Source organism: Mytilus trossulus, chromosome 1 (assembly GCF_036588685.1).
Source record: "Mytilus trossulus isolate FHL-02 chromosome 1, PNRI_Mtr1.1.1.hap1, whole genome shotgun sequence".
Classification (NCBI taxonomy): Eukaryota; Metazoa; Mollusca; class Bivalvia; order Mytilida; family Mytilidae; genus Mytilus; species Mytilus trossulus.
The window spans coordinates 56,159,725-56,231,813 of NC_086373.1; the positions used below are offsets into that span (position 1 = coordinate 56,159,725).

At 32.1% G+C, this 72,089-nt stretch overlaps 3 protein-coding genes and 1 long non-coding RNA gene across 6 annotated transcripts; all 4 read left to right on the forward strand.

The window, feature by feature from the left end:
- The first annotated feature begins 9,964 nt into the window (after positions 1 to 9,964).
- LOC134708897 (uncharacterized) lies at positions 9,965 to 14,838 on the forward strand. The gene is made up of 3 exons (XR_010105896.1): positions 9,965 to 10,028; positions 14,405 to 14,470; positions 14,778 to 14,838. It is a non-coding gene; the product is annotated as an uncharacterized LOC134708897 (long non-coding RNA).
- Positions 14,839 to 15,000: 162 nt separating this feature from the next.
- Positions 15,001 to 49,550, forward strand: LOC134708908 (sialin-like). Of its 3 annotated transcripts, none has more exons than XM_063569324.1 (11): positions 29,981 to 30,098; positions 37,027 to 37,104; positions 37,395 to 37,624; positions 39,704 to 39,937; positions 40,227 to 40,314; positions 41,511 to 41,606; positions 43,350 to 43,489; positions 44,443 to 44,592; positions 47,305 to 47,437; positions 47,711 to 47,952; positions 49,299 to 49,550. In XM_063569324.1, the coding sequence occupies exons 2-11, from the start codon at positions 37,029 to 37,031 to the stop codon at positions 49,479 to 49,481; spliced, it is 1,572 nt and encodes a 523-aa protein (XP_063425394.1). In that variant the 5' UTR covers positions 29,981 to 30,098; positions 37,027 to 37,028; the 3' UTR covers positions 49,482 to 49,550. The 3 variants fall into 3 exon arrangements, with proteins under 3 accessions (XP_063425397.1, XP_063425394.1, XP_063425395.1); XM_063569325.1 differs by having other exon boundaries at positions 37,027 to 37,092; XM_063569327.1 differs by lacking the exons at positions 29,981 to 30,098; positions 37,027 to 37,104; positions 37,395 to 37,624; positions 39,704 to 39,937; positions 40,227 to 40,314 and adding exons at positions 15,001 to 15,150; positions 16,737 to 16,970; positions 17,728 to 17,815.
- Positions 21,833 to 24,398, forward strand: LOC134708881 (vesicular glutamate transporter 1-like). The gene is made up of 3 exons (XM_063569323.1): positions 21,833 to 21,961; positions 22,234 to 22,475; positions 23,260 to 24,398. The coding sequence occupies exons 1-3, from the start codon at positions 21,922 to 21,924 to the stop codon at positions 23,446 to 23,448; spliced, it is 471 nt and encodes a 156-aa protein (XP_063425393.1). The 5' UTR covers positions 21,833 to 21,921; the 3' UTR covers positions 23,449 to 24,398.
- Positions 49,551 to 69,303: 19,753 nt separating the features above from the next.
- Positions 69,304 to 70,850, forward strand: LOC134680594 (carnosine synthase 1-like). Its single transcript, XM_063539736.1, has 2 exons — positions 69,304 to 69,550; positions 70,068 to 70,850. The coding sequence occupies exons 1-2, from the start codon at positions 69,395 to 69,397 to the stop codon at positions 70,848 to 70,850; spliced, it is 939 nt and encodes a 312-aa protein (XP_063395806.1). The 5' UTR covers positions 69,304 to 69,394.
- Positions 70,851 to 72,089: the final 1,239 nt, after the last annotated feature.

Here is a 72,089-nt window from a genome sequence, read left to right on the forward strand (position 1 = left end):
GGATTTTCTTATCCCAGGCATAGATTACCTTAGCCGTATTTGGCACAACCTTTTGGAATTTTTGGATCCTCAATGCTCTTCAATTTTGTACTTGTTTGCCTTTATAAATATTTTAATGTGAGCGTCACTGATGAGTCTTATGTAGACGAAACGTGCGTCTGGCGTACTAAATTATAATCCTAGTACCTTTGATAAATATCAAAAGAAGACAGTCTGCTTCATATCTTTACATTACCTCAATAATGTCACAGAATGACGGCTTCAAACTAAAATCTGCCACAAACTTTCCAATTGTCAACATTGTGAGCGAAAGATACCAGAGGACAGTCAAACTCATAGATTAATTGTCGAAGTGTGAATCTCGTGCAGTTAATTGGAACCTTTATACGCTATTATAATTGATGCATGCCTTGCAGGGGATGCTTAGTGTTTATGTTGTTCCGTTGTTTTCCTCTCACAGTTGATGACAGTTTTGAATGTGACCCTGAGTTATGACTATTAAACAGCGATATACTACTTTGCTTGTATTTACTGTCTTGACGCACCTGTTGTTGCGATTCCTTTAGTTTATATTTGTTACCTTTTTGTCTATTACTAATCGATCGGAATTCGACCATCGGGAAATTACTGATGCCTTAATTGTACTGATTTTAAAGATAATTTATCTCCCAATTGATACGATACTCCCGTGCTTGCATTTCCTATCATGATTTTCTTGATAGAGGATTGCTGCTCACAAGGAAGCTATTAAACCAAGAGTTTCAAATGGTGAAGTTGAAATCATCCCTTCGTAAATTTTACGAACGCCATCACGAGTTGGTTGACCGTTATGGAATAACCGTTTCACAAATGATATCGGATATGTTCCTTACGTCGTAACTACAATCCCCTTCCCTTTCATGAATGTGACCTACCGAATAAGACTATTTACCGGATTTGATGTCACATAAGGTAGCACTCCACAGTTAGGTGTGTAGTTTCGCATTTTGGCCCCTGTGGATTTTTCAAATATGAGAGCTAGTGTGCAATAAAAATCATTTTTGGATAGCTGAGTATTAAAATAGCCTTTGTATTGGGTTTATATGATCATCAAGGTTATGTAATGTATGTAATATAGGCTGTTTTCTGTATGACAGTCCGTATTTGCATGTCCCTACCATACATTGGTCCGGCAGTTATTGCAATGTTTTTTTCCAACTTTTTATCGCACGAACTTTGTGATTGGATTTTACGAAAAAATGAGGCGAAAGACACCCATTTTTTATTTGATCATTAGGAAGATTTAGGAAAACAGTTTCTAAAAAGGTATCACTCAAAGGCATTGAAATTCTAGTTTGATCCAAATTGTGGGGGGAATTGAGACATGTTCACCCCCCTTTTTGCCATATTTTATTGGAAATAAATGCAGAATGTTGCCATGGATACAGATAAAAGGAATTTATTTTCACCCTATTAACTTTTGAAAATCAAATCTATGGAAGATACTGATTACATACATATGCACATGAACAACACAAACAGTTAGGTTAATGTATTAGAAATCCAGGAATAGGAGATGATAAAACATTTTGGGGCTCATTTTTAATTTTATTTTCTAACTGTGGAGTGCTACCTAAGCAACACGACGGATGCCACATGTGGGGCAGGATCTGCTTACCCTTCCGGATCACCTGAGCTCACCCCTAGTTTTTGGTGGTGTTCGTGTTGTTTATTCTTTGGTTTTCTATGTTGTGTCATGTGTACTATTGTTTGTCTGTTTGTCTTTTTCAATATTAGCCATGGCGTTGTCAGTTTGTTTTAGATTTATGAGTTTGACTGTCCCTTTGGTATCTTTCGTCCCTCTTTTATTCTGCAGTCAACTTGAAGATAAAGTATCCCGTAATAGTTTTCAGACATGAATGACTTTTATGAAATTTAGACAGACGTTTTTTTTTTTAATTAAAGTGCAGTATCAAGAGCATAATTTTAAAAAAACATTTCCCCCTACATATTTTAATATTTTTCAAGATAAATTTGAAAATAAGTTTTTCAAGTCAAAAGAAGAAGGTATGTGTAGAAATCATCAATATGATTATATAAAAAAAAAAAAGACTTGAATTAGCTGACACAAAGATTGTAAGGATTGTTTGGTATTGAATGTTTATTCTACATAAAAATAAATACCATTTTGGTCTATTACTTACAGATTTATACATGACATTGGAATTTTGAATCTTGCCGGAGACAAAACAAAACAAAACAAAATGAATGTTTTCTCTTATCCCAAATCATTTATTACCTTATCCATATTAGGCATAGCATTTTGGAACTTTGGGTCCTCTATGCTCTTCAACTTATACTTGTTTGGCCATATAATTTTTTGATTTGATATGATCGTCACTTATGAGTCTTATGAAGTGTAACACGCGGCTGGCGTATCAAATTATAAGCCTGATACCTGTGATAACTTTTATCTACACTACCTAGTTTTGTAATTATATGTTCTCCCACTTTTGTAGAGTACATAGAATTGAGAAGTCAAATAGATTTAGACTTTCAGCCATTTTCAATATCTGCTTTATAATGTAATTAAAGATGTTATGAATGTAATGGAATACACTTGATTGATATCGTATTGTCTAAATTTTGAACTGTATAGGCAAATTTAAGTAGTCAGAAAATAATTCTAATCAGATATAGGAAGTTGTGGTGTGAGTGCCAATGAGACAACTCTCCATCCAAATAACAATTTAAAAAGTAAACCATTATAGGTTAAAGTACGGCCTTCAACACGGAGCCTTTGCTCACACCGAACAACAAGCTATAAAGGGCCCAAAAATTACTAGTGTAAAATCCTTCAAACGGGAAAACCAACGGTCTAATCTATATAAACAAAATAATCAGTCTGATAAATAATAATTTACCGTTTCATAGCATTAAAATTGAAAAGTTACAACATAAAAATCTGAAAAACTGTAGAAGGACAAATTAAAAATATTCGGATACGTTGGGCTTTAAAATAGTTTTAACGTTGTTCACTTAAACCACTATTTTTATTATACGAAAGAGTTGATCTTTGTACTAATATTTTTGTCGTGCAAAAGTAGAAAAAATATAAACTTTTGAGAATAATGTATATTTAGTAACAGGAAAATTTTCGTTGATGACCAAAATTGAACACATGATTGATATTTTTATTTATCATATGACAGGAGATTTACTTTCGATAAAAAAAAGTTGGTTCGTAAAACTATTAGTTTTAAAGAAATAACATATTAACCAAACACATCCTCACAAGATCATATAAATAAAGATTTAAAAAAACACCATGCATAATAGACCAATTCATATATTTAACATAAAGTATTTAGTTAACCTGACGCAACATTGATTTACATCAGCAATAACATAAAGTGAGTTTTTCAAATCTGGCAATCTTTTACTAGAGGTAGAAACACATAAGTGTTTCAAACGAAATAATCATGAATTTGAAGTATAAAGTTTACAGAAAATGATCGTATGTTAATCAGATGTAAATCATTAAAAAATTATTCAAATACACCTTAAAAACTGAGATCTTTTTATTTTTGCAAGCATGATTCAACTGTATATTTTTCACAGTGTGCACTTATATTCTTTATGCTTAATGCTTAATGTATATATAGATCTCCTAACATATACTAGTTGGGATTGCAGTGTTTACTCAATCTGGTCTCATCCTCTCTGTAGTCATGCCGATTTATAATTCAAAATTATCAAAAAGTCTCATGGTTACCAATGAAACAATTGTCCACCAGAGCCCAATTAACGTAGATATATATTTTCAAATATCTAAAAATTTCCATCTTTCCTGGTACTTAAATTTCACTTAATTTCATATCGATAGTATCCTGTTTTTCGATTACGCAGTGATAACTTATATAATATACGACCTCAGACCACTTGTCAATTTTGTTTTAAACGAGCTCAAATGCCTGCTTTATATTATATATTCCAAAGTTTGATTTTGACAAACTTGAATATATCAGTTTTTCTGATTGTATTAGCCTTACATGTTATAAATGATTCACTTCGTTTGCAGTTCAAAAGAACTCTTCATCTTTTTTATTATCTTGAAGTTGGATTTACTCGTTGGTTAAATATTCTAGGCACTTATAAACGAACAAAATTATATGAGTCGGTAAGTTTAGCTGTTTATCAAAAACAGTTTGAATATCAGATATCTCGCCACGAAAATAATTGAATACGTGTATTTAACAGGATGCTTATACAACAGAATGTACAGCTGACTGCTTACTTACTTAAAGTACAGTACTTATAGTACCTCAGTACTGAATCATAAGTAAGTTATCTTCCATAAGTTTATCAGCAAGTGTAAATACATTTTTCGGAAATACAAATAAAAATTACACAAAGTGTTGGTTTTAAAGTGATATGAGAAAAAAATATAAATAATCATTGAACTTTGTCTGGTTTAATGTCTTTGTAAGAATGTTTCTCAACATACAGAAAGGGCAAATGATTAACGAAAAAGGCATGAAAATTTCCTGTACTGAAGATATAATTTATTTACTTTAAGGTTATAAAGTTTAAATTTGAACATTTTAATAAAGATTGTATGACTGTCATCTTTTTATATTACACACGTACATCAAGGTAAATCAAGAGAAAACATGTTGTTTAAGAGGTATTTTACCCACCCTAGGATATAATTATCAAAATTCAAACATTTATTTTAGCAAATGCAAAAGTATAAAACAACTTTTATTAAAAAAGTTTCCCCCCCCAAATAAAACCCCAAAAATTGTTTTTCTCCGAATCCCAAACCCTGGGAACATCGTTCATATTGGACCTGACCTTTCAAAGCTTTGCAAAATTTCAACTGTTTTATTGTTTGAAATCTTCTTTGACTTCCTCTTTAGTTAGGCCTTCTGAATAGTTTGTTTTGAAAGCCATTGATAAAAACGTTCTGTTGACGATTGTGCGTTTGGAGTTACAAGTGGTAAGCTTGGTATCTTTAATGAAGTTTATTAAACACTCATGTTCTAACTCTTTCGAGCTTTTTTTGACCTGTAATGAATTATCTTTTGGTCATTTATGGACATAAACGCCTGAAATATTAATGTATTCGTCACCCCTGGTTTTAAAATGTTAAAAATGTTAAAGTGTTCCTGATGAAGGTCTATCAAAAAAGCTTCTTATGTCTTAGGTGTTGTTTTCACTTCCTAATTACCTGTTTTCGAGCAGGTAGAAAGCTACGAAACTGATTATTACAAGAGTAGTTGTGTATCTGAATAAAAGAAAAAAAGTCTGCGTAAATGAGTAAATTGGTTAAAACTTTATGTAATTTGGTCATTTCATTATGATAATAAAGAGACTTATGTTTCTGAAAGAGCAGAAAATAAAAAAAAAATCTCATTTTGTCATAAACACATAAAGATGCTGTACAATTGTTTATTTATAATGGTGTCTTTTATTACGTCTGTCTGTTATGTTCACATGCACATCGTTGTCAGTATAATGAAATTTTATGCGACTTTCACACAACTGAGATGGTTTTGCTAGCTATAAAACTAGGTTTAATCCACCAAATACCTGTAACAAGTCAGGAATATGACAGTTGTTATCCATTCATTTGATATGTTTAAGCGTCAAAAATCTTACTCGAAGTTCGGCTTTTTATTATTTTTTTTTTTCATTATGAATTAAGTAGGTAATTGTTCAAATAAGACTTCAAATGTAAATTTAAATCAAAAACAACACGAAAGAGATTATAGACAAATTGCCTGAATTCTTACGTACGTATAAGTATGTTTGTCACACAGACATGTATGTGAGTCAGAAATGTTGTATTGCTCAATAAACATGCCTAAAAATACTACGCGACCGTAACTCAAATTGTCCCACAATAGTTTGTGGTGTAAATATCTTCTTGTTTTGAATTATGGATTATCTCTTTGTCATTTTCTTTGGATATGTATTATGACTTTGTCCTTTCCTTTTTAAAATTTGAATACCCCAACTCCTTGAAATGTTCTTATAATATGTCTTTCAAGTATAACTGACTTGATATAGATGTAAATGTTTCTGAACAACTGAATGATGGTTGTTATCTTCACAAAAGAATGAAGTAATTGCCTAATACGCAGTAGGGTACAGTGACTTTATTTATTATAAAGGGCATTTCATTTAAAGAAAAGTTAATCAACAAAAATGTTTCAGATACAGAAAATTACATTTTTTGAAAATATATTACATTGTGGAAGTACGGTTTGACATTATTGCAAAATAAGTGTCATTTAGTTTGAATCAAATATACGAAGTGATACTTTTAAAGAGGTATATGTTATGCTCCTACAGTAATTATCAAATTATAAAAGTTTTATGTTGACTTTTAATGTCGCTGGTATGTTATTCTTAAATGAAGAAATGTGAAATTAGTTTTCCACATGAATTAATTCCTTGGCACTGTTACATTGACTTCATACTTATGCTCAAAAGTATGCTCAATAATAAGTAGAAACTGCCAGCATTGATATAGTTTTTATAATCCAACATTTGACACCTTGTGTGTGTTTATATATTTATATATATATAGTATTGAAATATGATTTTCATCAATTTAAATTGACAATCAGAGGTTATCTGCTGATAATCTTTCTTGTTTTTACATTGCCTTTAGACTTTGATATCCAAGTATTCAGAAATTACATACATTATTTTTCTAAGTAACGTTTTGCACAAATTTGGTGAATGTTTTTCCTGTTTTCATTACTTTTATCAAATTAATTACAAATATGTTTATACATTTGTGATAAATTTATTAAGTAGTTTTTGTTTAATCCAAGATAAATGATACGATAAATGTTCGGTAACATCAAAAGGATGAAAAATTTGATGACCTTATGAGTTAGGTAACACAGATATATATATTTTAACAGAGGTTCCAGACTTTAGTTCTATTTACTTGTTATTGTTAGTATGTTTTTTTCTCTGTTTTTACGTTAAGGTTAATTTTTAACACTTCGATTTGCCCATAAGAAGTAACATGCGAGTTGAGATGCAACAGAAGAAATCACGATTAATAGATAGGCTAACATTTTGGTAAAAGGCGTCTGGATTTTCTAAAAGCATTTGCGCTTTCAAATTCAGGTACGCATTTCGTGTTTTTTTGATAAAATAAACATTATGCATGAACATGATTTAAAAATGAACAAAGGCAACAGAAGTATACCGCTGTTCTTAAGTCATAAATCGATTGGGAGCAAACAAATCTGGGTGACAAACTAAAACCAAGGGAACCACATCAACTATAGGAGGGAAACAACAAAACAACAGAAATATAAAGGGCAACAAAAAAACGAAACACAACAAAATAGATGCTGGAGATGATAATATGGTTTTTAACAGTATTCAAGTAGCTAAACAATACTAAAATGTCAAGCTTTAAATTGCATTCGGTCAAGAAAAGTTAATCGTCAATGTACAGTTAAATAGAAAGATCTGCAATTAAACTGATTACATAAAAAACGACAGGAACCACTTAATGCTTAATCTCATTAAAGATACAAGCTTATAATTTATAATCGCGTTTGTCTACATATCAACCATCTATTGACATAAAACAGAAGCATGTTTCATGCCTAAACTAACGTTCTCACTTGCTTGGTATCGATCAGTAGAATTAATAAGGGTGCATTGAAACAGACCAAAATCTGCAATTAAACTATTACATACATTTTACTTAGTATATATACAACTCGTCTAAACATCAACCCAACAATGTTAGATCTGTAAATTTTATTTCGCAAATATTTTGTTTTTCCCTAACCGGGATTCGAACCCTTGCTACTGTGATTTAGTGACACCAAGTCGTCTGCACTGCAGCCGTCCCGCTAGACCACACGACCACCTGGGCTCTACTAATAAAGCTTTCAGTGGCCGTGTGTTACCTTTCCTCGTCAGTTTTAATCTAGCGGCGTACTACAGTACATGATATATAAGGCATGGAGATGTTATTGTTACAGATCAGATCAATTATCTATAGTAAAGGATCCTACAAATTAATGTTAGATACAGTCACAGAAAATAATTATATTTATAAGTACGTCTGAGTCAGTGACAACTCTACAACAGATTTATCCATTGGATCGCCATCAATGATGGTGATAAATGACTGTGTACATTATGTATGTACAACTCGTCTAAACATCCACCCAACAATGTTAGATCTGTAAATTTGCTTTCGCAAATATTTTGTTCTTCCCTCGCCGGGATTCGAACCCATGCTACTGTGATATCGTGACACCAAAACGCCTGCACTGCAGCCGTCCCGCTAGACCACACGACCACCTGGGCTTTACATATAGATTGTTGTAACGTGTTGTAGACCCACAGCTATAAATCTTTTTTTCATGTCTTGGGTAACAACAGCGTTTTCAAATACATCGGATATCTTTTTATGCTAATGTATGATTGACTTCAAAACCAATGGTTTAAGTAAAACAATACTCAATATCAAGGAATGATTGTAGTTTCTGGAGCAGGCTAAACGTTCTTATACATAAAAGATAAGTAACATGATAAGAATTGAGTTTTAAAGATTTGGTTTTTTTTTCGTTAAAAAATGGTTAGTTCCAGGTACAAAAACATGCAATTTAAATGTATAGCTCTATTGTCAAGTTTCTTTGGTTAAAATGAAAACATTTCTTAAGTTAAATAAATTATATCATGACACACAAAGTGTTCAGAAATATAAAACTATAAAAAAAATTAATACAAATGATGCCTTATTCCTTGCGAACATATTTCTTGAATGTTCCTGTGACAGGCAGTCATGAATCTCGTTACATAATTTGCTATTTTAACTTTAGTCTATTTCCAAAATTAAACACATTTTTTCTTTCGATTTCAAGCCTATGAAAATACCAAAATTGATTTCCTTATTTCATTTTAAACTTCCCTTACTTATTTCATATCTATAAAACCATTTATCGCTATTTTGTGCATTTTTCCTTTGATCTTTTTTTGTGATAATTTCATATCATGCTTCTCGCTTGAGATGGAACAATTATCGCTAGAAACTAAGGAGACAACGTGGCGTTGCAAACGAAATTGACATTGAAATTGACAACGTCGTCATAGGTAAAACAGCGATAAACAGATTATCATTGGTCATCTCAACTCGATTGCTTTTCTCACTTTCGCTGTGCCAGCTCAAGCGAGAAAATCAATCTCGTTGAGATAATCAACGATAATTTATAAGTATTGTAAATTGTTTTGAATAGGATAGATAAAGGCAACAGTAGTAAACAGCTGTTCAAAATTCATAAATCAATTGAGAAAAAAAATCGTGATACAAACTAAAACTGAGGGAACACATCAAATATATGAAGAGAACTACAACACAACAGAAACGCAACACTAAAATTTAACACACACAGAAACGAACTGCAATATAACAATGGCCATTTCGCCTTTATTCTAATTTGAGTATTTTAAGCATAGGTAGTTAGCCTTTCCTTAAAACAAAACCACTTATATTTGGGGTGTAGTTTAACAGAAGTATTTACACATTCCTAATCTAGCAACCCACATATTTGTACATATAATATATGTGCTAAAAGTATTAATTTCTGGGGACATTTGCAGAAAAATAGAAAAAGACATTGTTTCCTTCTGGTTATTATCAAATTCTGTCGGCACTTCTCGATAATATTTAGATAGGGGATGCATTGTGACTTAAATAAAATGATAAATGTATATAAAATGAATTTCTGATTCAAACTATATATACATTTCCGTCACCGAAAGTATTGCAATTGTATAAAATATAGATCTTACAATGAAATATATTTAGAAATGTAAAATTTTCATTTTTATAAAATAGACAATGACATCATATGCCATCAATAGGAAACGAATAGTTGCTATCATTTGAAGTCATGTGACAGCTAATTCGAGGAAATTGATTTTCGATGCAATACTTTTGTTAGTTCTAATTCTGAAAGAGAAGACATTCTATGTAACTGCAAACTTACAGTGTGAAGGTAAAGTTCATATTTTCAAATAAGTAATGTACAAACCATTTTATTCAAAACTAAAAAATGTTCGCTTTTTACAGATAATATTTTTAAGAATTACTAATGAAATGAAAAAAAACCCGGTAAGCTTCTTAATGTTACGATAGTGTGATAATAGATTTATTAGAACAAAACATTCCAAACCTGTATCATATATTTAGATAATTCCAGATGACATGAATAGCAAAATTCTGTCTGAACAATACAAGCTGTGAAAATAGAATTCAATAATAAATGAATGCAAGGAATATCCAGGGTAACCACTGAATGTTGCTGTAATTTAAATTTACGCTGTGTTTGTTAATTCATTTATGTATGTCAATTTTTTTTTATGGTCAGATCTTTGAAAATTGAATTTGTTTCAAGATAATGCACGATAGGTAAAATATATAAATATTGCCTAACATTTGAATACGTATTATGTTGAAATCTAATATTATTAAATAAGTCCGCTCTATATTTTAACTGAACTAGATAAGTTAATGTAATTTTTTTCCCAACTGATACATTTATGATAATATCAGCTGTCGGGTTCTTTATTCGTAATCATCAAGCGTATATACCTGTCTCGTATTGTCTGAATACTCAGATTTTTAAACCACTTTTTTTCGTGTCATCAAACCAATTTTAGGACGTTATAAAACAAAAAGTCAGTGTAAATAGATATGTATAAGCGATTTAGACCCACCACACTTAGATATGTATGTCATAAATAATAATAAGTTATCAAGGGTCGAATGATACATTTTAATATTATTGATAGGATGAAAGTTTGTTATGTTTAATAATAAACATTCTTTCAAGGTATTTTTTTAAAGGAAATTCTTTTATTTTATTTTGTTTAAAACACGCAAAGAGTCCATAGGATCAAAATGAGTTACATTCTTGATTATTGTCTGTACAAAAGGATTTGTGCAAAATTAGAATAATATCATCATGCAAACAAAAATATATAGATGATGATCTATTAGGCACGTCATAAATAGTCATAAACCTGTGTAGATTAGTATATATTTCAATTAATTCTTTTTACATAGGTTTAAAATGTCTTTAAATAAAAATCAAACCTCATCAGCAGTCTTGCAAAGAAATTAAATTATTTTAGTTTTTAGGTTGATTTTTTGGGGTTTTGATTTTCAATAAAAGCTATGATATTATTACTTATACATAATGGTCTGTATTATTTCTTATCTATAGCCAATCGATCATCAAAAAAATTACAGATATATATTTAATAATGTCGATTGGTAAGAAAATAAAAGAGAGAAGGTTTGGATCCCTCTGTAAATGTTTGCACCTGTTCTAAGTCAGGAATCTGATGTACTGTAGTTGTCATTTGTTTATGTAATTTATACGTGTTTCTCGTTTCTCGTTTCTTTATATAGATTAGACCGTTGGTTTTCCCGGAATGGTTTTACACTAGTAATTTTGGTGCCCTTTATAGCTTGTTATTTGGATGGAGAGTTGTCTCATTGGCACTGACACCACATTTTCCTATATATATTTAAAAATCCGCTATAGAAGAATTGTATATCGTCATTTATGATTCAACTGATTTTGACAGGGGAAAAAAACCCCGATGCATTGGACTATAGTGGAATATACACTGCATGCTGACCATCTCTTTAGAATGGAATTCATTTCAGTATGTCAAAGGGATGGTTTATCTCAATATTTAGTTCCAACTTAATGTTTTGTTGACTCGTTAATTTGTTTATTCATCTTTTATTTCTGTCTTAGTCTTTGTTATATTGGACTTATGATTTTAATTGTCCACTATAAGGCACTATGTCGAAATCGTTCTTCTCTTTTATTGCTACATTTAAACTTTCGTGATAAAAGACTTGATTAATGCTAATGATTACTGATTTAATTTAGAAGATACATGTATCAATATTGTCGTATTTCTAAAATTTATTTTAGGGTAAATGCAGTGTTTTGGGGTAAAACGACAGAAGGAAAATAATGCGAATCTGTTTTTTTTGTGACCGTTAAAAGATTGCAGCTTTATTAATCAATGGATTAGTACTTGCATTATTATCAAAACAACAGATACCACTTTGTGAAGCGGAATCTTTCTATCCGAATGAGTTCACCACAAATTCTTATGTGGTTCTTGTTTATCTATTTTTAGCTTTTTGTGGAATGTGTTAAACTAATTCTTTTTTCGTTATTTACCATGTACAACCATGGTGTTCTCTATTATTTTTTTTTTACCTTCTCTCTTTCTAAATTCTATCATTTTTGCATATCAAAAAGTAAAATAAAAAAATTCTGAACTCAAAACGGCAAGTCCCTAATCAAATGGTTAAATCAAATGATAAAACACCTCAAACGAATGGCTTACAACTGTAATATTTCTGACTTGGTACAGGAATGTTCAACTGTAGAAATTTAACAGATTTTTTTTATATATTTTTTTTTTATACGGTTATTTCTTTTACCTTTACAAAAAGGCAATGACTTTTTTTTTAACAGAAATAACTGCGTTATAAAGAAGATGATATGGTATTAGTGTTAATGAGTTACTTTCATTGGATAAAAAATTATCAATGATAGGCCAAAGTACGACCTTCAACACGGAACAGCAAGTTACAAATGGCCCAATCATGACTAGTGCAACACAATTCAAACAGGAACAAACAAAGTCCTAATCTATATAAAAACGAGATATTCTTATCAAATTCCATACATTATATCATAAAACTAAAGTTCAAATATCCAAAGCAAAGTTGACTTGATACAGGATTCGGCTTTTTTTAAGGTCCTTGCTGGTCATATATGTCCTCAAATGTTCTGTTCTTATGTATCCTTGGGTTTGATAATTTGGATTTAACGTGTCAGGTATATCTTTTAGACTTTCAACCTACAATAAATTGTTAGTAAAGCAAGTGAGACCTTCAGCGTGTGCATTGTTGTGTTATCAACCATTCTAATTCTGGTTTCTGTGAAGATTTCATTTCATGCGTCCAAAATAATTTCTAAAACTCAATGACTAATATTTTAAAGCCAAGCAATTATAAGATTAAAAATTTGAAGGATGAAATGAACAAAAATGACAACAATACGATAGCCAAATCCCCCATAGATTAACTTTGCTTTACGGATTTTCAAAATAATTTCAAAATTTGTAAACGGACGATTTAAGACAGGTTTATTTTAAATCATGTCACTTTATGCATACCGATACTACGCTTAGAAACTGATAGTCCACCATACGCGATATAAACCGAGTGGTTTAAAAAATAAAAACAACACTTTATGAACTTCAAGCATCCGAAAGAAACTATTCAATTTACCTTCACCAAGAACGCACAATGTCGTATATACCCAAATACCGCTAAGGTCAACTTTACATGAGGACATAACGAATTTCAAACTTGGAAACTTTTTCAGTTATGCTTATATGTCTTTTGGTTGAGTAAGCCATTTCAATTAATATTTCATAGTGTGTCTTTCTATGTTGTGAAGTTACACTATTCTATCATATAAGGGCGAATGGTTTGTACCTATTAAAACTTTTAAACCCGCTGCATTTGTTTGCACCTGTCCTAAGTCAGGAATATGATTTCCAGTAATTGTCGTTTGTTGATGTGGATCATAAGTGTTACGCGTTTCTTTTTTTTATTATAAAGATTAGACCGTTGATTTTTCCGTTTATTGGTTTTACACTAGTCATTTTGGGGGCCCTTTATAGCTTGTTGTTGTTAGATGTAATCCAAGGCTTCGTGTTCAAGACCTTACTTTTTACTTTTGATTAATTGTTTTCCTTTTACAAACTGGTACTTGGATTGAGAGTTGTTTCATTTGCGTTTATACCACATCTTCTTATATCTATAAAGTATCATTCATTCTCTACAATTAACCTAAAAAAATATTTTATCTTTATCAGCAGCTCTCTTCTGGCTTGTAACAGTTGTCTGGGCAGAAGTGATAATATTGGTTAAAAAAGATTCGACACTTCAAAAAATTTCTTTAAAGTAGCCTTATATGTTATTGTTCTCCTAAAACAATAAAAAAAGTGGAATTGGGTGGCTGATTATTTTTTTAAGGGAAGGAGTATAATAGCTAGAACTCATCTACACGTTAATTTTGAATTGCAAATTTCAAAGTCCTGTGTTAAATTGGTAGGAAAATGAAACCCACAAAGTTAACTGTAGAGGTTCTACGCTACAGAACATGAATGCAACATCGGCAACTCAAGGGATGATTTTAATCTAGGTATTTGTGTCATTCATTATTTGTTCTCACTAAAGTGATTCACAAGAACAGACCAGGTTGTTAGAAGTAATTTTCAACAGATGATATATTTGCATCTTCAGTTTTTCAATATATTGTTACAGAAATGGAAGAAGGAGCATTGCATGCACTGGTTCCTAATGGACAAGGGAATTTAGAGATTAAGAGAGGTAATGCAATATTCCTTTTAAATATTAGACAATGCATATTCTTTCAAACAATATTTACTTGTTACGTAACCTTAAATGTGTCTCTAAAAGTGATATGAGTAGCTCTTTGAAATGAATATCAAATTATAACAGTATTTACACCTTTTTTCTATTTATTCATAATCATTATAATATTACGATGCCCTGTAAAACACTCATTTGGTAAATATGTATTAAAAACGGCAATAACTGAATTGCAAAAATGTATGTAACAGGAACAACTTTTATGAAAAAATATAAAAATTATTTCATTGTTGTTTTTTTGTAGAATCCGTACCTCTGTTGGGTTCTAGTCGTTTTGCACTAGCGGTCTTAGGATTTTTTGGACTTCTTAACATGTATGTAATTTTGGGGCCCTTTATAGCTTGTTGTTCGGTGTGAGCCAAGGCTCCGTGTTGAAGGCCGTACTTTAACCTATAATGGTTTAATTTTTAAATTGTTATTTGGATGGAGAGTTGTCTCATTGGCACTCACACCACATCTTCCTATATCTATATGCGATGCTTGTCAACATTAATGTTGCGATTGTCTGCATGGTGAATCGGACTGCGACATATACTTTTGAAAACTCTGTTAATCCGAATGAAGATAGTAATTGTTATCGTCAGAAATATAACTCATCGGATATGTCTGCTATTCATGTAAGTTGATACGACAGAGATGGAGATGGAGAGACATGTGTGAGAGAGAGTTTTGTCATATAGGCTCAAGCGCATCCGTCTAAAACATATCATAATGGATATCAAAAAGAAAATTACAATTGCACTAGATATACTTTTTATATTTGCATGTTTAGCTTTTATTGTTCATTTTTGTGTTAGTTCCAACAAACGTGCAGTTCCATATCTGAAACTATATATCGTGGCAATTTGTATAAATAGTCACCACTCCTTTACGTCATTTATAATAAAACTGAGAATGGAAATGGGGAATGTGTCAAGGAGACAACAACCCAACCATTGAACAAACAACAGCAGAAGATCACGAACAGGTCTTCAATACAGCGAGATATTCCCGCTACCGGAGGCGTCCTTCAGCTGGTCCCTAAGCAAATATATATGCTAGTTCATTGATAATGAACGCCATACAAAACTAACTCCAAATTGTACACAATAAACTGAAATTAAAAATAATACGAGATTTACAAATGCCTTTGAATCAACTATGTTATTAAATGAAATCAGTACTAATATTGTATTTTTAAGCCATATCGTCTATTTATCCTAACTTAAATGAAGATATTTTAAACTGTATAGCATATCAACATCATTCATATACATAATACATATATATTTCATTCGGAAATAAGAGTAAAGTCAGTATTTCAGTTCAGTTAACATTATCTTACTAACAACATACCATACTTATCTAAATCAAGCACGATTGAACTGGAAAACAATGAAAAGTTTTCATACAACAACGCACTTTTTTGTATTCATGCAACGTTTATAAATGATAAAGAATTGTTTCAAGGCTAACATATTTTTGTACTAAATTATAATCCTGGTACCTGATAACTATTTACTCCACTGGGTCGATGCCACCCCTGGTGGACGTTTCGTCCCCGAGGGTATCACCAGCCCAGTAGACAACACTTCGGTGTTGACATAATTATCAATAATGTGGTCATTTTTTTTATATAAATTTCGTGTTTACAAAATTTAGAATTTTTCGAAAAAATAAGGTTTTTCGTATCCCAGGCATGGATTACCTTAGTATTTGACACAACCTTTTTGGAATTTTTTATCCTCAATGCTCTTCATTTTTGTACTTGTTTGGTTTTATAAATATTTTGATATGAGCGTCACTGATGAGTCTTATGTAGACGAAATGCGCGTCAATCGTACTAAATTAAAATCCTGGTATCTTTGATAACTATTTGGTTTCATGACTGACGGAACGAAATATGTGGAATTTAAAAAGGAAACATTTTTATTCAATTGACACTTGTACTTGACCAAAACTTTTACGTGTGTCTTTTGCCAAATATTGAAATACATACTTAATTATATATTCTAGAAAATGATTTAAGCTTTTGCTCACCAGTTCCCTTTTTATCATTCCTCGGATCGCTTTGGTCGACGATAGATTGTGCATTGTTTCCATCGTCTTTTTATTTGATTATGAAGACGTTAATTAACGAAAATACGACACTGTCTGATTGTTTCCTACAGAAGGACCTAAAATTAAAGTTTGTCTTTATTTCATTCTCTGGATTATTACCTAGGGTGGTGAGTTAAATTGGGATCCAGAGATACAAGGGTATGTACTTGGTGGATTCTACTGGGGATATTTGATAACACAGATGCCAGCAGGATGGATAGCTACAAGATATGGTGGAAAGATGGTGACTGGTTGGAGCATGTTTATTTCAATGATATTCACATTACTAACTCCATTTGCTGGTAGAACTAGCTTTATATTTGCAATAGTTGTTAGGATCGTTATCGGAATGTGTACTGTAAGTAATAAATTGCATAAAATATATATATTCGATGCAGTTTTTGTTTATTGTTTTGAACATAAATCATAGTTTTGTGGTTTATATTAATTTGCATTTGTAATGTCAAGGCTTTTTAAAGCTTGCTATGCGGTAGGCCGTACAGTGACCGATATTTAATTAGATTTACATGATGAAGACTCTGACAGTCGTTTGTTTTGTCTCAATGGTACCTATATCGTCTTAATTTTTACATGCTTCGAAAATAAACTTGAACGTAACTATTTTTAGCTGTATATATATAATCAATTTGCATGCAATTATACAGGATCATTACACAAAATTGTTGCCAGAAGTTACTTCAAACTTCACTTAAATCGTTCATAGATGTACAAACTTGTTTTGGAAGTTTACCAGTGTCTTTCTAAGACTAAGTATAGACTCAATATAGATTTAATCGCACATCCTAAATTTTACGGTGATATTGTTTAAATACGATCGGGGTAAACTCATATATCCATTAAATAAACTTATTTTCATAGGCTTTCAGTTCAACTATGTAATAAGAACACTTAATAATTATTGTTATACTCATATGCACATTAATGGTACTAGAATCTAGCGATACTTTTAATGCAGATGCATATGTTTTGGCATAGCCCATTGAATTTGTTTTATCATATAACATGGACACCCAGGAAACCGATTCCATAATGTTACAAGTAATATGTAATAAGGTTATTTTAAAAGATAATCTTGAAATCAACATTGATAATAGGGAGCAGTGTTTCCAGCAATACATTCTCTCCTGGGTAATTGGGTACCTCCGTCAGAACGAACAAAGTTCACAGCAATGACGTATTCAGGTAAGAAGTTTGATTGCGTTTAATTTGTTGTTTTATAAAGGAAGAATTTTTGATGAATAATACAAAATCATTATGCTGAACAAAGCTGTCAAATTGATGAAATACACATAAAAACAATGAAACGCAGTTGTATTATCTTATCATGTATCAATTTCTCCAATTTAACAAGTATACAATATGGCAAAAATTGTGTCTTTCAGTCCGCGCTTTCCCTTTAATTCCGATATAAGACGGTTGCATGGGCTGATTGGTTGATCGATACATGTTTGCAGAACGCTCGTCTTTAAAAGTTCCATGCCTATTAAAACTGCTTGACTACATATCTTGAACGAGAATATATTTACAATGAGTCCAATGGCCAGGTGCTGCAGGGGGTTGGAGCAACTTTATATTTGGTTTGTAAACAGCCGGCAAAGATTATTTTTAATAATGTGTTATCTAATAACAAAGCCAAACTAAAGTTCGTAATGGTATAAGGCATATTATATTCAAACTGATTTACTGTTTACAGAATACAATTCTTTGGAATTGATTGTAATGTATGCTTAAAGTTGTCAAAAATATAAATCATGTGCTTTTATTATTTTATGTTCTGATTAATTAAGTATACAATTGGCATATTAACAAGCTAAAGCCTCGGTCACACCTTACCGGATAGCTCGAACGGACGCCTCATATTTTTTTTTAATCTGATCATGTCAGTTAGACGACCGTTCTTATCCGTTAGACATCCGTCCATATCCGTTGCATGTCCGTTAAGCATACGTTTTATCCGTCGACGTTCGATCTGTCCAGTGGAAAATTTTGAGCATGTTTAAAACTTTGAAGGGACGTCCAACGGATAAAATGTCCGTTTAACGTCCGTTAGGCATCCGTTAGGCGTCCGTTTTGTACGATACTCGTCTGCTTCGTTTCCGTTTTGTATCCGTAACGTGTCCGTTATACATCCGTTGGAGGTATGGGGGATAAATTCACCAACGGACTTCTACCGGACGTTTAACGGACAAAACGGATGTTGAACGAATGAGAAACGGACTGCTACCGGACGTATAATGGAGAAACGGATCATGAACGGATCTGAAACGGATAAATGCCAATTGAAAATTTTGCGTCAGAAATGCCAATTATTGGTATGTCAAATTTTTTAAGGTTCATGAATTCTTATTATTCATAATCGATCTTAGAGTAAGGGCACGTCTTCACAATCAAGCAGCTCTTATTCAGGCCAGACACTGCCTTTCGCGGTTTTTTGAAGAACAAACGAATTTTACAGTTACACAGAAACATTTTTAATATTTTTTTCGATTTTCATGTATGTTTTTAACGCCTACAATTTTTTCGTATATCTGGTTCATCAATTTTATCCGATAAGCTTCTGTTAGGTGTCCGTTTTATGCGATACTCGTCCGTTGGATGTACGTTCGACATCCGTTCAGTCCGGTACGTTTCCGTTTCTCGTACGTTGCATGTCCGTTTTATTCGGTCAGTACATCAACGTACTCCCAACGGATAACAATTTTGTCAACGGACAACTTTTATTTTCATCCGCTCGTCGTCCTTTCGTGCTATCCGGTAAGGTGTGACCGAGGCTTAAAGTACTGATTCAACTGATTCAAAATTAACTTTCAGAATGGACTCTTTTCATCATTACCATATATTGTTTTCTGGGCAACTGTATTTTGTGGAGGCTGGCTTGCTGACTTTTTCCGGAACAGAAAATTGATGTCGACTACTAATACCCGAAAAGTATTTGACACTATTGGTAAGACGAATTACACTGCTCACCTTTTATCAAAGTAGTATTCTGAAATTTCAAAATAGTAATATTTGAAACATGTTTGTCACATATATGTTTTTAAAACTGATTTATTCTATATGCAATCAAAACTCATCATGGAAATAGGTATGCTCCAAATCTTTGTTTAAACCATTCCCCCTCTCAAATAGATAAAAAAAAAATCCTTTAGACATAAAATAATACTTTTCACCTAGTTTTACTTCATTAATCATATGTGTATGATATGATTTATTTCAGCAAAATTAGTTCCTGCTTCTATGTTGATTGGTTTAGGTTATGTCGACTGTTCCCAAACTGCCTTGGCCATTGTATTGGTTATTCTTGCTGTAAGTTCGGCAGGATTTCAGTACAGTGGATGGGTTGTTAATCATATTGATATAGCACCTAGCTATGCAGGGATCTTACTTGGAATTTCGAATTCACTGGCGTCTACAACTGGAATTATATCACCAATTATAGTGGGTGCAATTACAGAAAAGGTCAGTTTTTGTAAACAAAATTTTGCGTATTTGTATTGTAATCATATGTTGCTATTTGTTAATGAAGTGATTTGGCATATCAATCAGAGGGAAAGTGATATGCGTCATTAAGACAGCAACGCTCAAATAAAATTGAAAAAAAATGTTTACTGCCAGTCAAATTTAGCTATAGCATAAACTAAATCAATGTCACTGCTGCCATCAGATCATGTATGAGATGAATGGGGTTAAATACTGTTGTAAACGCCGTCAAAACACCATTCTTCGAAATAGTACGTTCGTATCATACTGCAGCTGTGAACGTTTTAATGCGATACTCGTCCGTTGGATGTACGTTCGACATCCGTTCAGTCCGGTACGTTTCCGTTTCTCGAACGTTGCATGTCCGTTTTATTCGGTCAGTACATCAACGTACTCCCAACGGATAACAATTTTGTCAACGGACAACTTTTATTTTCATCCGCTCGTCGTCCTTTCGTGCTATCCGGTAAGGTGTGACCGAGGCTTAAAGTACTGATTCAACTGATTCAAAATTAACTTTCAGAATGGACTCTTTTCATCATTACCATATATTGTTTTCTGGGCAACTGTATTTTGTGGAGGCTGGCTTGCTGACTTTTTCCGGAACAGAAAATTGATGTCGACTACTAATACCCGAAAAGTATTTGACACTATTGGTAAGACGAATTACACTGCTCACCTTTTATCAAAGTAGTATTCTGAAATTTCAAAATAGTAATATTTGAAACATGTTTGTCACATATATGTTTTTAAAACTGATTTATTCTATATGCAATCAAAACTCATCATGGAAATAGGTATGCTCCAAATCTTTGTTTAAACCATTCCCCCTCTCAAATAGATAAAAAAAAAATCCTTTAGACATAAAATAATACTTTTCACCTAGTTTTACTTCATTAATCATATGTGTATGATATGATTTATTTCAGCAAAATTAGTTCCTGCTTCTATGTTGATTGGTTTAGGTTATGTCGACTGTTCCCAAACTGCCTTGGCCATTGTATTGGTTATTCTTGCTGTAAGTTCGGCAGGATTTCAGTACAGTGGATGGGTTGTTAATCATATTGATATAGCACCTAGCTATGCAGGGATCTTACTTGGAATTTCGAATTCACTGGCGTCTACAACTGGAATTATATCACCAATTATAGTGGGTGCAATTACAGAAAAGGTCAGTTTTTGTAAACAAAATTTTGCGTATTTGTATTGTAATCATATGTTGCTATTTGTTAATGAAGTGATTTGGCATATCAATCAGAGGGAAAGTGATATGCGTCATTAAGACAGCAACGCTCAAATAAAATTGAAAAAAAATGTTTACTGCCAGTCAAATTTAGCTATAGCATAAACTAAATCAATGTCACTGCTGCCATCAGATCATGTATGAGATGAATGGGGTTAAATACTGTTGTAAACGCCGTCAAAACACCATTCTTCGAAATAGTACGTTCGTATCATACTGCAGCTGTGAACGTTTTAATGCGATACTCGTCCGTTGGATGTACGTTCGACATCCGTTCAGTCCGGTACGTTTCCGTTTCTCGAACGTTGCATGTCCGTTTTATTCGGTCAGTACATCAACGTACTCCCAACGGATAACAATTTTGTCAACGGACAACTTTTATTTTCATCCGCTCGTCGTCCTTTCGTGCTATCCGGTAAGGTGTGACCGAGGCTTAAAGTACTGATTCAACTGATTCAAAATTAACTTTCAGAATGGACTCTTTTCATCATTACCATATATTGTTTTCTGGGCAACTGTATTTTGTGGAGGCTGGCTTGCTGACTTTTTCCGGAACAGAAAATTGATGTCGACTACTAATACCCGAAAAGTATTTGACACTATTGGTAAGACGAATTACACTGCTCACCTTTTATCAAAGTAGTATTCTGAAATTTCAAAATAGTAATATTTGAAACATGTTTGTCACATATATGTTTTTAAAACTGATTTATTCTATATGCAATCAAAACTCATCATGGAAATAGGTATGCTCCAAATCTTTGTTTAAACCATTCCCCATCTCAAATAGATAAAAAATAATCCTTTAGACATAAAATAATACTTTTCACCTAGTTTTACTTCATTAATCATATGTGTATGATATGATTTATTTCAGCAAAATTAGTTCCTGCTTCTATGTTGATTGGTTTAGGTTATGTCGACTGTTCCCAAACTGCCTTGGCCATTGTATTGGTTATTCTTGCTGTAAGTTCGGCAGGATTTCAGTACAGTGGATGGGTTGTTAATCATATTGATATAGCACCTAGCTATGCAGGGATCTTACTTGGAATTTCGAATTCACTGGCGTCTACAACTGGAATTATATCACCAATTATAGTGGGTGCAATTACAGAAAAGGTCAGTTTTTGTAAACAAAATTTTGCGTATTTGTATTGTAATCATATGTTGCTATTTGTTAATGAAGTGATTTGGCATATCAATCAGAGGGAAAGTGATATGCGTCATTAAAACAGCAACGCTCAAATAAAATTGAAAAAAAATGTTTACTGCCAGTCAAATTTAGCTATAGCATAAACTTAATCAATGTCACTGCTGCCATCAGATCATGTATGAGATGAATGGGGTTAAATACTGTTGTAAACGCCGTCAAAACACCATTCTTCGAAATAGTACGTTCGTATCATACTGCAGCTGTGAACGTATGTTTGTTTCCCTATGAGAAGTTCCTCTGAACACGTTAATTGAAAAAGAACTTTGAATCCACGACACACTCAGCACTGCAACATGAATAAAGTTAGCAAGCTTAATTCTAATTAGCTTTTTTGGTTGATAAATGATATGATACAATTTTAAAAAGTTTAAAATCTCAAAATATGCAATTGTGTCAAAGACAAAGTAATATATCAATAATCGGAATATCGTATTTCTGTTTTTTTATTTTGGTGTGTTTGTTTATGATGAAACGTTTCGTTATGCTTTCTGTATTTGGACACATTATTCATTTACTTAAAAAAAAGACAACGGAAACATAAAGTTTATAATACAATCATTTCCCAAACACGATTTCATGTAAGGATTGTCGTATAGGTAAAATAAAAACAAAACTTTGAAGTCGTGTTTTTCAACGTTGACACTGGTTTATTATATACTTAACTTATGGAAATACGTATACGTTTTACAGGCACAAACTCGAGCTGAGTGGCAGATAGTTTTCTACATTGCAGCTGGCATTTATCTATTTGGTGCAATATTTTACATTATATTTGCAAGTGGTGATTTACAACCATGGGCGCAGGAACCTGTTAAAATAACAATTCCACTAGAAGAGCAAAAGGCTGGTAATCTTCGGAACGATGGCGATAATATGTGATTTTTAATGCATTGTCATTGAGTAATTTGGCTGGAGGAATATAAAAATCAGCGTTTTCTGTGATGTCATATATTTTGATTCAATGCCGAGTTATATAATGACTTTGTTTCATGATTTTATAATATGCTTTAAAGGTTTGATGTCACATATTTGTGCTATGCAGTTGTTGTTAGTCTTTCACGATAACTTTGTAACCCAATATTTATGAACGTACAATATATGGTGCCTGTTGTATATGGTGAGTCAGATTTGTTTGTTTAATATATTGTTATTATATTTCTGTTTTCTTTTATTGAATTGATTGATAAAAAATGTATAGCAGAAATTCTTTGAAAAGTTTCTCGACTCTTTGAATGGTATAAAAACGCTTTTCCTAGAACTGTAGTAGTAGCTTGACAAACACAGCTAAATTTTTGGCTCATCATTTGCATTTATCATTATTTCCATTCGGGCAATGCAATTTTTTAAGTTTTTTTTTTTAATAATCTGCTATTCCCATGGAAACTTCATTTTACTTTGATCCAATTTATCAAAATTGCCAAGTAACCCAACGTTGCTATTGCACTACCAAATCCAACTAGTTGCGCCCCCTGTTCACGCAGAATGATTTACGTCAAAATGTATCTTTGTACACTTCGGTCTTGTGTATATATTCATTTTGATATCTATGAATTTAATGAATAATTGTCGAACTTATAGATGATGGTATCAATCAGCATAAATACCTTTATTGACAATGCTACTACGACTCTTACATATAAAAAAAAATCAGAACAGAATAACAAATGATCCAGCAATCAGGTACATTTATACAAACAAACATTCATGATGATTTTAGCTTTATAGAAATAGCAGATGACATTTTCTTTAAACATCATCGCTGAGACCTACATATTACCTAAATCTAAAATTAAAATCATTGTTTTGAATGGCTATTAATTAATATTGTTTAAAAACAGCCAAACATACTGCAAAATTTTTACTATCTAAACATGTTTTTTCGTTATATAAAATACATCAAGAGGTAAAAAAAAAGTAATAAAATGCAAAAAGTATAAAGCAAACTATGTACGGGAAACTTATCTCAGTTGTCGAATAGTATTAGTTTACACGTTAGCAGTTTATAAGTAGACCTAAAGTTGTTTTCAAATCTTGAATTGTATATATTTACATTTGATTCATCCATTTTCAACATAGTTTAAACATTGAAGGCCTTCATTTATACCCAAATTAATAAAGTCAGCTAGATTTACTGTTCATCAAGAAAAGTTTTATTTACAGGTATTTTGCCAATGAAATTATTTAATACGTTTATTTCACAGAGGATTTTTTCTTCCTACTCACTTACTTCCTGACCTACGGAAGCATAAGTACTTTAACTTTGATATGTTTTAATTGTAATAAATTGAATATCAGCAAGTGTGAATACATATTTTGCGGAACTGCATAGGCAAAAGTTGGCCTTTAATTTCAACTTTATAATAAAATTTAGAAATGGCCATAATTGGTTCACAAATGGATATCTTTCAAAATCTTAGTTCTTAGTTAAATTAAATTTTTCACAGTTGGCTTTAAAATCAGCACATGTTAGATATGTTGTCAAAATACGATGATTTTGTGATTTTTTTGCACCTAAAAGTTTGAGCAAACCATTGGCGGCTACCAAAATGTTATTGAATTTCAAGACATAAAAATATTGTGGATCGTGGGTGTCCGCCAAAGTTGAATAAGATAAAATTTGTAAAGAATTATTGAAAATGTTTCCAAAACAGATGTTACAACAATTTAACCAACTAAGTACATTATTGCCAAAAATGACTGTTTATTGAAAATTATATTTTTTCTGTAATGGCCCTGTTTTTTCTGTAATGGCCCTGATTTCGCTGTAATTGCCCTGTTTTATTTCTGTAGTGGCCCTGTTTTTTCTGTAATGATCCTGTATTAATTCCCAGTTTGTCTGTATTATGCCCAGTTAGGGGTTTAATAAAGTTAATAAAATTAAGTTGTAAAGAGTTACATTTTTGTATTTTATTTTATTTTATTTAGTTACCAGCAACAAACATTAAAGAACCATATAAAGAGATCACTGTTCATCCTGTTTTTCAACACATAACTTAATATTTTGGATATTTGGTATATTTAAAGCTTTATCGTGGTGAAGTACAAAATATTTTTTTCATCAAACTAAAACTTCATTAAAAGAGTAAGAGAGTACATCAAGTTGGCAGCAACACATGCAATTTTGTTCAGTTGGTTAATAAATGTATTAATAAATGGGTGTTTTTATAATGGCCCATGGACCATGGACATTTAACAGGGCCATTATAAAAACACCCATTCATTAATAGTATAGTAATGCATATTTAAGAATTCAATATTTCATAATTTTTAAATAAAGGCAACAGTAGCATACCGCTGTTCAAAACTCGTAAATCCATGGACAAAAAACAAAATCGGGGTAACAAACTAAAACTGAGGAAAACGCATAAAATATAAGAGGAGAACAACGACACAACATAAAAATGTAACACACACAGACTAAGCATTAGACAAAACCCGATGAGAAAAACAAATATAACATCAAAACAAAAAACATGAATTAGGGAAAGAAAAATTACCGTGACACGTCTTATAGTAATGTGAGTTCACACTCAAACACAAAAGAAAACAAACGACACAACGAAAATTCAACGTTAACATGTAACACACACAAAAACGAACTATAATATAGCATTGGCCATATTTCTGACTTGGTATAGGACATTTTAAAAGAAAAAAATGTTGGGTTGAAACTGGTTTTGTGGCATGCCAAACCTTGCACTTTTTAGCTTTTTATATAATTAAAGTAATATCGATTGTAATGGAAACTATGTAGTATAATGGGTTGTTTAAAAAAAACTTAAAAATCTTAGGGCCAATATCAACCATTTCAGAAGTTACAAAACTAAAATTAGTGGACTACTTCCTTATACAACAAATGATAAATATTGATTAGTATTTGAAAATGAAAACAGCAAATTAAAGGTAATTTTAAATTCCTAGGATTCGTATTTACCAAGGTATCAAGGTCAGACACGTTTCATATCATAACTTTAGTACAAATGTAGTGCAACAGGTGTATGTAAATAATACAATCGATGTGAAAAAAAAATCAATTTGAATTTACATAAGTTTGACAAGGAAGACCACAAATGCTTCGCATATTTAAAAAAGACTTGATCAAATAAAAAGATTCAAGATTAACTTGCTAGATTGTAATACTAATATGAAATGAGCATTATATACTTCATCAAACTTTTTCAGATATCAAACTCATATTCAAATACCAAACCTTTTTTCAGGTAGTTGTCGGCATGATTGTCAACAAATGAACTCATCATAACCAGGATTGAAAATTTATATTTACGCCTGACGCGCGTTTCGTCAACAAAAGACTCAGCAGTGACGCTCGAATAAAAAAATGTTAAAATGCAAACAATGAAAAATGACATTGGGTTTGATATGTAAATAATTTGGACAATATATTTATGTCATAAGACCACATTTTAATTTTAATTTCGAATATATTTTGAAAAATTTTGGCACCACTCTCCAGGAGTCTGATTTACAATTAGTTTTTTTAATTCCGTGTTTGATTTGGCTTTCACCTTTTTATTTCGATTGTAACGGATTATTCTTATATACAGGAAATGAGCGACACGCGTTACAAAGTGCAAGTCTTGTATATAAGTTTGAACAACACTGGAGTTGGTGACACTGCTGGTGTACGTTTTGTACCAATTATTTTCAGCAGCCCCATTAGTAGCACTTTGTGTTGACAAACATACGATTGGTTCGGCTATTTTACAGTAAAATATGTATGTTGCAGATTTTTATACTTATTGAAACCTGAAGGTTGTTTTACGACAAATTATGGATGACTATACCAAGTTTTTGCTTGAAATGATCTTCGGTTTCATCTAAAAAAAGAAGATGAGGTATGATTGCCAATGAGACAACTCTCTACAAGTGACACAAAAATTAACAACTATAGGTCACCGTACGGTTTGGTTTGGTTTGCTTGAATTCGAGCACCATTGATAAACCTTGTGCAGACGAAACGTGCGTATGGCTTAACAATATGATAGACTGATATATTTTATAAGATATATTTTAGAACTCTGGTTGTGTTCATCGCCTTATTTTTTATTTTAGTGTACGTAGAAAAATTATTATAACGATATAAACGATCTATAGTTGATTTTTTCAAGTTTTATTTGCTTTGTAATAATAGAATATAAGGACGTTCGTGTTTGTAAAAATTAAGTAATTAATATAAGTCACTTTTGTAAAATATTGCAGAATTGTGTAAACGGTCTATTGTGTATTTTTTATCTGACTTGGCCCGAAGGGCCAAGTGAGCTTTTCTCATCACTTTGCGTCCGTCGTCGTTAACTTTTACAAAAATCTTCTCCTCTGAAACAACTGGGCCCAATTAAACCAAACTTGGCTACAATCATCATTGGGGTATGTAATTTTAAAATGTGCCCGGTGACCCCGCCAACCAACCAAGATGGCCGCGATGGCTAAAAATAAAACATAGGGGTAAAATGCAGTTTTTAACTCAAAAACAAAAGCATTTAGCAAATCCCCTGAAATTTTCAGATGAATCGGACAACCCGTTGTTGGGTTGCTGCCCCTGAATTGGTAATTTTAAGGGAAAGTTTTTTGTTTTTAGTTATTATCTTGAATATTATTATAGATAGAGATAAATTGTAAACAGCATTTATGTTCAGCACATGGTTACAGCAGTCATCTCAAAACAAACAAACAGCAATAATGTTCAGCAAAGTAAGATTTACAAATAAGTCAAATGACCGAAATGGTCAGTTGACCCCTTGAGGAGTTATTCCCCTTTATAGTAAATTTTTAACCGTTTTTCGTAAATCTTAGTTATCTATTACAAAATTCTTTCCCTCTAAAACAACTGGGCCACACTTATCTTTGAGGTATTTAGTTTAAAAATGTGTGGTGTGACCCGGTCAACCAATCAAGATGGCCGCCATGGCTAAAAATAGAACATAGGGGTAATATTTAAATTTTGGCTCATAACTCTGAAACCAAAGCATTTAGAGCAAATCTGACAGCTATAAAATTGTTCATCAGGTAAAAATCTATCTGCCCTGAAATTTTCAAATGAATCGGACAACCGGTTGTTGGGTTGCTGCCCCGAAATAAGTAATTTGAAGGAAATTTTTTAGATTTTGGTTATTATCTTAAATATTATTATAGAAAGAGATAAACTGTAAACAGCAATAATGTTCAGCAAAGTAAGATCTACAAATAAGTCAGCATGAACAAAATTATCAGTTGATCCCTTAAGGAGTTGTTGCCCTTTATAGTCAATTTTGACCACCAATTTTTCGTAAATTTTTGTAATCTGTTACAATTATCTTCTCCTCTGAGATTTCTTGGCCAAATTAAACCAAACTTGGCTGTAATCATCATTGGGAAATATAGTTTAAAAATGTGTCCGGTCAACCAATCAAGATGACCGCCATGGCTAAAAATAGAACATAGGGGTAAAATGCAGTTTTTTGCTTATAACTCAAAAACCAAAGCATTTAGAGCAAATCTGACCTGGGGTTAAATTGTTTATCTGCCCTGAAATTTTGGACAAATGGGACAACCTGTTGTTGAGTTGCTGCCCACGAATTAGTAGTTTTAAGGAAATTTTGCAAATTTTGGTTATGATCTTGAATATTATTATAGATAGAGATAAACTGTAAACAGCAATAATGTTCAGCAAAATAAGTCAACTTGGCCAAAATTTTCCACTTAAGGAGTTATTGCCCTTTATAGTCAATTGTTAACAATTTTCATAAATTTTTGTAAATTTTTTGTAAATTTTTGGGAAATATTTTCCACTGTAATTACTGGGCCAAGTTCATTATAGATAGAGATAATTTTAGCAACAAGAATGTTCAGTATAGATAGATCTACAAACACATCACCATCACCAATTTTGTTATGAATTTATCTGTGTCCATTGTTTATATGCACATATACCAAGGTGAGCGACACAGGCTCTTGCGAAGCTCTAGTTTAACAATATCTTCGTTGGAAAAATTAACAGTGTATGACTTAGATGGGATGTAGTTATTCTATCATCAGATCACATAAACTTAGATTTATGAAAAAGAAGTAAATTGAAATGTTTTCCTCCCTTTTAATGTCAACACTTTGTTTCCCTTCCTAAATAAGCCCCAGATTGGAAAAAAGTTGCAAAACGTGAAATAGATATTAATTAAACGAAATATTACTTTTTTACTATTTTTGATTCATAAATACAACATGAAGTGTCCTAGACACAATATATAAAATATGTTATGTTTTCAAGAGAAGTAGTTCACAAACATTTGTCATTTGGTTCCAGTTTTCAATTTTTTATAGTTTCCATAAAAAATTATCTTGGTACAATTTAAATCAATATTCTACGTACTTTTTATTTCAATCTGAAATTAATAATGCGTAGTAAACCCGGGTACTTTAACATGACAAGACATATGCCGATTTCGTGAGTTACGTAACACAACTATAAATATGTAATGAGGATCCAGACTTTAGTTCTATTTTCTTGTTGTTGGTAAAAGGCGTTTTTTCTCTACAAGGTAAGATTGATTCTTTTAACAATCGTTTACCTCGAGGGGGCAATTTGTCAGTTAAGTTACAACAGTAAAGAAATGTTTTCCTTTCTATAGTGGTACTTCCGACAGATATGCTTCACATTTTGGTAAACCGCATCTTTTTTTTCCATTTTTGTTATCAATAGAAATTTTCTACAATAGAACATATAAAAAGGAAGATGTGGTATGATTGCCAATGAGACAACTATCCAAAAAATACCAAAATGACACAGACATTAACAACTATAGGTCACCGTACGGCCTTCAACAATGAGCAAAGCCCACATTGCATAGCCAGCTATAAAAGGCCCCGATAAAACAATGTAAATTCAAACGAGAAAACTAATGGCCTCATTTAAGTAAAAAAAACATGTATATTTTAACATTATTTAGAACATTATGCATCAAGCATTACTTTTGTTGTTATTAGACAAATCAAAACGAAACCAATTTCCAAATAGAGACTGAAGGTGAAAGTAAGGTTTTTAAACCACAAGCAAGTACGTAGTTAAACAATATCTCACGTTTCAAATTGCTTTGAGTCTAGAAACGATAGTATTTTTAAAATAATTAAAAACACAAAAATACTGAACCCCGTGGAAAATTCAAAAAGGAAAGTCCAAAATCAAAATCAAAAGTCCAAACACATCAAACGAATGGATAACAACTGTCATATTCCTGACTTGGTACAGGCATTTTCCAATGTAGACTCTGGTTTTATAGCTAGTTAAACCTCTCACTTGTATGACAGTCGCGGAAACAGACAAACCGAAGATATATCGGTAGCTGATCGATCTCCAGGACAAAGCAAGGGGCAACTTTGACCAACCGAGGCCCCAAAAGTACCCATTCTAGTTTTAAACTTCGGTCTGGGTACCAGAGATGTGTGTGAGATGGTGAAAATCACCCTTCTGATGTACTGATATTTTAGCATCCCGAGTCAGAATTCAACTCGGGACCTTCAGTACTGTAGCCATCGGTCGTAACCACTAGACCACGAACTCACATATTAGTAATATTAATAAATGAAATAATTTTGTCGTTCAAAGTATGATATTTTACATAAAGCACAGATCTAGAGTCACGTCAAATGAATAACTTAAAATCTGTCTTAACAGTAAAAGTGATATAATAAGTTAATATACAGTAACTTTCTACCTAATTAAGATTCAGATGTATTTTAATACGCGTGCTTGTATATCTGTTAAAAATATGGATGAAATGAAGAGATGTCAACGAGATATTAAAAACACTATACAAATCATTGCTAAAATTAATCAAAACTAAAATACGTTTCGATTGTCTTTTAGAAGTACTCCGAACATAGGTAGGCTATAGAGAAGAGCAACTTTACAAGGCTTACTGTTTTAGTTTATCGAGTCTTTGTCATTCCATCAACTCAATACCGTCAGATGAAATATTTTCATCAGCAGGACTGTTAGTTACGAATCAAAATATTAAGAATTCGAATCTTCTGAGGAAAAATTGAGAAGATTATATTTCTAAATAACATTAAATTCGCTGCACCCTGTTTCGACTTTTGGTGGATAGTTAAAGGTATCAGTAAGTTTTAATCGGAATCAGTTGGTGATCAATAAATGTGTTTTTAAGAATCCCAAATATAACTGAGTAATCAGATTTATATAGATATTCATATATTAATTGATTGGATTATTGCCAGTTTGCATAACTAGTATATGTAGTAAATGAGCTATGAATTATGGTATAAAATTCTTGAGACAAATTTTCTGTGGTAATAATGTTGAGGGTTTTACATCCGTAAGACAACGTCCCACAATAACTAAAATGTGTATAGTAGCTGTTTTAATAAGATCTGTAATTAAACCAAATCACATAACACTATACTTGATAATAAAAAGTGCCCTGTCTCCTGTAAAAGCTAAGAGCTTGTGATTGTGTAGGTCAGACGCGCATTTGATTTTGTAAACAAAATGCGCGATTGGCGTTCAAATTTTAATTCTGGTATATATGTTGAGTTTATTTATAATTACTTGGTCGATATCACAGCTGTGGAAGTTTGCTCCCTGGATGTATCACTAGCCCAAAGATCAGCACTGCTGTGTTGACATTAATTATCATTGTTAGGGTCATAATTATGAATTAGCTGTTTAAACAACTTAGGGTTTTTTTCAAAATACTAAGGATTTTTACCAAAGGAAAAGATTTCCTAAGCTGTATTTGGCAGAACATTTTGGAAGAATGGATATTCATTGGTCTTTAACTTCTATCTTCATGTTTTCAATTTAGACTTGTATATATAGATATATATACATTTGTAAACACAGCAAGAATATTGTTGTCCACTCTCTAATTAAGAGCAAGGATTTATATAGACCCTGGTAAGAGAAATTAGGATGTATAGTGACTTTAATGAAGTTTTAAATGCTTTTAATTTTTCATTAAAACAACATAAACATTTTCGTCACCGAAGTATTGAAATTGTAGAAAATATAGAATCTTACAATAAAAGAGGGACGACAGATACAAAAGGGACAGTCAAACTCATAAATCTAAAACAAACGGACAACGCCATGACTAAAAATGAAAAAGACAAACAGAAAACAATAGTACAATAAAACAATAAAACATCTTTCGTAACATAAATGTTCAGTGTGGACAATGACATCATATGCCATCTAAAGGAAGCGTATTTTTTTTTAGTTTTGGTGTTATTTTGACGACGAAGAATATTTTCGATTCAAATATTTTGTTAGTTAGAATTCGGGAAGACATGTTTTAGTACAACAAACGTTCAGAGTAAAGGTAAAGATCGTAAAGTTTCAAATTATAAAAGTTTAAAACGAAAAGTAAATGAGTAAATTGACACATAAACATGGGAGCTTATTTCTTTTAAACATATAAGTAAATTCAGATGATATGAATTTTAATAATTACTATTTAAACAAGAAAAATATAAAGCCTCTTTTGTTATGATGATATTTTGATCGAAAAAAGCTCCCAAGACCTGTCTAACTGGATGGTACCCCAAAAAGCACATACTTTGACATTTGTTTCACCTACGTTTATTTGTGATCCAGACAAAAGTTTCCATTCTTTGTTTATTTAATAGATGTATCATTATTTACTTTATAATTCCATCAATTCAATTTTGAATCAATATATAATCATAAAAAAAATGGGGTAAAACTAACCTTCAAACAATCCATTATTATGTAATGAGGATTACCCAATTTCACCCTTAGAAATCGAATAATAGATGTTTTGTTTTATTTTTTCAAATATTCAGAACAATTTGACATGAGCCCATGCTTACTATTTTTTTTTTTAATAAATGAATGCTTGTTACATATCTTATTTCCTCATTTTTAAAATTTTGCATTTTGTTAATGTCGTTTCCGTAGATTTTACTTTTTCCAGTGAATACTGCATCTGTTGATGTAAACGGTAAATATTTTGTACATATCTACAAAAAATCAGGTATGTTAAAATACATGTATACTATCAGTTCATAAAAATACAAATTGTTTAGTCTTTTAACTTTTATCTAAGATTTCCGCTGATTTTTCTGCTAAATATGTGCACTTTGGGCACTTGGTACAATATTAGTACTGTGACGTTATATAATGTCCCATTCTGAAATAATATGAATAGCAACAATTCGTCCTGAGAAAACAAATTAAACAAATTTAATTCAATGAAAATAAATGCGTAGAATCTCCTGGTAAACCACCAAAAGTCTTCTCAATTTTATTTTCCATTTGTACTTATATTTCAATCTATGTATACTAAATTTTTTTTTATATATGTCTTGAGATGAATATATAAAAGACCTTTGGAAATTAAATCTTCTGATATCACTTTCGAGATAATACATGCATAGGTAAAAATTGATTTAATATTGATATAAACTCAAAATAATGATCTGTTAACTGAACTAAATATGTTATGTATATTTTTTAACAACATACATATTAATAACAATATCAGCTGTCGGTTCTTTTATCTTAATCATAAAGCGTGTACCGGCCTCATATTATCTGAATAAAAAGAATTTCAAACACCTTTTTCTGTTGACAGCAAATTGATTTTATGACATTCTAAAGCAAAACATGGGTGTAATTGAACAAACAAGCAATTTATTCCATGAACCTTAAACATATATACGGAAGCGTATAAGCGCCACACATTTTTTTTTTTTTTTTTTTTTTTTCCTATGTTTGCGTTATAACGCAAACCTTTGCGTTATAACGCAAAATGTTTGTTTGCGTTATAACGCAAAGGTTTGCGTTATAACGCAAAGGTTTGCGTTATAACGCAAACATAGGGAAAAAAAAATGTGTGGCGCTAATACGCTTCCGTACATATATGTGTCATAAAAACTAATCAGTAATTAAGGCTCACATTTTCAATACTATTAAATGACAGTATGTTATATTTTATAAGTAACATTCTTTTTATCTATTTGCAAAAGACGTTCCTTTATTCATTTGATATTATTTCAAAATTAAAAGCGTCTATAGGGTCAAAACGAGTTATATTCTAGAATATTGTCTGAACAAAATACACTTAACTCAAAATTTAATTAACAGTATAATGTTTCTTATACATTATGGTTTCTAAAAAAACAGATCTAATCTATCATTGTCCACATTAACAAAGTCAGGAATTTGACAGTTGTTATCCATTGTTGATGTGTTTGAGTTTTGATTTTGCTATTTGAATTTTCCTGGCAATTCAGTATTTTTGTAATTTTACTTTTTAATGAGGCGTCAGCAACAATTACAAACATTATTAAATTGATATATTATTATTTAAACAGACGTTGATCAAAATATTAAAATCTAAGCAAGAGTATTGCATAATAAATCATTGAATTTAACTTTCAGGTTGAGGTATGGGTATTTTTTGTTTTACGTATAAAAATCTCTGATGCTTGTATTTCCTATCACGATTTCCTTGATAGGGTGTTGCTGCCCACAACGAAGTTATTTAACTAAGAGTTCCAAATAGGGAAGCTGAAATTATCCCTTCGTAAGTTTTACGGACGCAAACACGAGTTGGCTGGCCGTTATGAAATATTCGTTACGCAGATGACTTACAGTCGTTGCTAAAATCCCGTTCCCGTTTCAGGAAAGTGACCTACTTAATTATACTTTTTATTGGGTTTGTACTTATATGAGCAACACGATGGTTGCCACATGTGGAGAACGATTTGCTTACTCTTCTTGAGTATCTGATATCACCATAAGTTTTAGCGGGTTTCGTGTCACCTAGTCTTTATTTTTCTATGTTTTGTTTTGTGTACTATTGTTTGTTTGTGTATTTCATTTTTAGCGATGGCGTTTTCAGTTTATTTTCGATTTATGAATTTGAATGTATCTCTGGTATATTTTGCTTATATCTCATATAAAATGGTCTTTCCATTATGTACCCTTCCCTAATCGGTCACAGATAAGATAATGTATAGATATGATCCTTCGAGGATTTTTTTTAAAGATTATTCTTATATGCATTGGTCATACATGTACTTTCAATTCTATGTACCTCATGAAACGGCTCAATATATTTGTTTTTTAAAAGATAGGGTTTCGTGCATATCTAAACTTGATGTTATGTCTTCCAAATGAACACCATTTCAAACCTGTCACATCACATTGAAAATAATTATCATGGTTAAGAAAATACATAAGATAACACGATTTACCTGTGATAAATTCAACGTCACAAAATATACCTCACTTTTTGTGGCACTGATACATTTGTGTGACGCGCAATATTAACATCGTTTTTGTTGTCCTGGTGTACTGTCATTTGAGGTGTCCGTTGTTACATGTTGTTGAATGTTGTAAAGTACTATAACATAATTGTTTATTACTGTACACGAATATGGTTGTTGATATTTGTATCCAATAGTTTGTTTGTATGTCTGTTTCTGTTTGTGTTTCTTTTTGTTGCGGTTGATGGTTTCTGTTGTTCCGTTGTTTCCCTCGTTTTTGGTTTATGACCCGGAAAGTCTTCGATTAATCAATTTATAACCATTGAACAGCGAAATTCTTCTGTTGACTTTATTTCGTTCGTAATGAGTTAAAAAAAAACGATTCCTTATTTTATAGGGTTAAAATATATTTACGTACATAACGACTAATCTACCAGGAAAAAATTATTAAACTGGTTAATATATTCGATACTTTCTTCATCAATGTACGAATCCTGTTGATTACTTTTGAAAATAACTTTATGTAAAAATATTGTACTGAAACAATATAAAGACTGAACTGAAAGGCAAGAAATTAACTAATGGGGAATATTTAGATATATGTTATCTGTTCTTTGCATATTAGTACTTGAGTGTAAATAACAAAAATAAGACTTTCGTAATGAATTTCGTGGGGAAATGGAATTCACACAATCGACTTTAAGATTCAACATATTTCTTGGACGATGAATCTGTCACAGAAGACATTCGTTGAAACAAAACTACAGTTAAATATTAATTTATGGAAAATGGGTTTTTTTGTTTGCGAGACTTACTATAGCTAAATGGTAAAATAATATCAAGAGGGCAAATAAGATTCGAAAGTTAAAAACAGCACTAAAAATGACGAGTATAGTCTGCAAAACAAAACACAGATAATAAAAGTGTAAAACAACACAAACTCCTACAGCAACCTGGGATATACCGTGTATTCCGGACAAATAAGTATTGTATGTTAAGCAATACATGCGTGTTGCTCATGACATACAAACTCATTCCAAAGTCATTTGTCCCAACAAGAAGACGATAACAAATGGATGGTATCTCATTCAGCAATAGTGAGGATTTTATCAAGGTACTTTCGTATCTTAACTAAAATTTGTTCTCATTATAGAAAATTTACAACACCAGTTGTAAGTTTTTAAAATAAATAACCGGTGAAATATATTGTTACAGAAATGGAAGAAGGAACAACGAGTGCACTGGTTCGTAATGGACAAGGGGAGGTAGATATTAGAACAGGTAGAAGACAAGGTAATTCAGTGATTAAGAAAAGCAATGAACAAGGGAATTTAGAGATTAAAGTAAATGGAACAGGAAATTTAGAGATTAAGAAAGTTAATGGAAAAGGGAATTTAGAGATAAAGAAAGTTAATGAAAAAGGGAATGAAGAGATTAAGTAAGGTATGGAATTTAGTTTTTTTTAATTTGTACTGCATTCAGTCATTTATATTTTTAGTAAAACATCATTTAATGAATTGTTTAGAATGAATATAAGAGGAACTGTGTTCATAAAAAACTTGAATTATTATTTTTTTTTGTAGAATCTATACATGTACCTCTGTTAGGTTCTTGTCGTTTTGCACTAGCGGTCTTAGGATTTTTTGGACTACTTAACATGTATGCGATGCTTGTCAACATTAATGTTGCGATTGTCTGCATGGTGAATAGGACTTCGATATATACTATTGATAACTCTACAGTTATTTCAAATAAAGCTAGTAATTGTTTTCGCCAGAAAGATCATAACTTTTCGGATGAGTCTTCTATCCGTGTAAGTTGACAATTCTTATTTGCAAATGGATAGGAATTTCCTTTAAGCACTTAAAAAATAAGATCAGTTTAGTCATTTCAAATTCAGATATAAGGATGATGTTCTCTCAATCAAAAACTTTGGGATTGGATTCTATTATTACATTCTTCAGAACTAGAAATTAAAGAAATACAAGATACGGCTTCTACTGACTTTTTTTTAAAGACTTGTACATTAAATGTGACAAAAACTTTCATAACCGTATCAGAGCCTATGACAAAAGCGACGATTTAAATTTTGATATTACAGATGAATTCCACTTTAGCAGCAATAAACGAACTTCACATGCATATTGGATATTCATTTTCCAACTCATTCGGTATTCGAACACCTGAAGCCGATACTCAGACTTCTTGAAACGTCACCAGTATATAAGCAGAAAGTTGATGAAGCAGGGTTATATTAAAGAACGTCGTCTGTTTTCTTAAAACAAAATTCTTTAAAAGATACCAAAACTGTGTTGATAAATATTCCGTATCAATTTAACATATAATACATGGTGGTTCTTTTTTTAAAGTAGGAATTCTAAATACCAATCTTATTAATCATTCTTATTACGAGTTATACTGTTCTTTTTATTTTCTTTGTATATTTTTGTTTATGACATTTTTTGTAATAACCTTTTGACGTGACTCGGTATCTATACATCCCGTCATTGTGTTATAGTTATATGGTAATTTTTTTGTACAGTTGTCTTTTACTATTGCTTATGTACTTTTTTTTATAAAGTGTTATTTTCATTTTGATGATGTGGCTACAAATATACCAACAGTTTGTATATAAAATAAATCCTTATTTTTCTTTTTTAACTTGAGTTGAGCCAAGACTGAGACTTTGTATCGTGTAAGATGTCTCATTGATCCTTTACTTTCAATGGTTCGTTCTTCCTCTTTTATATAGTTAATTGCATTATTCAATATCATATTTATCATGAAGATTTATCATCAATAGTGATGAGTTTAATATCTTACAATAGGAAGGATGTGTTTGATTTTGGGTTTGCCTTTGTTTCCTCAATACATGTCATTGTCTTTTTACTCTCAATGATTTGGACATTGATTGTAGATATTTGATGATATGATTCAATATATCATATCACTTCATTATTATTTTAACTATTTTTCTTTTGATAAGATTTATTATCAAGTATGATGAGCTAATATCTATAAGGTAGGAATAATGTGTTTGATTTTAAGTTTCTTTTTACCACTCGATCAAGGACTGTCTGTTTTGAATTTGAGTTCAGTAGTTTTGTTATGTTACTTTTAAAGAGAGAACTTAAAATTGGATAGAAGATCAAAATAGAATTAAGAAGATGTGGTGTTAGTGCCAAAGAGAAAACTCTCCATCCAAATAACAATTTATAAAAGTAAACCATAATAGGTCAATGTACGGCCTTCAACACGGAGCTTTGGTTCACACCGAACAACAAGCTATAAAGGGCCCCAAAATTACTAGTGTAAAACCATTCAAAAGACCTATACAGAAATGACTAATTTAGTTCCAATAGGAAAACGAACTCAATTCAACTTTTAAATATTTACCCGTTTCTGCCAAAATAATGACGAAATGTATTATTGTCTAGTACGTTGTGAATTAGTAAGGATTTGTCTGTTTACATTATACTAAGAGGTAAAACAAATCATATCTTTACACTGGAAAACATGTGTGTGTTTTAGTACCTAATGGGCTGTTAAAAATCATCAAACATATAACAGACTACGACCTATTTAAATGCATCATGATTAAACTGAACACCAGGAAAAGACTTTCTACAAAATTGCACCATGTTGTGTGCTGGCAACGTTCTGAAATGGAAATAAATTGGTTAAAGAATAACAGAATCTGGTCCATCACTGACGGACAAAAACAATCGATTTTCTAAATAAGTAATTTATACATGTAATTCCTCATTATTTATTTATTTATTTTTTATATTTTATTAATTCATGTATTTATTCATTGGAACACCATTTGTTGCAGACCAATAATAAAGAGAGTTAGACTTTTCTTTATTTTAGTCTCTTGGTTATTATATAGGGCGGTGAGTTAAATTGGGATCCAGAGATACAAGGATATGTACTTGGTGGATTCTACTGGGGATATTTGATAACACAGATGCCAGCAGGATGGATAGCTACAAGATATGGTGGAAAGATGGTGACTGGTTTGAGCATGTTTGTATCATTGATATTCACATTGTTAACACCATTTGCTGCAAGAACTAGCTTCATCTTTGCAGTAATTGTTAGGATTGTTATCGGTTTATCTACTGTAAGTCATATATTATATAAGAGAGAGAGAAGGGGTTATTAAAAAAAATCTAGAAAACTAAATGACAAAAATACTTCATTTGTGCAAAGCAGCGATAGTGTGAGAAACATTTGGAAAAGGATATTTCAAAATGTGTAACACAATATTTAAATATGTTCTTTACAAAATCACTCTGATTGATTCAATGAGGTCATATGACTCAACACCGGATAAAAAGATCATCCTTCAAGTCATGATATTGTTATAAAATTATATTTTTGATAATTTGGAAACCGATAATGTTTAATAGGGAGCAGTATTTCCGGCTATGCATTCTCTTCTGGGTAATTGGGTTCCTCCATCAGAACGAAGCAAGTTTACTGCGATGACGTACTCTGGTGAGTAATTTGGTTACATTTCATGCAATAAACTAAAAAAACCAACAATAAATAAACAAATAATAAATATTGTAAATACAATTGTAATAGATAAATATAAAACCTATAAAAAGTGTTCTAGAGATAGAACTAGCAGAGTCTGAACAACGGTAGAACTGTCAACATTTGTTCTAGGTTAGAACTGTCCCATGTTTTTCTAGGTAAGAACAGCTTCGGTCATTAACTGGTGTTTGGAGAACTATTCTATAGACCATTCAAAAGTAGTTCTCTTGACAGTTCATGAAATTTTAAAAAGAGGTTAAAACTAATCATAACGGTAGTTTGATTCCGCTTTACTGCCATATGTATTTGTTTGAAATCTGGAATCTCCCATGTGATTTTCAATGACACTTTATGCAGCTCCATTGACTTATTACTTTTTCTTTCCAGTGAATTCAAATAAATGTAAAATTAACAGGGGAGGTTCAAAAACCTCAAAAATGATTTTGTATTGAAAAAGTCTTCCCCTGTGCTATAACATCTAGGTTCTCTTTCTTCAAGTGTCATCCTTAATATATTCCATTATGAAAATCAAATTCCTGTTTAACCAGAAAAACGAAGTGCGGTTGACACTAACGCTTCATTGAATTTGTTTTTATTTTATTTTAGACATCACACAGGAAAAACTTTTAACGCCTTGGTTCGCCCAATGCAATTATTAGGTTCGAGCATTCATTTATCTCATATTCTGGGATCACACGTTCTTCAATAAACCGATGTTTTTATCTGAAGTATTTACAGATGCATCTACTTTCTACTTTCTTAGATTATCAGATCATGACAAAAGAACAATTATGTTCTAAAGTTGAAAGGTGTTGTGTGGTTATTGTCTGTATAATACACAGGATTATTTATTTTTATTGTCACTTGTCTTATATTGCAATTCACGATATAACAAAATTGTATAAATAACAAGCTTGATGTTTACAAACAACATGTACAATTTAAAAACATCTGCAATCATATATTTAAGTTTGTCTCGCCAAAGAAACATTCAAGCTGAAAGCAGAAATAACAGTCAATGTGATACCTCCAAAATGACTACAAAACTTTATTTCAGACAATAACAGACGATCAATTTCAAATCTGCAATCTATTTTGCATCGAAATAAAACTTCACATTAAATAACACTGTGAAGTTAATGTTTTCATTCCAGGTACACAACTTGGCATTGTTGTAACATTTGCACTTGGTTCATTGATGTGTGCACATGGTTTTGCTGGAGGTTGGCCGTCCATATTCTACGTCTGTGGTATGTTAATAAATATGAAACATAACAAATACAGCAAATGAGCTTGAATAACCTTTTTTAAGTACGTTTGCAACACTTTATTTGTAAGGCCATGATACGTAAATAAAGGCAATAGTAGTATACCGCTGTTCAAAGCTCGTAAATCCATGAACATAAAACAAAATCGGGGTAACAAACTAAAACTGTTGTGTGCACATTAACGTAAAACTTAAGTTATGAAACCCTTACCAAATCATTTAAGTGAAAGGTAATTTTCGCTAAAAGATTCAACAACCTCAGCTTTACCTACTTGTATGTTTTATCAATTTAAAATTCAATTGTAAAAAGACACCAACTATAACATGCGAATGCCGAGGCTACTGTACAGATAAATCATAAAATTCAATATGTTTAAAGCAGCCTCATCAAAGATTGGGTATACAAAAGCCTTTAATATTGGTAATCTGTTGTTTCAATCAAATGTTTAATGTTTAAATAATTTTGAGACACAGATTTATAGTAAACAATAAAACAAGAAATACAAGGAGAAAATAAACATGATTTTGAACATTTTTTACAGTCTGCAGTGATATTATGTGGTGAATTAAGGTTGACGTATTCATCGTCGCTGTTGTATGTATTAATTCGGCAATGCCCACTGTATTTTTTATTAAGCCTCTCGTTATATATATACAGTTCGTCTAAACATCAGCCCAACACTTCAAGATCTGTTAATTTGCATTCGCAATTTGTTTCCATTGGCCATGATTCGAACACCTGCTACTGAGATATCGTGGCACTAAATCATCTTGCACTGTGTCCGACGTGCTAGTCTACTTGACCACCTTGGTTCTAAAAAATAAAAATTTCGGTGGCCAGATGTTACCTTTCCTCTTCAGTTTTAATCTAACGTCTTACACAGTACATGATATATAAGACACGAAGATGGAGTTGTTAATGTTAGAAACAAAATCACAACGTTAAAGTGTCGAGGTTATCTTTTATAACTCAACCAAGTAAACCCTTAAATGCACATGTAAGCAGAGGAAACGTTCTTAACTGAACTGAACTTTGGTCCATGATTTCCATTAATTGCAATTAAAATTTCCTTATGAATAAACTCATCTTAGATACCGGGATTGGAATTTTGTATTTGTGCCAGACGCGCGTTTCGTCTAAAAAGAAAGACTCAACAGTGATGCTCAAAGGTCAAATAAAGTACGAAGTTGAAGAGTATTGACGACCATAAATTCCTAAAAGTATTGACAAATACAACTAAGGCAATCTATTTCTGAGGTATCATATCAACACAGAAGTGTTGGCTACTGGGCCAGTAATACCATCGCGGAATAAAAACTACACCAGCAGTGGCATCGAACCAGTGATGAAGTTTCATTTAACTGAAACTTTACGTTGTAGAGTTATGCTTAATTCTGTATAAATTTGAAAACTGCAAATATTTTCGTTTCCCACTCTTACTGAAGTTTGTCTCAATTACATTTTATGAAACTCATACATAATGCTAAGAACCACACCATTTAGACGGTGTTCGAATATGCGTTGTGAGGTGTCGCCTATGAGTGAGATGTCTACTATACGTGAGATTTCTACTATTGGTGAGTTGTCTACTCTTATTGGGTTAAGTTATATTTTAACTTGGAAATTGAAAAGCTTAAGCATAGGGAGACATCCTTTATAAATATTCACAAATCGAAATTATTTCCGACTGCGTCAGTACAAAATGTTCTTGTGTCTTCTTATTAGGCATTACAAGTTTTATATGGTTAATTTTATGGATGTGGTTTGTAAGTGATACACCAGCCGAACACAAACGAATTTCAAGAGAGGAAAAAGAATATATCATGGGTTTATTAGCAGACAGTACCCATGACACTAAAAAGAAGGTAAACCAATATAAATACTTATTCACAATTGAGAATGGAAAAGGGAATTTGTCAAAGAGACAACAACCCGACCAAAAACCAGATAACAGCCGAAACCACCTATGGGTTGTCAACGCAGCGAGAAACTCCCGCACCCGGAGGTGGCCCCAGCTTGCCCCTAAATAAAATTGTGAACTTCTTCAGTTCTTTCAGACAAACAAACGCCAGAGACTCCTGACTTAAGATAGGCGCAAAAACAGTATAGCTCAGTTATATGTAAATATATGGCTTCATAATGGGTTTACATCAACCAAAGTAAAGCTTGTGACAGAGTCTATACAGAGAACTGTAGTTTGTAAATACCACTTATCCCTAATTCTTACTATAAAAAGTTATAAAAAACTGATTTCATAAAAAAATATAAAAAAAACCACATCTAATGTTAGAATAAAAATCTATAAAAAAAAGTATAAAAAATCCAGAGAAAATTCCGTCATTATCAATGCTACAACTATCCAACAAAGACAAACAAAAAATAATGTAAATAATTACATGTAACCACAAGCCGGCTAACAAACAAAATCAAAAGGCACACATGTATCGATCTAGGAGTACATCGCTGTTAAGGAAAGTTAGTTCAAAGTTAAATTTCAACTAAGAATAAACCATGTTTTCCCAAGACAAATTTTTGATTTTGTACGTCAACCTTTTTATTACAAAATCAAACAAACAAATAGTTCAACTCAGTATGAAATACTTTATTTAATTGTTTGTCAAAAGTTTGAATATCTTCTTCTATGAAAAACTGGAGATAAGAAAATAAATAACACAATACGTACTTTAAAAGACATATCTAAATAATATAAGTAATAAGAGAGTCGCAAAAACACAAAATGGAAAACATGCATCATGCAAAATAAATTGCTACGAAGGCTGGAAATTAATATTTGAAACTCTTATTCGTGTTTTTAAAGGAACTACAGGTGCCCTGGTTGGAGATTGCAAAGTCAATGCCGAATTATGCTATTGTGGTATCTAATATAACATGTGATTGGGGTCTTTATACACTTCTAACATACATCCCAACTTACATGAACGATGTTTTAAAGCTTGATATCACAACGGTAAGTCACAGAAACTGCAATGTTTGATGAATCAGAAAAAAGTATAAGACCAATGTACCATCAAGAATGATCTCTCGATATATTGTGAAAAAGTAATGATTTTATGTAGGAAATAACGTAGAAAAAGTTTTTAAAATGTGGACTCATAATCGTTTTAAAAAAGCAGTTCTCTTTCGATAGTTGATTACACAATGGTTATAATGAATTGTACTTTTTTGCTATAAATGATGATGAAAAATGTAAAACTTTAGATAAAAGAGGGACGAAAGATACCAGAGGGACAGTCAAACTCATAAATCGAAAATAAACTGACAACACCAAGGTTAAAAATGAAAAAAGACAAACAGACAAACAATAGTACACATGACACAACTTGGAAAATAAAGAATTAACAACACAAACCCCACCAAAAACTACGGGTGATCTCAGGTGCTCCGGAAGGGTAAGCAGATCCTGCTCCACAAGTGGCACCTAATGTTGCTTATGTGATAACAAATCCGGCAAATAGTCTAATTCGGTAAGTCACGTTCACGAAAGGGTAGGGGATTTAAGTTACGACGTGATGATTTCAACTTCACCATTTGGTAATAGCTTCCTTGTGCGCAACAACCCTCTATCAAGAAACTCGTAATCGGAAATGCAAGCACGGGAATATCGTATAAATTGGGAGATATAAACATCGTATGCAGGTGCTGCTGGAAAATGCTACTCAGAAATAGAAAGTTCACAATTGGATAGATGAAATCATCTCTTTTGACGTAAAGTTTAGTTTTCAAACGACCCTCATTTTCAATTTCTAGATGTAAGTCAAGTTATGAGGCCGACTTAACTGTATCTGTTGTATCCTCTAACTTTAGTTCGATGGGATAGATGCGTTCAACAAAGTCATTAAATTTTGAAATAATTTAGCGAAAGAACTTCATCTATATAGCCGAAAGTTGTATTCATACTTTATTCAACTATTTCATCAGTGTTCAGTTTCTATGTTGTGTTTACTGTACTGTTGTCTGTTAGCGTTCATCGCATTGTGTCATGAATTGTCAAATTGATTTCGACTTTTGGCTATGAATATCCCCTAAACCATGTCAAAGCTTCTCTTACAGGCCCAGATATTTTTGGAAGTGGGTCTCTTTCAAAATTAAAGTAACTGATCTAAACAAAGCATGTCACTGTTACTATGAAATGTAAGCGATAAATTTTCAATCAATGTTATGAAGTTTAATGCAGCTATGAAAAAAGTGAAATAGCAAAAGCAAATGCCAAAACATGAAACGAATGGAAAACAACTGTCATATTTTTGACTCTGTACAGCTTAATGATATTTATTAAGTAAAAATAAAATTGAGAATGGAAATGGGGAATGTGTCAAAGAGACAACAACTCAACCATAGAAAAAAACAACAGCAGAAGGTCATCAACAGGTCTTCAATGTAGCGAGAAATTCCCGCACCCAGAGGCGTCCTCCAGCTGGCCCCTAAACAAATATATACTAGTTCAGTGATAATCAACGCCATACTAATTTCCAAATTGTACACAAGAAACTAAAATTAAAATAATACAAGACTAACAAAGGCCAAAGGCTCCTGACTTGGGACAGGCGGAAAATGCGGCGGGGTTAAACATGTTTGTGAGATATCAACCCTCCCCATAAACCTCTAGCCAATGTAGAAAAGTAAACGCATAACAATACGCACATTAAAATTCAGTTCAAGAGAAGTCCGAGTCTGATGTCAGAAGATGTAACCAAAGAAAATAAACAAAATGACCATCATACATAAATAACAACAGACTACTAGCAGTTAACTGACATGCCAGCTCCAGATTTCAATTAAACTGACTGAAAGATTATGATTTCATCATATGAACATCAGGCACAATCCTTACCGTTAGGGGTTAAGTATCAAGGACTATTAAGGACTATAAAGAAAACAAAATTTAACTTAGAAAATATTCACAAGCAAATACACTCCCTCATAGGATGACAGAGGGAACTATAATAGCAATCGGTCATAGTTTATTCGCCTTGAGGAATACAACCCTTCTCCTAAAATTTGAGGATAGTCAATCTGACTTTACGGGGTAAGTAGATACATAAACAAGTTAGACATTATATGGCCAATAATTTAAAGGATCGCGCAGCGGTTCCACTTTTCCTTTGATTCTGCAATAACAGAGTTGGGGTGATTGGTTGACTGATTAATGTTTAATCAACGCTCGTTTGCTAAACAAAATGCAAATTCATAATTCTCCTGGACTTCGTATTCTGAAAGAGGCCATATTAACATATTGCCTAGTCTTTAGATTTCTATGTTGTGTCTTGTGTACAATTATTTGTCTGTTTGTCTTTTATTTTTTTGCGTCATGCCGTTGTTAGTATTCTTCAACAATGAGTCCAATGATAAGGTGAAATGACTTCATTTCTAGTTTGTTATCAATCATCAACTATTATTTAATATGAGTGCTATCTAATAACAAGCATATAACAGTTACAAAACATAGAAACAAACTCAAATTTGGGATAGAATTGGGCCGTTTATATTCAAACTGACTCGCTGTTTATTGTAAACAGTCCCTTTGGATCGATTGAAAGGTATGCTTAAAGTTTGTAAAATATAAACCAAGCGCCTTTATTACTTTTTGTATCAATTAGTGTAGTATACAATAATGTTCATATAGATCAATTGAAGTAACTGATACAAAATAAACTTACAGAATGGACTGTTTTCGTCATTACCATATATTGTTTTCTGGGCGACTGTATTTTGTGGAGGCTGGCTTGCTGACTTTTTCCGAAGCAGAAAGTTGATGTCGACTACTAATACCCGGAAAGTATTTGACACTGTTGGTAAGACTCATTAAAATGTTAACCTTTTATTAAAGTAGCATTTCAAATATCCAATTATCAAATATTCAAAATCAAAATTATATAAAAACAATTGTTTGTTGATGGTTTTTAAAGGAATTATTTAATCTAATCTGTACGTTTCACAGGTTTTTTTACTAGAATAAAATAGATCATAATATATTAAGAAATACAAATCAGAGTTTGCATGGTTTGTCACTTTATCTAAATCCCCTCATAAAATCTGCATATTCAGTATAGTTTTATCTGTTTCAGCAAAATTAGGTCCTGCTTCCATGTTGATTGGTTTAGGTTATGTCGACTGTTCCCAAACTGCCTTGGCTATTGTTTTGGTTATTCTTGCTGTAAGTTCGGCAGGATTTCAGTACAGTGGATGGGTTGTTAATCATATTGATATAGCACCTAGCTATGCAGGAATCTTACTTGGAATATCGAATTCACTGGCATCTACAACAGGAATTATATCCCCAATTATAGTCGGGGCTATCACAGAAAAGGTAAGTTTTTGAAGAAAGAATTGTGCGACAACATTTCGTTTTGCTGTCGAATTCATATTTTGATAATTATATAGTATTTATTGTTATATGTGTTCATTTGTCAAAATTTAGAATAACAAAAATACCGCACTCCGAGGAAAATTCAAAACGGAAAGTCCGCAACCGAATGGAAAAATGCTCAAACACATCATACGAATGGCTAAAAACTCAACTGCAGTGACATTTAATTTAAGAATCACATGCTTTGTGCTATGCGTTACTGAGAAAAGCAAATTTAAATTTACATCGCGTATGGAATGGAACCTAGAAAATAAGGTCTATGGAGCAAAATTTCTAACTTACAAGTTTATTTTTTGTTTATCGAAACAATTACAAAAAATATGATTTATTTAAGAGACCATGTCCTTAAACGTTTAAAAAAAAAAAAAAAAGAACGTATCAAATCTTTGATATTCATCATTTACGTTAATTAAATTGTAAAACAGTCGAGTATGCTTTTTCAAATAAGCATACATCAACCAATTGGAAGTTGCTTCATCTATAAACGCTATATCAATATAATCCTATATACCAGAATTGAATTTTTTTATTTGCACTTGACACGAGTTTCGTATTCCAAAGACTTATCAGTGACGCTCGATCAAGAAAAATAAATTTAAGATGGCCGAATAAAATACGAAGTTGAAGAGCATTGATGGCCAAACATTTCTTAATTATTTTTATCAAATACAGCTGAGGTAATCTTTTCCTGAAGCAGAAAAGCCTTAGAATCTCAAAAACTGAAATGATTGACTTAAAATAAGATTCATATGATGATAACAAAATTCAAATAATCATTTTTTTCGTGTTTGGATATTTTTCTTTGAATTCCGTATAAAATCCAGCGTGCATCCCTGTCTTAAATTTTACCGTTATAAAAAATTTTAGGGAAAAAATCTCAAATTTGTGTGTATGTTTGATTTAGAATTTGATATGAAAAATTCGAAAATACAATTCTTAAAATAAAAAGGTGGTGTCAATGACAAAATAATGTAAGAGTAATCTGGATATATTTGTTTGTTTGTTAGTTTGTTCGTTTAGTTGTTTGTTTGTTTGTTTTTGTTTCTGTTGATCCTGTTGTGATGTTTTGTTCTGGGTTTTTTTTGTATTTGGACACAATTTTTAATATCTCTTTGATTATGAATTTTCTTAAAAGAACGACAACGGATAATATGAATCGCGTTTTTTATACAGTCATATTAAAAAAGAATCATCATCATCCAAAAACAACAGCTTTAGGTTTCTTCTTTCTTGTGTAATATAATGTACTGAACTCACTCAAGTATGTATTCCTCTTGTCTTTTCAGTCACAAACTCGAGCAGAGTGGCAGATAGTTTTCTATATTGCAGCAGGCATGTATATATTTGGTGCAATCTTCTATATTATATTTGCAAGTGGTGAATTACAGCCGTGGGCGAAGGAATCTTGTTCAAATCCATCGGAAGAAGAAAGTACTGACAATTTTCTGGACAATGAGGATGGTTTGTAATTTTCATCCATTGTTCCTGATTGCAATACTTGTACTTTGTACAAATCAACGGTTTCTGTGATATTTTATATATATATATATTTCAATTTGCTGCTTATTGATTTCTCATTCTAATATGACGTGCTTCTTTTGCTTTGTGAACAAATCCATGCTGTTATTCCAATAAAATTTGTTTGCACATGTGTATATTGACTTCTTCTGAATACTGAATTTTTGTTGAGCCTGCAACTTTTATTGCAGAAAGCTCGACATAGAGATAGTGATCCGACGGCGACAGCGGCTTCGGCTGTGGCGTCAGCTAAATTTTTAACAGCTTCATATTTAAGAAGGTGGAAGATCTGGATGCTTCATACTTTTTATATGGATGCCTCGTGTTACTGTCAGTCACATGTCCAATGTCCTTGACCTCATTTTCATGGTTCAGTGACTACTTGAAAATAAAGTTAAGAATTTTTTTAATCTCAAATTCTCTCTCTGTAAGTAATAGGATAACTATATTTGGTATGTGCGTACCTTGCATGGTCCTCATGTCTGTCAGCCAGTTTTCATTTGACCTCGACCTCATTTTATGGATCAGTGAACAAGGTCAAGTTTTGGTGGTCATGTCCATATCTTAGTTACTATAAGCAGTAGGTCTAGTATATTTGGTGTATGGAAGGACGATAATGTGTACATGCCCAACTGGCAGGTGTCATCTGAACTTGACCTCATTTTCATGGTTCAGTGGTTATAGTTAAGTTTTTGTGTTTTGGTCTGTTTTTCTTATACTGTATGCAATAGGTCTACTATATTTGGTGTATTGAATGATTGAAAGGTGTACATGTCTTTGTGTCATCTGACCTTGACCTCATTTTCATGGTTCAGTGGTCAAAGTTATTATTTTTTCTAATACTAATTGCAATAGGTCAACTTTAATTGGTGTATGGAAATATTTCATGATCTATATGTCAGTCGCGCAGGTGTTATTTGACCTTGACCTCATTTTCACGGTTCATTGCTTAGTGATAAGTTTTTGTGTTTTGGTCTGTTTTTCTCAAACTATAAGCAATAGGTCAAATTTATTTGTTGTCTTCATGTACAACTGTTAGCTGTACATGTCTGTTTGGCATGGTTCATCTGACCTTGACATCATTTTCATGGTTCATTAGTCAATGTTTAGTTTTCTTGGTTAAGTATTTGTAACAGTTGTAATAAAGCTCTATGGTCGGGTTGTTGTCGCTTTGACACATTCTCCATTTCCTTTCTCAATTTTATCTTATTTGGGACCATCAACATAATATCAATGATTAGTAAAGAAGGCGAGATATTTTTGAGCGTGTATCAAAATATCGTGTAATATATTTCCTTAACTTTAAAACACTTTCAAAACTCTTAAATGCTGCACATGATGTTACTAATTCATTTATTAGGATTGTGAAGTGTTGCATTCCGAAATTGACATATTTGACCTAGATACGACGACCATTCATGCTGGCTTTTTAAACTCCTTCCTCTGCCAGCCTTTTGCTTCTTTACAAACAAGAGAGGTTAATGGAAAAGTCTACACAAATGCTTTCACACCTATACTTATCGGAAATAGAACTTACCTTAATTGTTCTATTCAGAATCGAAATAATTGATGCGAGTTACTGTATTGTAGTTTTAACATGGGTAGGCATTATATTGGTGTTAGTTTAGCCCTCACTATTGCTCCGGCAAAAATAATCAAGAATATAATACATACCAATGTTAAATTGACAATAAAGTATAGTTTGCATAAATTATTTCTTAATTATTTTGAATATTACAACTCAAAAACTTTGATGTCACATAATGGTATGGTACTGAGTTAATGGTGTTTCTTATGTAATTTTGATTTTTTAATATCTATTAATGTATAAAACCATAACTTGCGTTGCTACGAGTCGTAGTAGATCAAACTACACATCACCCAATTTCCACCCATTGAAATTTGAAAGGACAAATCCCCTTCCATCATATAATTGCAAAAGATTGTACACTGCTAAATTTCACTCTTTGTTTTATTCAAAAAAATTATAACGTTTACAAGACTGTGTTAATTTATTGGAGTAATAAATTGGATAAAGTCAGTTTCTCTGGCTAATGGAAATTTTATTTAGAATATATATTTCTATCTTAAACCTTAATGTCATATTTCTGAGTTACTTTTTGTTTCTTGTTTGTTTGTTTTTTGCACTTCTGATTATTTCCTTATGTAAACAGTATAATTCATTCTACTGTTCATTTTCGAGATAACAAAATAAGTCTTATGCTATGATAAGCAAACAAAATAGTTATGTTATTTGCAAATTGTTGATCATCAGACAATTAGATCAAAGATACGAGATGATCAATAGAAGTGGCTGTGATTCATTGAAAACAAAGTTATCGTATTCGTGATTCTGCCTTTTGAAAGTACAAAGGCGAATACACAAATTGGCTCCATTTGATATTTTTTTCATGGTAATCATATCAACCAATCAGAATTTTTTTATTGGTTAGAATATTATCTATTAAAAATGTGCAAATCCCCAAAATAAAAAATAGATATATATTCCAAGAGTACTTTAACAATTGAGTGTCTTTTATAATGGCTGTTGTATAACATACTTGTGAATCAACCAAAAGATTCTTATCAAAGAAATATTGAAAACAAAGGCAAAAGTAGTATAACGCTGTTCAAAATTCATTGATAAAGAGAAAACAAATCCGGATTACAAACCTTATAAATGGCTAACAAAATATCAAACGACATTCAAAAGTATTTTTATCTCATAATTCTTTTTTATAGATCATAAATAAAAGTTTAGTTTTTCACATCTATGAACTTCTGAATACCATTATGTTTCATCGGAAGAATAAATGCAATACGTAAGACAAGTTTTTATATAGTATGTGTAAATAGATATAACAAGATGTAGTATGAGTGCCAATGAGACAACTCTTCATCCAAGTCACAATTTGCAAAAGTAAGCCATGATAGGTCAAAGTACGGTCTTCAACACGGAGCTTTTGATCACACCGAACAGCAAGCTATAAAGGGCCCCAAGAATCACTAGTGTGAAATCATTCAAACAAGAAAAACAACGATCACATCTATATAAACAAATGAGAAACGAGAAACACTTATACACCACATCAAAAAATCACTACCACTGAACATCAGATTCCTGACTTTGGACAGGTGCAAACAAATGTAGCAGATTCAAACGTTGAAAAAGGAACCAACCTTACCCGTCCCTGAAACAATAGTGTAACATCACAACATAGAGAAAAGTCTAAGAAGACTTAGATAAATCAAAGACATTGAACGAATAAATTTGATCTATGATTCAATTCAAATTAAAAAAAATGAAAATTAGCAAGGGTGAGATGTTAAAGAATATCAGAGAGACAGCCATAACCTTGGACAAAATGGCGCCAAATAACGTACACAGCTAGATAAAACTATCTTTTTGTTAGGACGCGTATAAAGTCTTAGAGTAAGTAAACATTTTTTTACAAAATGAAAAATTTTGTTGTTTATAATGCACAGAAGTGAAAATGTTTAATCGTACCAAACACTTATCAAAGCTGGTATATATAAGAAATAAAGAGACTCTATATAACTCTTCATAAATAGACATTAAGTAACAAAACTGTATAACATATTGTATCAACAGGTCAAAGTTACACGAACTTACGATTTGAGAGTACTCGCAGTTACTGAAAGCTCGTAAAAAGGACAATAACAAACAAAACCAAGGAGTAAACAAAGACTCACAAAACCAAAGGACATTAACATCAACAGATATAAATAAGAATCAAGAAACAACACGAACTCCACTAAAAACCGGGAGTGAAATCAGGTGCTCCGGAAGGGTAAGCATTTCCTGCATCGTATACGGCATATTAGTATCCTCCAAATAATCAAGTGTAGTTATGTGTAATTGACAAACGTGATTTACGAAAACGGTATGACTCTAATTGAAATTATCCCTCCCAAAACTAAATTTAATAGTATAGTACATATGGTTTGCTTACCGTCAGACCAGGTGTCTCTACGCATTTTATATTTCCATACTTTCGAAATAATTCAATGGAAATTCCGATCGAAAAATAATTTGACATTAGGGTAGAGTATAATTATCATCTATTTGAAGCTTAATCTGAGTTTAAAACCACCAAGTGGAACATCTAATTGCTAAATAAAACTTCATCTGTCAAAAACAAATAACACTTTGTGTGCATTTTTCATTAAAGAAATTGCAAATTTGAAGCTTTGTGACCAAAAAATAATAAATCAAATAATATGAAACTTTGGTAGTGTTTATATCTGTATATTATATTTTGTCAGCATCTTACTTTATCTAAAGAAACTTTAAACCACAAAAAGAAGAATAGATGCTTAATTATTTTTACAAAATTTTAGATTTTTTTACCTAAACATGTTGAAAAATACAATAAATGGTCAACTAATGAATATAAAAGTCATGGTGATGCCATTATAAAGCTTCTCGGTCCAACAATCAACCACCTAACAGCATGCTTCACTTTCAGTGTCAGTCATGGTGTTGCTCTTACGGTCCGGAGCAAACACCTTACATATGATGCTCTGAGAACAGAACCACGTGGTTATGATACCAATCAGTATTCTGCTTTATCATTTCAAATCAAAAGTGTATCAGATTTTTCAAATACAAAAGGTTTATTATATCCAACGATACTTAAACAAGAATATTGTTATTTTTCCGAGGGTGTATTAATAGTGTTCTCAATTAATGAATGTGTTTCTAAACTCAACATGTTACAAAGTACGTATGGAAAGAATCGGGATGGAGGTGGCATTGGTAGTTCAATGGTTCCAATGGAATTTTTGCAAGGTATTGTTCACCATATTGATAGATCAATAAAAAAAAATAAGGATTTATATGTTTATATCATATTTGAAATGTCTATGTTCTTTAGGGTCAATCCCCGAGTACATTAATATCTTTTTCGTCATTTTAGGGAATTACATTCGAACACACTGGTTAAACTTTCTGTCTCTTAATCTTTTTAGCACATATGTTGATCATAGTCCTTTTATATTTGATTTTGATATTAAATAATATAGTTAATATATTGACCGTTATGGAATAACCGTTTCACAATTGATATCGGATATGTTCCTAACGTCGTAACTTCAATCCCCTTCCCTTTCATGAATTTGACCTACCGAATTAGACTATTTACCGGATTTGTAATCACATAAGCAACACGACGGGTGCCGCATGTGGAGCAGGATCTGCTTACCCTTCCGGAGCCCCTGAGATCACCCCTAGTTTTTGGTGGGGTTCGTGTTGTTTATTCTTTAGTTTTCTATGTTGTGTCATGTGTACTATTGTTTTTCTGTTTGTCTTTTTCATTTTTAGCCATGGCGTTGTCAGTTTGTTTTAGATTTACGAGTTTGACAGTCCCTTTGGTGTCTTTCGTCCCTCTTTTAATAGACTTTTGGTCTTTCTTGATTTTGATTTTTATTGACAATCATACCACGCATTTTAGTTTCCCTTTTATTAAGTAGAAAGCTCATATTTACAAGGAACACTGCATACAACTGTTAACATTATTACTTGTCATAAAACGCAGCGCTTTATACTTATGCTAAGTTGAATCTTAAGAGACCACATCTTCCAAAAGATAATTTAAAATGTCCATATTGAGAATACATGACTTATTTCTAACCATCTAAGTCTAAAATAGACTACCTTAGCTGTATTTGGCAAAACTTTTAGGATTTTTTGGTCCTCAATGCTCTTCAACTTCGTACTTTTGTTGGCCTATTAAACATTTTTTTATTCGAGCGTCACTGATGAGTCTTCTGTAGACGAAACGCGCGTCTAGCGTAAGTGTAAAATGTTAGTCCTGGTATCTAAGATGAGTTTATTTACAAGCACTGGATCAATGCAACTGATGGTGGAGATTTATTTTCCCGAGGGTATCACTAGCCCAGTAATCAGCACTTCTGTGTTGACTTGAGTTATCATTGATATGTTCATAATAATAAATAAACTGTTTTAAACAAAACTTTTTTTTTTTTAAATACTAAGGCTTTTCTACAGAAATAGATTACCTTAGCTGTATTTGGCAAAACTTTTAGGAATTTTTGGTATTCAATGCTCATCAACTGGCGTAAGTGTAAAATTTTAGTCCTAGGATCTATGATGAGTTTATTTATAACCACTGGGTCGATTCCACTGCTGGTACATATTATTTTCCCGAGGGTCTCACCAACCCAGTAATCAGCACATCTGTGTTGACTAGAGTTACCAGTGATATGTTCATAATAATAAATTAACTGTTAATAAAATTTTGAATTTTGAAATACTACGGTTTTTCATACTCGGAAATATGTTATATAAACTGTTTTTGGCGAAACTTTTAGGAATTTTTGGTCCTCAATGCTCTTCAACTTCGTACTTTATTTGGCCTATTAAACATTTTTTTATTCGAGCATCACTGATGAGTCTTTTTTGTGTTATTAAAATTTGATGTTACAAAATATTAGAAATTATTATAAATTAAGGAATGTGTCTCCCTCTTGCAAAGCTCTGATTCCTTTCACGGATTTGGATATACTTTTTGGACCATTTGGATTATAGCTCTTCATCTTTTACATAAGCTTTGGATTTCAAATATTTTGGCCACGAGCATCACTGAAGAGACATGTATGTCGAAATGCGCCTTTGGTGCAAGAAAATTGGTACCGTTAATTTTATTTTAGACTAGTGTTAAACAATTCATATAGGAAAACCAACAGTTTTATCTATATCAAAAACGAGACAAGAAAAACACTCATGCACCACATCAACAAACGACAACTACTGAACATCAGGTTCCTGACTTTTGACAGGTGCAATCAAATGGAGGAGGTTAAAACGTTAAAATCGGTACCAATCTTACCCTTCCCTGAAACAATAGTGTAACATCACAAAATAGAAAGACAGACTATAAAATATTAAAGACTTAAATCAATCAAAGACATATTAAAATAAACAAGTTAACATACACTGAACGAATAAATTTGATCTATGACACAATTTAAACACAAAATCAATAAAATAAAATAAGGGTTGAGATGTTAAAGAATATCAGAAGACAACCATAACCTTGGATAAAACGACGCCAAATAAGATAAGGTACACAGACAAATAAAAATTCGTTTTTGTTAGGACAAGTATACAGTCATGGAGTAGGGAAAGATTTTTTACAAAAGAAATCATTAGATGTTTATTATATTTAACAGAAGTCAACATGTTTATTCATACCAAACAATTAACAAAGCTGGTATATATAAGAAATAGACATATCATATATTGCCGACTGTGCAAGGGCTGTATAGCCAGTCAAGGTCGTTAAAAACTTCCATTTGTTTGTTTGTAGATAACACTAAATAAATAAGCATTAAGTAACAAAAATGCATTGCATATTGTATCAACAGGTCAAATTAACACGAAAGTAAGATTTGACAGTACATGAGGTTACTGAAAGTTCGTTAAAGGTCAAAAACAGTTTATAATAATAATGAAAAATAAACGTGCATCAGAGAAAAAAATCACATAAAACAAATCCAAGGGATTTAGTATTTTAACGTATTGGAGAGTCAAAGAGGACATGACTTGTAAAATGCCATAAATAAAAGTATCAACAGGCAGTAGGACATTTAAATTAGGAGTTAAACTTTTTATAGTGAAGTATAATGTCACACTTGTTTTTATCATATTTTAACAATGCAGAACCAATCTTAAAGTATATTCAGATATTTGAATGTAGTCGGTATATGGAAAAAGGAGTAAATCATGTATATTTTCAATTAAATTGAAAGAATGATTTCGATATAAAAAATTAGAACCCTTGGTAATGCTCAAAATTGTTGGAAAAGAGGAATGAAAGATACCAGAGGGATAGCCAAATTCATAGATTGAAAATAAACTGACAACGCTATGGCTAAAAAGACAAAAAAAGACAAACAGACAAATAATAGTACAGAAGACACAACATAGAAAACAAAAGACTAAGCAACACGAACCCCAAAAAAAACTAGGGGTGATCTCAGGTGCTGCGGAAGGGTGTGCAGAACCTTGTCCACATGTGGCACCCGTCATGTTGCTTATGTTATTACAAATCCGGTAAATATTCTAGTGCGATAGGTCACATTGTGAAAAGGGAAGGATATTGAAGTTACGAAACATATCAGATATCATCTTTGAAACGTTTATTCCATAACGGTCGACCAACTCGTGTCGGCGTACGTAAAATTTACAAAGGGATTATTTCAACTTCCCCGTAAGGAACTCTTTGTTTAAAAGCTTCATTGTGAGCAGCAATTCTCTATCTAGGAAATCATGATGGAAAACAGAAACCCCGGGAATATCGTATCAATTGGGAGATATATACTCTGTATACAGGCGCTGCTTGAATGTTGCTACATAGAAATTTAAAGTTCACAATTGGGAAGCTGAAATCATTTCTTTTGTTGTGAAGTTTTGTTTTCAACCGACCCTCAATGTCAATTTCTAGATGCATGTCAATATATGAGGCATACTTAACTGTAGCTGTAGTATCCTTTATCTCTAGTTCGATGGGACAGATTTGTTCAACATAGTCATCAAAATTTATATTATTTAGTGAAAGAACATCATCTACATAGCGGAACGTAAAGTTAAAGGATATCGCTAACTTCTTATCATTTTTCCTTAGAAGTCAGACTTATAATAATAAAGAAACAAGTCGGCAAGAAAAGGGGCACAATTTAAAATGACAACAGATCTTTGCCGATTTTTTTCTTTCACCTGCGATTCTGATAGAAGGGCTTTGTCATAAGAACTTTTTATACATAAATAAACTGTTATTACAGAAATAAATCTCGCCTTTTTTTATTTTGTTTACGCAAATGTTAAAATAAAAATAGCAATACTTTAACATCTTTTACAAGTTATGAAAATATTCAACGTCAATGAACCATGACTGAGCTACAAGGCTATACAATCTCCGTGTAAATGAGATGTGCCAATGCTTATACAACTGTATACCAAATACCAGCATGACAATTGACGCAACATAATTTGTTCCCAATCTAAATACAAACATTAACTAGTAAACTATAGAAAAGTTTCAAAGTCAATAAGAGGGGTAGGGGCTATATAATCTCCATGGAAACGATGTTTGCAAATGACAGTAAATTGGCATACCAAATATCATTGACTGAACATTAGCAGTTCATCTTAAACTGATCTAATCACAAACTAATACATGTGAACTAGGATGAGTTTCAAAGTCATTAGAGGGTTGAGGCCAAATATTCTCCATGGAAATAAAATGTGCCAATGCTTATACAACTGAATACCACTTAACATTGGCCTACCACTAATGTTCCCCCTTGAATTGACCTAATCACAAACTAATACATGATAACTCAGAAAATTTTCAAAGTCAATAGACCACGACTAAGGGGGCGTAGCCAAATTATCTCTATGGAAATGAGATATGCCGATGCTTACACAACTACATACCAAATATCATTGATCTATAACTTGTGATTTCCCATAAACTGACGATATCACAAACTAATGTATGTAAAATAAGCAAAAGTTTTGCTGTCAATAGAACATGACTCAGGGACAGGGCCATATAATCTCCTTGGAAATAAGATGTGGCAATGTTTATTCAACTGCATACCAAATATGATTGACCTACCACTTGTAGTTTCCTATAAACTGACCTAATCACAAACTAATACATGTAAAGAAAGCAAAAGTATTGAAGTCAATAGACCATGACTGAGAGGGCATGGCCATATAATCTCTATGGAAAAAAGATGTGGCAATGTTTAATCAACTGCATACCAAATATGATTGACCTACCACTTGTGGTTCACCATAAACTAGACCTAATAAAAAAACTAATACATAATTGATGCCGCCGTCGCCGACGCCGAAAACAGCATACCTATGTCTCGTTTTTTGACTCCATCAAGGCGAGACGAAAACTGGGTCTTTTTTCAAAAATAATAAATGATGTAAATTTGAATCATTTTAGCAATTAAAGAACAGTTGCAAAATTCCTTAGAAGAAAGGTGTAGAAAGACGCCATTAAGTTGAGATATAAAAGACTTGCATGGTCTACTAATATGGCAAGCCAAAGTGGACAAAAAGAGCTATTTTCTAATATTAAAAAATCATTTTCTAATATTAAAAAATCATTTTCTAATATTAAGAAATCATTTTCTAATATTAAAAAATCATTTTCTAATATTAGAAAATTATTTTCTAATATTAGAAAATCATTTTCTAATATTAGAAAATCATTTTTTAATATTAGAAAATCATTTTCTAATATTAAAAAATAAGGTACTTTTTAATATAAGAAAATGATTTTTTAATATTAAAAAATCATTTCTTAATATTAGAAAATCCTTTTTTAATATTAGAAAATCCTTTTTTAATATTAGAAAATCATTTTTTAATATTAGAAAACCATTTTTTAATATTAGAAAATCATTTTCTAATATTAAAAAGTACCTTATTTTTTAATATTATTATTTTCTAATATTAAAAAATGATTTTCTAATATTAAAAAATGATTTTCTAATATTAGAAAATGATTTTTTAATATTAGAAAATGATTTTTTAATATTAGAAAATGATTTATTAATATTAGAAAATGAATTTCTAATATAAGAAATTACTTTTGATTTTCTAATATTAGAAAATGAATTTCTAATATTAAAAAATGATTTTCTAATATTAGAAAATGATTTTCTAATATTAAAAAATGAATTTCTAATATTAAAAAATGAATTTCTAATATTAAAAAATCATTTATTAATATAAGAAAATGAATTTATAATATAAGAAATTACTTTTGATTTTCTAATATTAGAAAATGAATTTCTAATATTAAAAAAGGATTTTCTAATATTAGAAAATGATTTTCTAATATTAGAAAATGATTTTCTAATATTTAAAAAGGATTTTCTAATATTAAGAAATGATTTTATAATATTAAAAAAGCATTTTCTAATATTAATAAATCATTTTCTAATATTAGAAAATCATTTTCTAATTTTAATAAATAGACGTTTTCTTTTTTAATATTAGAAAATGATTTTTTAATATTAGAAAATGATTTTTTAATATTAGAAAATGATTTTCTAATATTAGAAAATGATATTCTAATATTAGAAAATGATTTTCTAATATTAGAAAATAGCTCTTTTTGTCCACTTTGGCTTGCCATATACTAATCCTTAATAATTAATATGGTTAGAAATAAGTCATGTTTGCTCAATATGGATAATTTAAATCATCTTCTTTAAAGATACTGCTTACAGAGATTCAACATAGCACTTATACAATACGCTGCGTTGTGTGACAAGTTATAACGAGGATAGATTCAGAAATCCTTATACTTAGTAAATTAACACCTTTCCTATAAATAAATGTGAAAATCAGAATACGTGGTATGATTGTCAATAAAAAATATTATTACATTGGTTGCAATGAATTACATTGATTTCCCAGTTAAATAAAAACCGATAATTTCACATGTGAAATAAACGTGGTTATTTCACTCTCTGACGTCAAACAACAATGGGCGTTGTCAAGACGTCGATAACGTCGGATCAAAACATGCGTAGGAAAAACATATAGTTCCTTACATTTTCTAGTAGTCCAGAGAATCTGGGGTTTAACCTCAAACAAATTGCAACAGAATTATTTTTTCATGAAAAACGAAGATTACAACTATATTATTAACATATCAAAAATCGGCAAAAATCGGATCACGGCAAAGTTGTATAATTTATGAGAATTTAAAAGGTAAAATTCTACTGAATTTCATGCAACGTAATGCGCGCCATACGTCAAAAGGGAAATAACTTGTACACTGCAACTACAATATGTCAACAAGCGGCATTTGTTTTTGACTTGGATTTGACCCAGTGGAACTTAAAACTGGTGAGTAACGCTTGACTATTATAATAAATGTATAAAAATAAATACATTTATCATGTTTTGAATTTTAAAAAAGTATTTGTTTCCCCCCAGTTGCATTATTTTGCCGTATTCCCCCTTCACTTGTCATTTTCAATTCCATCATTTTTACATTGATTTATTACAATAAATCATGTTTCCTAGTCTTGGAAATTGTTTTAAATGTATAATAACTGTTTACCAACGCTTTTCACTGAAAAAACGACATTTCATGGGGAGGTTACGTCAAAAATAAAAAAAGTATGGAACGCCGTTTGTGACACAAAGAATGAACGAGTAAAAACAAGTATTTGTATTTTCATTCCTATAAATGCTTTTGTAGTAATCTTTGTTGTTGTTTTTAAGTATCTTATAATGACCAGCTGTACGCACTGTGGTGTTAGGCGTTCTATTATCCTTGGTTGGCCGCCAGGAGTAGAATTTATGGATCATATATAACTTATGTTTAAATTGACCATTTTTTAAAAATTTTAACAGTGTGGATAACATTGTTTTTTACTGTATACTTTGCAAATAAAATATGAAATACCTTTATTGTTTTTAATTAACCTGTTCATTGGCTAATAATGTAATTTTACTTTTAATCAAATTAAATTTTTATATGGTTGTGATAGAAAAATCAACACTTTCTGTTTCAGGATGAAATGGTGATCGAAGAGAAGTCCGAAAAAAGAAAGCAATGGTTATTTATCCGTTTATACCACTAGAGCAGCAAAATTGAGTGATAGTAAGTTTCATGCAAATATATATTTCTTTGAAGTTGAATGATGAAGCTTTTTCTTTTTTATATGACCATCCGTATGTTTGCCCACGCGATCATGTTCACTGTTAAGCAATTAGAACATAATATAACCGTCAAACAAATTTTGAAAAACTGCAGAATTGAGTATTAAAACTAGCGAATTCGATTTGCATCCAGTTACGAACTGCAGTGATTAAACATGACATTATTTTAATGATATCAATTGTAAAGTTTTATTAACAATGTGTAGAGCGTGAACTAAACAAATAATTATTTTCTTTGCTTTGAAACTAAATTATATTCTTCATTCATTTCAGATGTCTGGAAGTAACTGTGTGATATGCAACGAACCTTTGGAGAATGGGCAACTTCTGATAACGATAAGAGAAAAAGGTGCAAAAACAATCAATGAAGTAAGCAGCAAACATAGACATCAAAACGTATTTGTTGTAGCCGGCCAAATACTACACCAAGAATGTCGAAAAAAATATACTAATGCTAAAGAGATTCAGAAAATTGGTAAAGAGAATGCTGATAACGATAGATTTGATCGACTCACGCGATCATCACAGTATTTTGATTTTAGAGAACACTGTTTGTTTTGTGGACAGTCAGCGCAAATGTCAGATAGAAAATATGGAATAGAAGTATATCCAGTGAGAACTTTTGAATTCCAACAGAAAATTGATGCAATATGCAAAGACAGAAAAGATTCATGGGCTGCTGACGTTTTGGCAAAACTTGAATATGCACAAGACTTACCTGCAGCAGATGCTATTTACCATCAGAAATGTAGCGTCAACTTCAGGACAGGGAAAAATATACCAATTGGTGGAACACCAGAGCAAAAACGAAAAAAGCAAGGTAGACCAGATCACACTGAAGCAAATACAGCTTTTCTAAAAACCATGGATTACTTGCTAGAAAATGAAGAAGACCAATTGACAGTAAAAGACCTCGTTCATCAAATGACACAGTTTTGTGGAGATCTGGCATACACAACAGTACACATGAAATCAAAGATCAAAACACACTTTGGTGATGAAGCTTTTATTACCGACGTCTGTGGAAAACCAAATGTGGTCACTCTTCGTAAAACGGCATCTGTTCTTCTGCAAGAATTTCATCAGAGTCAAAAAACTTCCGATCCTGAAACAGAAAAAAGAGATATTATCAAAACAGCAGCTAAACTTATCAAATCTGATATAAAATCAATGGAATTTTCAAGGGCGGTGTATCCATCACCAGCTACAATAGCATCTTGTGAGGAAAACATCGCATACTTACCTGACAGTCTTAAACAGCTACTTGGTGGAATATTTTCTGAAAAAGATTGCGATCTTAAAGTGGCAGCCATTGGCCAGTCTATCATGCAAGCCACAAGACCAAGATCTCTGATTGCCCCTTTACAGCTAGGTCTAGGAGTTCAAATGCATCACCATTTTGGTTCAAAATTCCTTCTCGATACCTTATACCAACTTGGCTTTTCATCATCTTATAAGGAAGTTCAAAAACACGGCGTGAATTCTGCTCTTCAAGGTGATGATTCTCCTCAAGACCTTGAAGGGAGATGTATTCAACACGTGGCAGATAATGTGGACCATAACATCAGAACACTTGACGGTCATGGGACATTCCATGGAATGGGGATAATAGCAGGCATCACACCAGGATATAACCACAAAACTATTGTGCAGAGATTAAATGTTTCGCTTGACGATATAAAACAAATAGGGAAAATCGATCTCCATCAATACAACTTTGACCGAACATCAAAACTTAGTTTAAAATTCGAATCACTTGCAGCGCAACAGTCGGGTGCGTTACCTGATAACATTAGTCTTCTCTGTAGTACTCTTTGGCCAAAGAAAAGGATTGGGTGGTCAGCAATGTGTAATTTAGTGCAAGATGGAGCATACCCTGGTAAATCGACAATTGTATTTTTGCCTATGATAGACCTTGAGCCAGGAAACCTTTCATGTATCTTTTCGACCATGAAGTTTGTATGTAACGAAGCGTTTAAGTACAGAGCTAATCCCATGCTTACATTTGACCAACCGCTTTATTGGAAAGCTCTTACAATTATTGACAACGAACCAAAGGACAGCGACTTGAAATCGATAGTTCTAAGATTAGGAGGTTTTCATCTCGAAATGAGCTTTCTTGGTTCCATTGGTAATATTATGAGCGGATCTGGACTTGCAGAGCTCATGGAAACTGTCTATGCACCTAACGCTGTTACGCATATGTTTACCGGAAAGGCAGTTGCGAGAGCAGTGCGTGGTCATTTCTTGATTTACAATGCTTTAACTTCATTATTGTTGTGCGAACAGTTTCATGTATCTTCCACTGTCTTGAAAGATCATGACACTGAAAATGTAGAACATCTTTCTTCTCTTGAAGACTCTGAAATTCACAATGAAAACACTTTTATCCAGGATTTAAATAAATTGAGTTATATTTTTGATGAAATCCTAGAACGACATCTTCCAGTAGACACCCTTGATCAGAATGAGGTATTGAGAAAAATACGCGACAGTATATCAACTTTTAGAAAATCACATATCGAAAACCGGACAGCTCGACTATGGTTTCTATATATGGATATGGTGGACTTGCTGCGTAATTTCATCAAAGCTGAAAGAACTGGAAACTGGATCCTTCATCTTCAAACCATTCAAAAGATGTTACCATACTTTGCTGCTGCAGGACATAACTTATATCTAAAATCTGCGTATGTTTACCTGCAGCAAATGCATGGGTTATCAAGAACAAATCCTGCAATAAACGAAGCTCTCTTGTCAGGCTTCCATGTGATGAGAAGAAGTGATCGGTTTTGGTCAGGTTTATCATCGGATCTGATCATAGAGCAAGTTCTGATGAGATGCATTAAAACAACTGGAGGTCTCACCAGAGGTCGAGGGATGACAGATGCGCAGAGATCATTGTGGATTTTGTCTATGCCACAGTGTATTCAGATGAATGAAGCCATGCAACAAGTAACTGGTGTAAATTTTGAAACGAGCGAACAGCACAAGGAAATGTGCATTCCAAGGAAGGTACGGGATACCAAAGACACAACAACATTTCTTGACTTTCTTGGAGAAAGAAGTCCATTTTCTATCGATAAAAATCTGAGGAACATCGAAACAGGAGCAACTGGCGACAGCAACGTAAATTCTGACAATGCACTGGTCATAGGACACAATATAATATCGTCAATGGAAGGTAAATGTATTGACGAGTTTGTATTCAAAAGAAAAAACCAAGTAACAACTCTATCTTCAAAATTAAATATCAAAGTAGATAATGAAGAAATATCTGTCGATCCACAATTGTTGTTTCAACGACTAGTTACTACCGCTAATACCATGTTTCCAGATGTATCTCAAGTCTTTAAGTACGAACTAAGCGCTGTACCAGCTGCTTTGTTTGAACCGTCTGGTTTGATGCGACAGGCACAGAAATCAACATTGGCAGATGATATATGGAACACGGGAAGTTGTGTATTTTCAGATGACCTTGGTACCGATGTTCGCCACGTAATCGACGGTGGTTCCCTGATACAGCGAATCCCATGGAAAAAAGGTGCGACATTTGCAGAAATATGTCAGTTATACATCGACCATATTAATAACAGATATCCCATTCCAATAATTGTCTTTGATGGGTATGGTTCCGGACCAACGACAAAAGATCATGTACATGAACGGAGATCGAAAGGTGTGACTGGTACACACATCTCATTCAAAGATAGCACACCGTTTAAATCAAAGAAGGAAATTTTCTTAGCTAATGGAGAAAACAAGCAAAACTTTATCAATATGCTTTGTAATAAAATGGATAATGAAGGATTTATTTCTCTTCAAGCTACTGCTGATGCTGATGTTCTTATTGCATCAACTGCTGTACGATATGCATCTTGTTACCCTACCGTTGTCGTTGGTGAAGACACTGATGTTCTCATTCTACTGCTTTTCCATGCAGAGGAAAATTCTAAACCATTGGTTTTTCAATCCGATAAAATTCGAAAGTCTAAAGTATGGGATATTAAAAAGACTAAAGAGTTGCTTGGAAATGAAATAGTCGATTTGTTACCATTTATTCATGCTATCACAGGGTGTGACACGACATCTAGACTTTACGGTATAGGGAAGAAGGAAGGATTAAAGCGGTTGCGTGAGAATGCCTTTTTTAGAGAGTTGGCTTCAGTATTTTTAAAACAAGATGCAACGTCAGATGATGTTATACAATCAGGACAGTCAGCTCTTGTTATATTATACGGAGGTGAGACAGGAGAAAGCTTAGACCAGTTACGCTACAGAAAATTTAACCATAAAGTTCTTACCAATTCTTTGTCTTGTGTACATGTTCAGTCCTTGCCACCTACCTCAGAAGCAGCGTCTCAGCACTGCAAGCGTGCATATTATCAGATCCTAGAATGGACAAATGACTCTGTCCATATGTTAAGTCCATCAGACTGGGGATGGGTTCTACAAGGTACATCACTTTGTCCAATTAGAACAATTTTGCCTCCAGCTCCAGATAATTTATTGCACGTGATAAGATGTAAATGCAAATCTGGTTGCGATACACGCAGATGCACTTGTAGAAAAAACGGTCTTGACTGTAGCTCAGCATGTAGCGAATGTAAGGGACTAAACTGTTCAAACTGTAAAGTACTTGAGATTCACGAAGACGAGGACGATAGTGACATTTAATTCTAACATATACATGATTGGTTGGTGATGTGACTCTATAACATTTAAGCAAAAACTTTGAACGAAATTTTGTTTTTATAAGATTTGACAATGTGAATTCAGAAATATTGTATTTGGTCTCCCTCTTCTGTAACTGTGTTTTATTCAAACTACATTAATGTGTCAAAATAATGAATACGATGTTTCTGTTGAAGTCTAGTCTTTCTTTGAGGGATCAAAATTCTTCAAGTTAATATTCGAGATTTTTTTTTAATTTTTAGGTTTATAAATTTTCCAGTTTTCAGCGATTTTCTATTTAAAATCAGCGTTTTTTCTCAAAAAAAAACTTACGGCTATGCATTTTTAAGATTTCATCACGATAATACCTATAATTGCAACGTTTCCGAAAAAAAATAGGGACTTCGAGTTAAAATTTAAAAAAAATATATTTTTTTCCAGTTTTCAGCGATTTTCTATTCAATATCAGCGTTTTTTGAAAAAAAAACCTGCAGACTATGCATTCTTAATATTTGATCACGATGATACATATGATTGAAACGTTTTCTGAAAAAAAATAGGGACTTTGAGTAAAAATTAAAAAAATAAATCATTTTTTCCAGTTTTTAGCGATTTTTACATAAAAATCCCTATTTTACCCCCAAAACACAAATTTCCCGTGGTCTGTGAAACGCCGATTTTTAATATGTCACTAACAGGTATCCAATGAAACAAAATTGATATAAATTATTTCTGTTGCAATTACTTTGAGGTTGAGCCATTTTTCACCTCAGATTCCCTGGACTATAGATTAATTTCATAAAAAAGAGCCATTTGCCAATGTAATAAAAAGAATAACTTGTCAAAGAATTCAAATATAAAAAAATATTCAACCAGTGACCTAACAACACTGATAATTACGCGCATTCGTGAATTAATGTCACTCGTTGAATATTTTTCTCTATTTGAATTCTTCGATTAGTTATTCTATAACTAACCACAAAAGACAAAAAATTTATTAATATTATCATATCATAAAAGTTCTCTGGCTGTTTATGACGTCTTTACACTAAATCTATTTGATGTTTGATGTGTACGGATTGATAGTTTAGATAAGACGTGGCACGGTACTTGTCTATCCCAAATTCATGTATTTAGTTTTCATGTTATATTTGTTATTCTCGTGGTGTTTTGTCTGATGCTTGGTCCGTTTCTGTGTGTCTTGCGTTTCGGTGTTGTGTCGTTGTTCTCCTCTTATATTTAATGCGGTTCCCTCGGTTTTAGTTTGTTACCCCGATTTTGTTTTTTGTCCATGGATTTATGAGTTTTGAACAGCGGTATACTACTGTTGCCTTTATTTAGTCTTAGATGCATGATTTTTTATTAGTTGTTAATGGCGTTGAACTAGCTGTCAGATAACTGCGAGTACTCTCAGATCTATTAACTGTGTCTTTTTGTGTGGGGATGTATAAGTACCTGGTCACGTCCACTTGTATTTTTGTCCATCTGATGATTTAAGACTTTTCCGACTGATTTTTTTAGTTTGTTCTTATGTTGTTCTGTTATACCACTGTCCCAGGTTAAGGGGAGGGTTTGGGATCCCGCTAACATGTTTAACCCCGCCACATTATTTATGTATATGCCTGTCCAAAGTCAGGAGCCTGTAATTAAGTGGTTGTCGTTTGTTTATGTGTTACATATTTGTTTTTCGTTCATTTTTTTTTTTATATAAATAGACGTTAGTTTTCTCGTTTGAGTTGTTTTTGGTCATTTTGGTCTTTTGTGGACAGTTGTCTCATTGGCAATCATATTACAACTTATTTTTTACATCTTTAGAAATAAGAATGAGATATTAATGAGTATTAATGTGTAATTGCCAAAAGAAATTAACGAAAACGATATGACTCTTATTTAAATGACCCCCTCCCCAAACTTAAATAAATACAATAGTAGTACACATGGTCTGCCTGTCGCCAGCCAGGCGTCTCTTAACGCTCAATATTTCGATACTATCAAAATAAGTGTCAATGAATGGAAAGTCCGATCGAACAATTATTTGACACTAGGGTAGAATATAATTATCATCTATTTGACGCTGAATCTCAGTCAAAAAACTCCCAAGTAAAACATCTTAATACAAAAAAAAACTCAACTGTAAAAAAAAAAAAAGAACACTATGCTAAAAAATAGAAAGTAATGAAGCTCAGCTATTTTTCTTAGGTCATTCATCCTTTAACTTTAACTATTGAGAGATCTAAGGACGGATAGCATTCAAGCATACAACTTATCTTTAAACCGTGGGCATACACTTACATTTAGATTACAGTTCATGGCAGTCTCGTTGTACCAGAGTTATCGTCTGGATACTAGTAATCAAGACTACCTTTTTTCATCCGTGGAGATACACTTATATTTAAATTACGGTTCGTGGATGTTGTAATGCGATAAATATACTGTGTGCAGATGGCCAAGAATCAAGAAGCGACCTTGGGGAATGATTCTATAACATGGAACAGAGAAAATATTGAGCAAATATCAGGAAAAACTGTTCTGGTCATTGGAGCGTCTGGTAAAGACCGCCGATTTGTGTGGAAAACTTTTCAGGATTTGAATATTAAGGTAATTGATATTAAGGTTTATGACTCCTTTTCGCCATGTGCACTACGAAATTTTCAAACTGCAATAGCATCAGAACAGCAAATGATAGAGTGATAATGAATAATATGTATTGACCATTTCGTGCATATACCAAGAGGAAACTTCGTGCAAAACATTAAACCAACTCCAATAAAGATATTCATGGTTGTCGTCTTTTCACAATCAATAACGAAAATCAAGTCCAAGAGCGTTCAATCAGTTCTCAGAATTATTTTTCTTTATTTTCACGAATGCATTTTTTCGCTCGAAGTTAAATCAGCAAAGCTTTATGTAAAAGGTGCTCTCGACTTATTTGAACTGACTGGGTTTGTCACTTTTCATACTGAAGGTCAATGATTCGTACGGACCACTCCGGTATCCCTCTAAACAGTACGAACTTATCGCCATACCATAATACAAAAACTCTGAAAATGTCTTTATCGATCGTTCAATAATAACCAATCTAATATGATAGTCTTAAAATTTATAAATGTTTCAGGTTGTTCTTGTGGATTTAAAAGAAAACAAACACCTTCGTGACATTGTTGCTGTTTTGTTCAAATACAATTACTTTGAAAATTCAATACTAGCAGATGAAAGTCATGGTGATGCCATTATAAAACTTCTCGGTCCAACAGTGAACCAATTATCAGCATGCTTCACTTTCGACGAATATTGTATCCATTTAACATCAATATTGTGTCAGAAGTTAGGATTTGTTGGAGTCAGTCCTGATGTTGCCCTTATGGTCCAGAGCAAACAACTTACATATGATGCTCTGAGAACAGAACCACGTGATTATGATACCAATCAATATTCCCCTTTATCATTCCAAATCCAAAATGTATCAGATATATCAAATGCAAAAGGTTTATCATTTCCAGCGATACTGAAACCAGAATATGGTCATTTTTCCGAGGCTGTATCAAAAGTGTACTCAATTGATGATTGTGCTTCTAAATTTAACATGCTACAAAGTACATATGAAAAGGATTGGGATGGGGTTGGCTTTGGTAGTTCAATGGTTCTTATGGAATTTTTGCCAGGTATTGTTCACCATATTGATGTAATAATATTTCAGGGTGTTTTGATTAAAGCACTGGTCACTGACATGGGTCCAAAATTACCATATGGATTTTCTGATACAACCACGTGTTTTCCTACTACCTTACCAGATAAACTCGTGGCAGAAATAATTCAGGCATCATTCAATTGTTGCAGAAAGATCGGACTAGATAATGGCGTTTTCAATGTTGAAATGGTAGTGACTCCAAATGGTTAAAAGTTGATTGAAATTAACTGCAGACCGGGTTCTTACCGTAAATGTGTCGTCTTCCGAACAACGAACTCAATCGACCTATTCGTAACACTAGCTTTAATTGCTGCTGGAATAAAACCAGAGTTTCCTAAAACTAGCAATGTGTATGCAGTTGGATGTTATCTATACTCGTTCGCTCATAGTCGTCAATTACAAGACAAAACTGTTCAGCAAAAAATCATGGAACTGAAAATTAGAAAAGAAATTCTATATATTGAACGAACGGATATTTCTAAAGTTGATGAAATGTTTCCAAAGTGTTTTGCTCATTTAGTTGCATTTGACAAGACAAATGGAAAACTTGCAAAGCAAAAGTTGATAAAGATTTGCAAGGAACTCGCCTTATATACCAATGACTATGATTTAGAAAAGTTGACAAAATATTTCTATTAAATTTTATTTTACCCTTTTTGTTTTTGTTTTAGGGCACAAAACTGTAAACAGAAAAGTATAATCAGCAATGCAAGATCAACAAAAAGAGAATTATATATGTATATTCTATTTGAAAATATATTATCACTTTAGGGTTAAACACCCGAACATACTCGTCGAACTGTTTGATATTACGAGTCTACCTCATAATCTTATTTTCATAGATGTTGGTCATACTCCTTTTATATTGAATTTTGATATAATAAAATATATTGAATAGCATTTTGGTTTTTTGTAATTTGTCTTTTTATTGACAATCATACCACGCATTGTTATTGTTCTATTCACCTAGTGGAAATGTCATATTTATAAGGAACACTGAATACAACCTTTTTTCTATTAATGTTATGTTGAATCTAAATAGACCGCATCTTCTAACAGATAATTTAAAATATCCGTATTGAGCAAACATGACTTATTTCTAACCATATTAACAATTGAAGATCTGTAAACCATATTAACCATTTTTATCGGTAATTCGCATATTTTCCCTTTGATCTTACTGCCTAATGTTTTCGAGTATCAACGTACTGGCTGTATCACTGAAAATTAGGCAATACATTGTGTGACGTCATAATGGAATTTAAGTTAATAGACTTAAATTCAGTTATCGCCGGGGCCACTCACGGATTGTGTTTCATGTTTTAGATTTACCCGACATGAGTGACGTTATATTCTGTGACGTCATTTATTCCTTTTAGAATTTCATCGCAGCAAGCAAGATGTTTAAATTTTGTAAGCGGTAAACTTGAAAATTGAAATGGTAAAGTA

What these genes read in the sequence shown, in the direction of transcription:
- LOC134708881 (XM_063569323.1), top strand. Translation starts at nt 21,922, where the DNA reads ATGTCGACTACTAATACCCGAAAAGTATTTGACACTATTG. An exon ending in AAAAGTATTTGACACTATTG is followed by an intron (nt 21,962 to 22,233) that starts GTAAGACGAATT and finishes GATTTATTTCAG; the next exon opens with CAAAATTAGTTCCTGCTTCT. An exon ending in TGGGTGCAATTACAGAAAAG is followed by an intron (nt 22,476 to 23,259) that starts GTCAGTTTTTGT and finishes TACGTTTTACAG; the next exon opens with GCACAAACTCGAGCTGAGTG.
- LOC134708908 (XM_063569324.1), top strand. Translation starts at nt 37,029, where the DNA reads ATGGAAGAAGGAACAACGAGTGCACTGGTTCGTAATGGACAAGGGGAG. An exon ending in TTGTTATCGGTTTATCTACT is followed by an intron (nt 39,938 to 40,226) that starts GTAAGTCATATA and finishes AATGTTTAATAG; the next exon opens with GGAGCAGTATTTCCGGCTAT. An exon ending in GTCCATATTCTACGTCTGTG is followed by an intron (nt 41,607 to 43,349) that starts GTATGTTAATAA and finishes TCTTCTTATTAG; the next exon opens with GCATTACAAGTTTTATATGG.
- LOC134680594 (XM_063539736.1), top strand. Translation starts at nt 69,395, where the DNA reads ATGGCCAAGAATCAAGAAGCGACCTTGGGGAATGATTCTATAACATGG. An exon ending in TTCAGGATTTGAATATTAAG is followed by an intron (nt 69,551 to 70,067) that starts GTAATTGATATT and finishes TAAATGTTTCAG; the next exon opens with GTTGTTCTTGTGGATTTAAA.